This window comes from Lithobates pipiens, unplaced genomic scaffold (genome assembly GCF_037356315.1).
Source record: "Lithobates pipiens isolate NorthernLeopardFrog02 unplaced genomic scaffold, aLitPip1_a1.2 Scaffold_18, whole genome shotgun sequence".
Taxonomy (NCBI): domain Eukaryota; kingdom Metazoa; phylum Chordata; class Amphibia; order Anura; family Ranidae; genus Lithobates; species Lithobates pipiens.
The window spans coordinates 208665543-208737631 of record NW_027507758.1 but is presented as its reverse complement, the minus strand read 5'-3'; the positions used below and the strand labels follow the sequence as shown (position 1 = coordinate 208737631).

The 72089-nt window shown below is 44.5% G+C and overlaps 1 protein-coding gene and 1 pseudogene across 1 annotated transcript; one reads left to right on the top strand and one right to left on the bottom strand.

Annotated features, from left to right (window-relative positions):
* Positions 1-22753: 22753 nt before the first annotated feature.
* LOC143987654 (protein Mis18-alpha-like) lies at positions 22754-49431 on the top strand. The gene is made up of 5 exons (XM_077486547.1): positions 22754-22968; positions 27738-27804; positions 39971-40093; positions 40176-40272; positions 47782-49431. The coding sequence occupies exons 1-5, from the start codon at positions 22821-22823 to the stop codon at positions 47872-47874; spliced, it is 528 nt and encodes a 175-aa protein (XP_077342673.1). The 5' UTR covers positions 22754-22820; the 3' UTR covers positions 47875-49431.
* LOC143990650 (U2 spliceosomal RNA) lies at positions 44643-44776 on the bottom strand (annotated as a pseudogene).
* Positions 49432-72089: the final 22658 nt, after the last annotated feature.

The window sequence follows — 72089 nt, the reverse complement described above, 5'->3', positions numbered from 1 at the left end:
CTATCCTCCTTGCGTGTGGACCATAAGGATGGAAAAGCAAGCCCGCTGGCTGTGGCAAAAAGAGGAAGACGACAACGGTGAGTACTTTCCTTTTGCCGTGGGAATTTAGCTGCAAAATCCCCAATTCCAGCCAGAGGGTTTCTGGGCATTTGAGATCTCCCCTGGGGTCTGGATTCAAATAGCCCTTAAGCTTATGCTAAAAACACCAGCTGCAGCTCCCTCTTACATCAGAGAAGCTGTATGGTGGACAGGTGGTGCAGAGGAAGGAGTGTGCCTAAACCACCTCAGATGAGAAAGAGGTAGGTAGGCCATCCCCCTTCCCCGTGTATATACTGACTGGTGCAGTGCAGAACCTGGGGTCGGGATACAAATAGCGCAGACGCCACTGCTAAAACCACCAGCCACAGCTCCCTCTTACAGCAGAGGCAATGTGGTTATCGCAGCAGTAGGTTGCCAGCCTCTCCCTACATGCCCAGTTGTGGTACATTAGTAGGGATGAATATATCATACAGAGGGGACCTGGTAGATACAAAGTTACTTACAGGCCAGGTATACCACTGAACAAGTTATTAATTGGGCAGTGGTTGGTGGATTCAGAAGCTCCCCTGGTCAGCAGGTGCACTAGGTTACCGGCCCTATTAACCCAGCTGCTAGGAATCTGAAGTTGCTTCACGATGTTTAAAAGCTGACCTAACATTCAAGGATGGGCAGAGACCAAGCTACTGTGTGGCACAGTAGGGGTTCCCTTGTGACAGATCCTCTTTTTGGGGGTTGCTTGCTATAGGTAACTTTCATAAGCTCCAACCTCCCACTCCACCTTTACACTGTGGTTATATTATAGTGTAGGAGGTAAGAAGAAACTTTTTTTATTGGTTTGGGCTACAATCCACTCAGTGGCAGATCTAAAGGCGATTCACCATAGATCGCTTCCTACATCCTTTTAATTGAGGATTTTCTGTGCAAGCCTATGCAAGAGCTACATAATTGCTTGTTTGAAGCCTGCGAATAGCTATTTACCCCCCCCCCCCAGGCTAAATTGGTAACCACCTCTTCTAGAGGCTGTCTTAAATTGGTCTCTAGGGCTGGGCTCATTGAGACTTTAGTTGCTAATCAGCACCACCTGGGTTTGAGCTGGGTAGCGTTTGCTCAGTCTATGGAGGTAAGGTAGGACAACAACTACTAATAGTAGGGTGTCCAACCATTTTAGGATTTGTTCCTTCACTGGTGGTGAGGTTTAGTATCTACAGCCCAGGCTATGCCTATGAAATAAATTGCCTGTTGGTTATTTCATAAAGGGATAGACCATGACTCCTTATTGGCTGCACACCAGTAGATCAGTAGTGAAAGTTTGTCCTTGCTGGGATGTTTTTGTGGCACAGCAGAAATACACATTGAGATTTGTGACATCTCTGCTTATAAGGGCTATATTGCTGTACATCAGAAATGTACTGCACTGAAGCTTGTTTGCTGTCCTTTATATACTAAAGGTACTGCTTTGTTTGGCTACAGATCAGAAAAATACAACAGTGAAGGTGATCTGTACTTTCTGGTTTTGTGCTGCACAGCAGAAATGCACATCATTGAGTCTGGTGACATCTCTGCTCATAATGGTTATATTGCTGCACATCAGACGTACACAAGATTGAGGTCTGTCTGTGGGGCTTTGTGTCCTGTTTTACTGCCTTGTTGGTTACTTATCAGAAAGGCAGCAGTGAAGTCTGATGGTCCTGATTTGCGTGGCATTGTGCTGATTCAGACGGTGCTATTAACGGCAATGGCTGCCGAGTTTAAACATGCGATTTTACATGTTGAGTCGCATGACAAATCATTTCAATATGGATGTGCTATCTCTATTCATAGTGTTTTATTGTTGCACATCAGATATATACAGCATTAAGGTCTGTGAGGTTTTGTGTCCTGTATTACTGCCTTATCAGAAAGGCAGCAGTGAAAATTGATGGTTCGAATTTGTTGGGCTACATAGCAGAAATACAAATTGAACCCCTGCCAGGTGTAGTACATATACTGCCTTTGGTAATCCGTGTAGCACCACAAAGTGGTGTTGTGCTGATTTTAGCCATGCGATTTGACATGTTGAGTCACAAAGCCAAATCGCTTCAATATGGATGTGCTATCTATAAGGGAATACTTATTGAAATTACCAAAGATATACTAAGTCAAAGGTCTAAGATAATATGCTTAGGCGTGCATTTCAATAAGTTCAGAATTAAGATGCAAGATGTTGACATATCAGGAAACATCTGTCTGTGGTAAGAGGCACAGGGATAGATAGGACTGGTTACGCAAGAATATGGTCAGTCAGCAGATGCTGAAATGGCAAAATAACTATCAGAAGATTGTATTTAACCTTTGACTTACATAATGTCATGAGTTTAAGAAAATTGTTGATGTATGTGTAAAATCCACCCTATGGGCCCCTCACAGGGCAGGGCTTTGTAAATTACCACATAAAAGACGGTCCACTTTCCATTAAACCCTGTAATCAGTTACCACGTACCCACAAGTATGTGTATTTGGTTATCCGCTGGCGTTTGGGACCTCCATTGAGCCACTCCAGCCTAGGCTATCCAGGGGAATCTAGAAGACGAACACCTTACAGTTTTGGTACCAGGAAGTGGGGTTTGCACAGGTAAGTCATATTTACACCTTTTACCTCTTTTTATGGTAATTGGCGTTTATGCTTGACCTGTCCAAACAACCATTATAAGAAATTTAATTGTGTATATATATATATATATATATATATAAACTGTGCCTTCGCAACGGACTAGGCTGGTCCCTTGGGGGGTGAAAAGGGTTCGCAGGTATTGAGGAGTCTGACCAGGTTGGTCCGACTATAAACTAAGAGAGATATTTATGATTATATTCTAACACGGGAGGTATCATATACGCCCGTGACATAAGGATTGGCTAAATGGACGCCCACTTGAGAACTTTTAAAGTGCACTATAAATAATGAAATGCATCATGATGTGATTACTTGATAATGTACATGTAACGTTTTAAAGCTGAAATCTTAAACCATAAAAATATGTCTGTTTCTCTTTAGGTGCAAGCGTAAGTATATAGAGTATTAACGTTGTATAAGATATAATTATATAGAGTGGATATCTGTTTGAATAAACCCAAATGTTGTTAAATGAATACAGAGTATTAAGAACCAGATTGTAGTGAGGTAGCACCCGCCTGTTCACACTGCACGCTAGGTTTATTTTTTTCTTAGCATTTATGAAAGGTAGATTCTTTTGACCACTAGACCTACAGGCTTCTCTTGCAGACTTGGTGTAAGAGGGGTATATCCCGCCACCAGGAAAGATTTACCCTTCATCGTATATTAAGGGTAAATCTTCATAGTTTTATATAAGTCCATCTGCCCCAAAAAAGATCAGGGATCCTACTCCCAGACCAGAGACCGGATTGTTGGACAAACCGGGTGTTATCACCTGTGTCCTGCCACTAGACACACACTGCCCAGACTACTAGATGGGGAATTCTGCAGCAACCCAAACCATGGCCACCCCATCACCCTATGAATTTGTCAGTAATATGATCCCTGGCCCCCAGGTAGAACCATTTTGGACACAAGTCCGAGAAAGGTGTCAGCAATTGGGGATACATGACCCAGGGCCATATGGTCCTTGTACTGAGGAAGACTGGCAGGAAGTAAGTAAAATATGCCAAATCCACAAAAATTCGTACCCTCCATGGAAGTGGGAAAATATTCAATATATAAAAGATTGTTACCATGCATGGGATAAATGTCTACACAAATATAAAAAGAAGCATATTAATAAAACTACAAAGCTTACTCCAAATATAGGACCCAGTGCTATGGCTGAAGCCACTGCACCCCCTTCACCTCCCCCTCCCCCGCCTCAATGTCCACCCCCACCTTATGTTATGGTAAAAAACGAGGATGGGACGCCAGGTTCATACCTTCAACTATATCCTTCACTGGATCCTGTAGTCCTAGCCGCCATAGCACACACCACAGCAACACCACAACAAGTGGCCCAATGGGAACAAGTAAGTAGGGGCAGAGAGGAAGAGGGGAGACAGGAAGAAGTTACAGGACAAGAAGAGGTGGGTAGTTCCGAAAAGCAGGAATTAGAGGCAAAGATAAAAGAGTTTGAAGAGAAGAAAAAGGAGGAAGAAGAGAGAATAGGGAAAAGGAGAACTGAGTTAGAAACACTTATGGAAGAACTAAAACAAAAAGAAATAGCCCTCAATGAGGCAGAAAAGGTAGAAGTGGAGAGGAAAATAGAGTTGGAAATGTATCAGAAAGACTTGGAAAAAAGGGAGAAGGAATTCCAGGAGGGAAAAGAGAGAGAGGAACATAGGATGGAGGACTTACAAAAGGAACTAAAAAAGTTAAGAAGGCAATTAGGGAAGAAGGAGGAAATGTTAAAAGAAGCGCAGGATAGGATTATAGCGCTGCCCCCCACCACTACAAGAAGCCATACAAAAGAGACACCTATTCCCAAAACTGAGGAGTCAGGTCCAATTAGTAAAAAAGGGACATTATCCATAGAAGAGGAAACTGAGGAAGAAGTAGTAGGGGCTTCATTCAAAGCACCTTTGATGACCATGGGGAACACCGAGGTGCATATACCATTACCTTTGGGTACACTCTCCAAAATAAAAGAACTATGTCCCAATCCCAAGAAGTATCCACGAGATGCAGGTACCTTTCTGGCAAAGTATAGTGCAGGCACAGGGCTTGACAAAGATGACATAAAAAGTATTCTTAGCATTGTAGACCCAGACAGCCCAGAAGTAGCCCCTGTAGACGACCTATGGACAACCCATATCCAGACCGATAAGGATTGGATATCCTTTTGGAAAGGCATGGGAGGTCATTGGTCCAAATTATACAAAGGACCATCTGCACTCCAAGAACTGATCCTAGCCAAGCAGGGACCTAAAGAGAAATTCTATGATTACTGTACCAGAGTATACTCCCTATGGAAAGCTGTAGATGGGGCCACACCACAATTATTTACCACTACCATCATGTCGGGAGGCGATCCCAAAGTGACGCAATTGCTCAAATTCACAAACCCCAAATGGGCGGAGCAAGCACCAGATGAATTTATGAAGGACGCCAGGTCCAGAGAGACTTCAGGGGTCTTTGAACAAAAAGGGGGAATTTTCCCCTCCTTGACACAAACACAAACCCTAGTCACACCTGAAACCTCATCCTCACCACCGCACCTCATGACCATGCAGCCCTACCCACCTGACCAAGGATGTTTTAATTGTGGGGAACAGGGACATTGGAAATCACAGTGCCCATATAGACAGAGGGCGAGCTATCCAAGGGGCAGGGGAAGGGGGTACAACGCTGCTAATCGCCCCCCCCCTCACACTACAAGGTACCCCCAATATCCGCCACCTCCCCAAACACCATCTCAAAACCATGCGCTTGCACAGCCACCCTACACCCCAACCTCTAACAGACCTCCCCCTCGAATCCCCATGCAGTGGCCGTCTACCCGACAAACACACCCCCAATAGGGATGCCTAGAGTATGTCCCTTCCCTCAGTCTGGTGTGCCACAACCTATCATGGAAGAGTCTACCACAAGTTATATTACGCGTAGACAACCACATAGTGTGTTTCCTGCTTGATTCAGGTGCCACTTTTAGCTCATTAAATGATGAGAGGTATGACACACCACTGTGTACTGAGGGACACTCTATTGGAATAAATGGGACATCGGTTACTCATTCCGTCACCCCGCCTTTACCAGTCTCTACCCCGGATGGACTAGAGCTATGTATGCAGAGTTTCGCTGTCCTGACTTCCTGTCCAGTATCCCTAATGGGCAGAGATTTACTGTCCCAGTTGAACATTACCATTAAGTTTGACAAAGACGGCTCCCTCACTGCGAGTTCCCCTCTTTGTGACTTACACAGCCCAAAAAGACATGCACACAGGAGTTTCTTTCTAATGATACCTTCCTCCCTTGACCATCACACAATTTGGGCAGAAAACAAAGGTAGTGTGGGTTTTATTAATTGCACACCATATGCACCCCAAATGCGATCAGATGCGGGGATACAATATCAAAAACAGTATCCCCTACCCCCAGAGAAAGTCAAAGGCATCTCCCCTCAAATTAATGATTACATATCAAAAGGTATCCTGAAACCAATCATCAGTCCCTGGAACACGCCCATTTACCCCGTAAAAAAGGCCAGTGGGGAGTGGAGACTTGTACAAGACCTAAGGGCAGTTAACAAACAAGTGATTCCACTTCCACCCCTAGTCTCAGACATCACTTTTATCTTCTCATGTATACCGGCACATTCTCTATGCTACACAGTGATTGATTTAGCAAATGCCTTCTTTAGCATTCCCATTGCGGAAGAGGCCCAGCCTATGTTTGCCTTCTCCTGGACGGAGGGCCAGTTGACGGGTCAGTTAACCTGGACACGCCTGCCTCAGGGGTATGTTGATAGTCCTGCTGCCTTCTCTATGGTACTCAATGAGACTGTCAAATCCTGGACGCCTGAGCGAGGGTCGGTGCTAATACAGTATGTGGACGACTTGCTCTTGTGCAGTCGCACTGCTGAAGATTGTGCGGTCGATTCCACATCTCTGTTGAACCATCTAGCCCACATCGGACATTTAGCATCCAGAAAGAAGATACAGTGGTGTATGCCACAAGTGGAATACTTGGGGTGCATACTAAAAAGGGGGACAAGGATGGTCTCCCCCAAACGCGCCGCAGCCCTACAAGCTCTGAGCCCCCCAAAAGACAAGGCAGCCCTGCTCTCATTCTTGGGCGCTGTGGTGTATTGCCGCCAGTGGATCCCCGACTGTTCTCATTATGATGGCATACTAAGAGAGGCCACCGCCTCAACAGCCCCTAGGCAGGTTGATTGGACAGAGGAACGGCTTAAAGCCTTCCAGGCCCTATTGAACAGTTTGTCATGTGCACCCGCCCTGGGGTTGGTAGACTATGGTAAAGCTTTTCAACTATACTGTGTAGTCTCGGGGACCTCTTTTGCCGCGGTTTTGACACAACAGCATGGAACAGGCTACCGCCCTGTCTTCTACCTATCTAAAAAACTCCCCCTTCAGGTTCAAGGCATGCCATCATGCCTTCAGAATTTAGCCGCCTGTGCTATGGCCGTACAAGATGCCAACAAGATGGTCTTGGGACACCCGATGACGCTTTACACCACACATTCTGTCACCCACCTCATACAGAACATGAACACCCAACACATGACCTCACAAAGACTCAGTGGATATGAGATTTCCCTCATGAACACAGACAATCTGTCTCTCAAATATGTTCCCGCCAACAACCCTGCCGTCCGTCTCTTGCACTCCATGTTACGCCTACCACAAGACCCAGACCAGTTTCATGACTGTATAACACGAGTGGAGTCTATCACATCACCAAGACCAGACCTCACCGACGTACCGATTACCAATGCAGACGATGTTTTTGTGGACGGTAGTTGCTCCCGTCCCTCCGATTCCACCTTCCAAACAGGATATGCAATAGTCCAGTTGCCAAACAAGGTATTAGAAGCCAAACCACTGCCCCCCTCTTCGGCTCAGGTGGCTGAACTAGAAGCCCTCACCAGGGCCTGCATTTTATTTACAGATAAGAAGGTGAACATTTACACAGACAGTAGATATGCATTTGGGGTGGTGCATGACTTCGGAGTAATATGGGCTAAAAGAGGTTTTAAAACAGCAGATAATAAACCTATTTCCAATGCTACCCAGATTCAGGCACTTCTTCGGGCTATTTTGCTCCCAAAAGAGGTGGCAATAATTAAAGTAAAAGCACATTCTTCAGATAATAGCAGACTTTCCAAGGGAAATGCCTTAGCTGACCGAGAAGCGAAAAAGGCAGCCCAGTCCTCCACCCAGGAGCCCACCCCCACGTCCATGTACTTTAAGGATCATTTCACCTGTCCTAACTTTAAATCTGTAGTGGCACAAATGCAATCATTAGCCACTGAGGAAGATGTCTTGTATTGGGTGAAGGCTGGCTTGACCAAAGACCCAGAGGGTCTGTGGTCAAAAGAGGGGAAGATATTGGGAATACCTGAGGCAAGCAGTATTCTAATTCTCTCCTACCTTCATGGTCCAGGACACATAGGTGCCGTCCCTTTAGCCACTATGTACACCAAATCTTTCTGCACAAACGCCTTGAACAAACAAGTCAAACTCCTGACCACAAGTTGCCTTACCTGTGCTCAAAACAATGTGCAGGGCAAACGGCATGGCCTACATGGTCATCTACCCCCACCAATAGGTCCCCTTACAGATTTACAAGTAGACTTCACACACATGCCAAAACAAAAGGGGAACCTAAAATTCCTGTGCGTTGTCATAGATACATTTTCAGGCTGGGTTGAAGCCACTCCCTGTGCAGGTGAGACAGCCAATATAGCAGCAAAATGCTTGCTGAATAACTGGATTTGTAGGTTTGGCATACCAACATCTATTTGGTCAGATAGGGGACCTGCATTCAGCTCTTCCGTTACCCAGGCTGTGGCTAAATTGTTAGGGCTGCAATGGAAACTACACATCCCCTATCACCCTCAAAGCGCAGGGGTAGTGGAAAGAATGAATAGAAATATAAAGGATAAATTGAAAAAGGCCACAGGGGGCACAATGAAGGGATGGCTTGATCACCTCCCTTCTGTGCTATTCCAGATTAGGACGGCACCCCACGCCAGAACGAAACTTTCACCTTTTGAAATTTTGATGGGAGTCCCCGCAAACATAGAATTACCCCCATTAGACCAAGACACTGATATTTACATTTATTCCCAACAGGAAATGTACGTGAAAAACCTGGTAAGTATGCTTCATGAAATAAACGAACAAGTTTCTGTCACCTTCTCTCCTCTCTCCACAGAGCCAACACACCCCTTCATCCCAGGAGATCAAGTGCTAGTCAAGCAACTGGCCCACAAAAAGAGGATCGGACCAATCTACTCTGGACCTTGGAGGGTTGAAAAGGTGTCCAGAACTGCGGTCCTGACTGACCAAGGAAACACCTGGATCCACGCCAACAGGCTGAAAAAGTGCCCACCGCTTCCCACAACCCCCGACCCCCCACCTATTGAAGAAGAACCCGACCCACCCGAACAGCTACCGGAACTGCAAGAGATTCAGGAAGGCATTGGACAATTAACCCTTGAAACCCTACACGATAGCGAGGAAGAAGGACAAGCATAAGAACTTGTAGAAATGTTTTTACCTTCAGTGTCAGGGAAGGCTGTATGCCTTTGGGGTAGTCTGGTACTATTTGTATTCCTGCCCACATGGTTTATAGCCAACTGTATATATCATCCAGAAGACTTAGGTCTATTAAAAGGGATATGTGGACCACCTAAGATGAATAATACCCCCGGCCAAAGACATAGTAGAAGTATTGTACCCGTTAATGTGTCACCTAAGGGACTGACTGACAAGATGTTACTACTAAAATTCAAATATAGCTATGCTCAAAAATCCGGTTTTGAGAAATGCTGGATTTGCAGCAAGCTACATCCCAGTACAGCTAGAATCCCTCTCATGGCAGTCCCCTTGAATTTTACCCCCCTCCTTAATGGAACACCCCCTATTGTCCTAACGAATGTTACTAGGACCCTTCCAAATAAAACCCTCACTTTCCAAATTATAGGTAGAAGCCACTTCCCAGACTGGTGTTTCCAACTGGGAAACACCACCGATGGAGCCGAGGTTTGCAAACAAGCAAAACTTAACATTTCAATGACATCGCTTAACAGTCCTTCTTTCTTCCATACTTCAGATCCCACCCTAAATGCCACCTTTTTAGACTTTCTTAGCTCCAGTACTAAGTCTACAATACACCAATTAATGTCAATTCTGGTGCTCTCTGGCCTTTCTGATACTCTTAGGAACGTGTTCCATAAACGGCCCCTAGCTCTAGGAAATACCATATATATATGCTGCGGCAAAGTCTGTCACCCCTGGATCCCAACCAAACCCCAGGGGTGGTGTTACCTTGCAGCCCTGGTTCCTATCATGGGGGTATTAGGGGATAACAAGGGAAGTCACCTCCTTGAAGCTAGCATGCATCCTAGATATCCCCTTAGACACCGTAATAAACGAGAATTGTTTTTAGAAAAAGATATGGCCTGGGCATGGTTCCCTTCCTGGACAGGGTGGGGAATTGACCTAATGAAAAGAATAAATAACTACACTGGCATAATTGATGAGATTCTGGAGGAAAATTCTGATGACATAACCAAACTAAATCTAGAAACTAGGGCAATTAGGAAGCAACTAGAACTACATGAGTTGGCTATAGAAAGTATGAGTGCAGCCCTTACTGGCCTCTGTGAGACTACTGAGGATTATGAGTGCTGTACCTGGATTCATAATACCAGCATCGTAGTCCCAGACTACAATGACGTTATTGCCCAACACAGGGAAGAGGTAAATAAACTACAGAAAGAGGCAAGAAATATAGGAAAAAACTGGGATCCATTCTCGGGCAGTTTTAGTTTTGGGGGATTAATATCTTGGCTCCGAAATACTGCCATGACAATTGCCACTGTGATTCTCTTCATTCTATTTTTATATGCCTGTTATAAGATAATCAAATGTTTATGTAAAAAGGGAAACACGGCCGCTCCGGAGGATCTGAAACTCACTTCCATTGTTAAAGGTCCAACGGTATGGTATAAAAACCAAGAGCACGAGGGTTCGGAGTATGAAGCCTGTGCTATTAAATTAGAAAAGGAATGATCATTATGTAAATCACAGAATGATCAAAGGGAGGATTATAAGGGAATACTTATTGAAATTACCAAAGATATACTAAGTCAAAGGTCTAAGATAATATGCTTAGGCGTGCATTTCAATAGGTTCAGAATTAAGATGCAAGATGTTGACATATCAGGAAACATCTGTCTGTGGTAAGAGGCACAGGGATAGATAGGACTGGTTACGCAAGAATATGGTCAGTCAGCAGATGCTGAAATGGCAAAATAACTATCAGAAGATTGTATTTAACCTTTGACTTACATAATGTCATGAGTTTAAGAAAATTGTTGATGTATGTGTAAAATCCACCCTATGGGCCCCTCACAGGGCAGGGCTTTGTAAATTACCACATAAAAGACGGTCCACTTTCCATTAAACCCTGTAATCAGTTACCACGTACCCACGAGTATGTGTATTTGGTTATCCGCTGGCGTTTGGGACCTCCATTGAGCCACTCCAGCCTAGGCTATCCAGGGGAATCTAGAAGACGAACACCTTAAACTATCTCTATTCAGAATTGTTATATTGTTGCACATCAGACATATACAAGATTGAAGGTTGTCTGTCCTTTATGTCTTGCATATACTGCCTTATTGGCTGCATATCAGAAAGGACACAGCAGTGAAGATTGCTTGTCTTTTTCTGATTTTGTTTTTGCTGCTCAGCTGAGACACATTGAGGATGGTGGCATCTCTGCTCAGTATTGGTATATTGCTACACATCAGACATACACAAAGATTGAATGTTTGTGTCCTGTATGTCCTATATTTACTGCCTTATCGTTTGTATATCAGGCACAGCAGTGAGCAGTGTTTCTCATGGATCTACCTTTCTGCATCTTAGGGATACACAGCAGGGGTTTGTTGGCTGCAATCCTCCAGGGAGTCACAGCATTGGGCACACCTTACTTGTTCAACCTGAAAATTGCAATTTTTTTCCCTGCGACCTGTGTAATCATGAGGTCTGTGGATCCAGGAATCAGGGACTGCTGGAGTCGCACAGACACAAATGGTACCCATTGGAAGCCATAGTATATGACTTCTCATGCGTCTTGCAGTCCCAAGTCGCAGGTTGGGTCGCACGGGTGTGGGAACCCTAAACTTATCTGTCCCTTCTGATTGAGGTTTGCTACACAGCAGGAATACTCATCATGGCGTTATTGTTTTATTTTGCAGCAGACCAGAAAGATTGCAGCTGTAAAGGCTGTCTGTCTTTTTCCTCAGCGTCTGCTTTTATGTTGTTGCACAGCAGAAATACTCAAGATTGAAGCTTGTTGGTGCTTTCTGTTTCAGAAAAACGCAATGCTGCAGGTTGCTTGTGTCCTTTCTCAGTGTTGGTTCTATCTGAACTACACTACAGAAGTGCATGACAGAAAGGATTGTCTTGTGTTCCATATTTTTCCCTGTGGCATAGCAGAAATGCACAACACGGGAGTTGGTGTTCATATTAAACTTATAACTGTATTTGGTGGTTTGTCAGAAATACACAACATAGAAGTTTGGATCTTTCTGTCTTTATATTTATAGCCTTGTTTTGCTGTACATAGGTAAAACACAACAGTAAAGGGGGTTCCTGTCCTTTCTGTATTTATATATCAGTTATGACCTAGCTAGCTGCACTAAAGAAATACGCAACATTTAGGGTTTGCTTGAGTCTTAATGTTTTTACGTCTTGGCAGCACATCAGAAAACCAGACTGTGAGGACTGTTTGTCTACAATGAGGTTCAGATTTGGGTCTCTTCCCATATTTGATATATTGGTTTAGCTAGTCACACTCAGGCACACAACATTGTTGTCTATGCTTGTGTCCTTTCTGTCTAAATCTATTGTGCCGTGCCCACAATCTATGATCATTTTATTTGTGATATTAATAATACATGTATCACCTTTTTGTATTTCAGCCTTCTTTTCCATGTAGGGGCCAGGAGTTCGGGCTGCAGATGCCACATGTCAGAAAACCTTGACCACTTACATTCAGGGATGCCAGAACCATTTCCTAGGGTTGAAGCCCTGTAGGGTTATGGGACACTGGAGGAAGGGGATAATGAATCGCCCTGTTTAGTAAGGACTTGGAGAGTTCTGTTCAGGGGAGTATTAGGGCCTGAGGATGAAGTATAAAGATGTATACCCGATCGAATAGGTTTCGGCTCGGTGCATGGCCTTCATTTCGCCCTTTTAGCAAAACTAGACGAAGCAATATGGGTAGTCTACTCCTGCTAGGGACTTTAATCTCCTGAAGTAGGCTCTTAGGCGTAAGTAAGGACATAGATTGGGCATGCCTTAAACCCAGGGTTCAAGCTTCTGTTAATCTATTTCCCTTAAGTAGGCTTCCCTTTAGTCTTTTGCTGACATAAAGATAAAAAGGAACAAAAAAAAAAAAAATTGTCTGTCGGGGCCTCCCCTTTTTTGCAGTTTTATTTCCCTCAACAGGGTAGTGTTAAGACAGGCCCTCTTATTGATTAATGTAGTGTCCTTGTCTTACACAGGTCTCTTATTTATCTTTTTAGTGGTTCTAAGTAGCACCTACAGGCACAATAGGCCATGGTTGTTAGATGTGTGAGATAGGCAACATTGCTAACCTACAAGTTAAACATGTTTTCTGATTCCATTTTTAAGAGCCCATTTCACCTAGATACTGCATCCGAAAGCGGAAAAGGCAGGAACATCTGTGGAGCAGACCTGCAGATCAGCCGCATGATCCAGCTAAGATGCCTTCATCAAGCATATGAGCGTATGGAGTGGAGGAAAGCTCACTGCAGAACCAAGGTTCGCCAAGAGTGTCTTGCAGTGGCCCCACCCTAAGGTAGGCCTGAGGTACTTGTTTATCCTCTCAGGTGTGCCATCCTGGAAGATGACTTGAGAAAGGTACCAGTTACTTACCAGTAACTGTCTTTCTGGGAAATCTTCCAGGACGGCAGGCCTACTTCCCGCCCGTTGGAGGAGGGAAAATTCTAGAACACTAGAAGGTGAGTACCTATGAGGAATAATTTCCCTTGTGAACCTGGTTCAGGAGTTACTTCTCTACAAACTGAGGATCAAGGGGAAGGGTGGGGACTTAAAACAGCTGTCGATTGATTGTGTTTCCTGTAGGGAGGAGCCTCTCATCTCTCAGGTGTGCCGTTCTGGAAGATTTCCCAGAAAGACAGTTACCGGTAAGTAACTGGTACCTTTTTTAGGAGGCTTTTTATTCTTTCCTGTCCATTCTTTTAGCTTCTATTTCAGTCGCCTTTTCCGCCCTTACTTGCCTTCACAATTATGAGCCAGCCGCCGTTTGACCAAGACCCTCGCTTTCTTAGGAAAGGGCACATACATACTTTATAAAAAAAAAAAGAAGAAGAAAGGAATTAGACTAAAAGAGTGCCTTGGGCTGTTACTCTCGTATCCTCCAAAAGGCAGCAGTCAAGCAGCCCATCCAGACGAGAGATCAAAGAGTGTAGGGCATGTGGAGCGACGCCTTTACCAGATAAACATATCTGCCAAAATTGCTTGCAGGGCTATGCGATTCAGGGGACCGAAGTTGAGCAGGTTACAGACCTTATTAAAACAGTAGTCAAAGACTCCTTAACTGAACTAATGCAGGTGAACCCCTCTCCGCAGGGTTCCTCTGGCGGGAGTTATCCGTTCCTGGCCCGTCTTTTGCAGCCCCTGTAGGCGCTACATCAAGCCCACCTACCCGTGCAGGAGACAAAAGTGACTCGGAGGACTCCATAGATGAATCGGATCCGTGCGGATTCCATTTTTTCACTAGCGCAACCAGTTGTATTGGCGGTTAAACAAGCCACTGGTTGGGAAGAAGCTGTAGAGCCTCTAAAAAAAAAAAAATGGTTTCCCCTTCCTTTAGGAATCGAAAGATCTAGTGGAGGGTGAATGGGGAAAAAGGGGACAAACGTTTTTCCTTGAATAGACTTCAGAAGTTATATCCTCTGGTGGATTCGGATGTGGCTTTCCTGGACAGTGGACGGAGAATATCAAGGAGGCTATTTGAGAAGATGTCCCCAAAGATATTATTAAAGCTTTGGATGAGCTTAAAATATCGGCAGATTTTATTGGAGAGGCTGCATGAGATATTCAGCCAGGGCAATGTTCCATGCTGACATGGCCAAAAGAGCATTGTGGCTAAAGCCGTGGGCAGCGGGTGCGGCATCCAAACAAAATTGGTGCAAAATCCCGTTTGATGGGAAGGCCCTCTTTGGAAAGAGGCTGGAAAAGGCAATCTTGAGAGTGACTGGGGGAAAATCAGGGTTGCTCCCCCAGGATAGAAGGGTTAGGCGTTCTCTAGTGGTGTCGTCTAAATATCAGTGGTCTAGAAATAGGAATTCCAGCAACTTCCAGAAAAGTAGGGACTCCAAAAGGACTTGGAGAAGCACTCAGGCTACTTTCTTGAAAACAAATAAGCAAAAAAGTCTCCCCAGCACAAGAGGTCATCCCCACCAGTAGGTGCCAGTTTGAAGGAGTTCGCAGAAGCCTGGCTGCACAGATGCAGCCTGTGAGTGGTATCTACGGTCAGGTTCGGACATTTATGGACGTTCCAAGAACAGCCCCCACAAGACTCATTCATTCAAACAAAGATCCCAACCTAACCTCAAAAGGCAGAAGCTCTGCAAAGTTACCTTCAACTCCTGCTGGTGCAACAAGCAGTGATACCTGTCCCTCCCTCCGAAAGATTCACAGGGTTCTACTCTCCTCTCTTTCTTACCCCCAAAAGGGGTGGAGAGTGGAGGCCGGTAGTGGATCTGAAAAGGTTAAATCAATTTATTCAGTTGGAATCCTTCAAGATGGAATCATTACAGACGATCATACAGGCAGTTCAACCAGGAGACTGGATGATCTCGGTGGATTTGCAAGATGCGTATTTCCATGTGCCCATGCTGCCTGCCTTCCAAAGGTTTTTGAGGGTGGCAGTAAGATCAACTCACGTTCAATTTCAGTGCCTTCCTTTTGGTCTATGCACATCGCCAAGAATATTCTCAAAGGTGTTGATTGCAGTTCTAGCACTCCTCAGAGAGAAGATACTTCGAGTTTTCCATTGTCTGGACGACATCCTATCGCTAGCATACAGTTCAGACCAATTGGTAGAGCATAGGCAAATTCTTCTGTGCACTCTGAAAGAGTTCAGGTGGCTAATAAACACAGGAAAGAGGGTCCTGATCCCGATGCAGGCAATGGTTTATCTAGGTGCCCTCTTTGACACCAAGAGGGGCACAGTGCGCCTCCCCCCCAGAAAATGACAGCGATCAATCAGAAAATGGGCCACGTAAGAACGCTATCACACCTGTCGGTGTCAAATTGCCTAAGTCTGATAGGGACCATGTCAGCCTGTATACCGATGGTGCCCTGGTCCCATTGGCATCTGAGGACTTTTCAATGGGGCTTTTTGACACAATGGAAGAGGAACTCACTGTATCAAAGGATAGCGATATTGACATCCATGAAGAGGGGTCTGCTATGGTGGACAAAAGAAGACAACATCGCGAGGCCTCGCCTCCTACAGGGCCCTCTTGGACCATCCTTACCACCGATGCGAGCGCGAAGGGGTGGCGGGCACACTGTGGTCACCTGGAGGTACAAGGGAGATGGGATATCCCCACGGAGGGAATAATATCCAATATCCTGGAGCTGCGAGTGGTATATTTGGCACTGATAAATTTGGAGGAACATGTACGTCAGAAACAGGTGCTGGTCCGTCTGGACAATAAAGCAGTGGTAGCATATATACAACGTCAAGGGGGAACTCACAGCCTCATGCTGTTGAGAGAGGTAGAGCCTATTATGTTGTGGGCAGAGAGGAATCTGGTGGATTTGAAAGCAATCTATCTCCCGAGGCCGTTTGAATCAACAGGTGGATCTCCTATCTCGCTGTTTTCCAGACAGCAATGAATGGTCGCTCCATCTAGCGGTGTTCAGGTGGATTGCGAAGTTACAGAAACCTCCGGAAATAGACCTATTCGCCTCCCCGACAAACGCAAAGTTGCCAAGGTTCCTGTCCCGCCTACCTCACCCTGGAGCAGAGGCGATAGATGCCTTATCGTGCCCGTGGCACTGCAAGACGGCATATGCATTTCCTCCCAGACCATTGGTTGCGAAATTTCTGCTTAGATTATCGAGGGAGCCAGTCAGGGTTGTGACAGTTCTTCCCTATTGGCCGAAGAGGCCATGGTTCTCTTGGACAATGAGCCTCAGTGTACGTCAACCGGTCAAGATCCCAGTATTCCCGCAACTGCTTTCACAGGGAAATTTTTTTCATCCAGCCCCACACAAGCTGAACTTACATGCCTGGATCTTGAACAGAAAAGATTCCAATCCCTAGGATGTTCGGCGGGCATAATTTCAACCCTATTAAAGGCAAGGATGCCCTCTACTAATTACATTTACTCAAAGATATGGGATAAGTTCAAACAGTTTTCGGAAGACAGACAGTTGAACCCAGCTGTGCTGTCCACCTCAGTAATCTTAGAATTCTTACAATCAGGCTCGGACTTGGGACTCAGCCTAAGCTCCCTAAAAGTCCAAGTGGCAGCTATTTCAGCGAGTACCCAGAAAAGATGGGCAGAAGATGCACTCATCGTACAGTTCCTTAAGGCAGTCTAGAAGATTCGCCCACCGCTAAAACGTTCCTTTCCAGCCGGGGATCTACCTCTGGTTCTAGAAAGTCTCAACCGTTCATCCCATTGGATTCTGCTTCACTTTGGAACCTAACCCTGAAACCGGTTTTCTTGGTGGCTATTACTTCAGGAAGAAGAGCTTCAGAGTTGCAAGCGTTGAGGGCAGAAAAAGAGCACATAACCTTTTTCCAGACAGGGTAGAACTACGGACAGTGCATGGTTTTGTCCCAAAAGTTTCTTCCCGTGCCACACTCTCTGAAGCCTGGGCACTACCAACCTTTACAGACCCACACTCTGGGGCGGTACAAGAACTGGACATTTCAAAAGATTTAACACGCTACTTACAGGTCACGAGTCCCTTTAGGTCCTCGCATAGGCTATTAATAATACCATGGGGTAGGAATAAAGGGAAAGAAGCCACATCTAGGACTATCGCCTCTGGAATCTGCAAATTAATTCAAAAGGTGTATAGAGAAAGAGGGTTGGATCTGCCGGCGGTCAGAGCTCATTCCACTAGAGCTGTTTCGTCCTCGTGGGCGGCAAGGACATGCGTATCTTTAGAGACTATCTGCAAGGCAGCCACATGGACGTCTCCAAATACGTTCATGCGTCACTACAGAATTGACCCATGGGCACTAACTTTGGTGGAATTTGGTAGAAGGACTATTGAGTCAGCCCTGGCATTGCCTTAAATAAAGTTTTCCTTTGAAGCATTACCCACAGTGGTTTTAGCTATTCATTGTATCACTGGTATGCTGCCATGGAGGCACCAGGAAAACGGAAAATTGTTTCATACTTACCGTAATTTTCCTTTCCTGGTGCCTATCCATGGCAGCATACATACTCTCCCTGGTATTCGATTATAATTGGAGAATGCTAGGGGGGATATGGGTTTCCTTTTTATAAGCTAGTAACTATCCTGAGGGGAGGACTCCGGGGCGGAGTTATCACTGGTATGCTGCCATGGATAGGCACCAGGAAAGGAAAATTACGGTAAGTATGAAACAATTTTCCGTTTTTTTCAACAGAACATGCTCTCAGGGATGAGACAGACCATTTACTACTGACAGTATTATCAGCTTTTATGTAAAACCTCTATCCTAAAAAGGAAAAAAATAAAACTGCTGTAACTGCTTACAAAGTGTTAGGTGGAGCATGGCTTCAGTTTATTAGTGTATTAAAATCTGCTAGTACATCTAACACCCCCTACCTCCAGAATGACAATGCTGTTGTCCAAAGGTGCCCCTGTGCTTCAGATTGGAGGTACTCTAATATAGGAGGTATGTTACTGGCCAGATCACCAGGGGAAAAATGGGAAAGGGGTGCCTTTTGTAGGTTTTTTTCTCCCATAATGTACTAGTGTGCTGTGCATACTAGTACATTATGGCTTAAACCTGCAGGGGGGGGGGGGGGGGTACAATTTTTTTGTTTTTTATAGAGACTTTATTACTGCTTTAAGAGCCCTACTAGACTGGGGTGGGACTGTAGCGGTAAAGCGCGCTAGTTTTAGCGGCGCTTTACCGCTGTTATAGCATCGCTTTAGCGCCACTATTTGGGGCGGGAGCGGAGCACTTTAACCCCTAAAAGGGCTTAAAAGTGCCTGTGTATTGCCGCTGCTGAAGCGCTTTGCAGGTGCTTTGGCAGCGCTGCCCATGCATTCCAGTGGGCAGGGGCAGTGGAGCAGCGGAGTATGCACCGTTTGCAAACCACTCCAAAGATGCTGCTTGCAGGAATTTTTCTAATGTCCTGCAAGCGCTCTGGCTTTCACACTGGAACTGCAGATGAGGCATTTTTCAGGCGCTATCTTTAGCGGTAAAGCACCCGAAAAACACCTTCAGTGTGAAAGGGGTCTTCGGGTTTAGAACCAAATTTTTGCTGTGTATGTCCCAATCTCTAGGGCCCCTTTCACATGGACTTTCCAGTCAGGTCCGCCTCTCAGCTTTGCGGACCTGATTGGAAGCTTCATTCAAGTGTATTTGGCAGGCAGATGTAGGTAGATGTGTGTTCAATAACATCTGCCTACCTCCAAGTCCATCCCGGTCCAGAAAAAAAAAATGGAAAAGGACCTCAATTTTTTTCTGTTCTTCTGGGGTATAAAAATGACAAATTGGAGGTAGTCTGTAAACGGGCATCCAATTACCCTTGGATCCAGTATGGGTTGGATGTCAAAAAGTGAACAAAAACATAACATGCTCAGATGTCAGAAGACATCAGCTCTGAATATGCAGGGGACCTGTTCACAGATCCCCTGCTGAACGGAGCAGACAAATTCTGTATGAAAGGACCCTAATTCACAGCTCCCAACTGTCCCCGATTTTGAGGGATTGTCCCTGATTTGGAACAAAGTCCCTCCGTCCCTCGTTCCTCATTTGTCCCTCATTTTGGTCTGATCTATATGCCACACCCACCTAACTGTCCCCGAGCCACCCCCATCAAATCATTCTCTGCAGCTATTACCTTTTGTACCACCACCCCCTCCCTTTAGAATGTAAGCTCTACGAGCAGGGCCCTTCTGTACCTTTTGTATTGTATATATAGCCCATTAGTGATGCCAGTCAGTGCTGCTTTCAGTGCCCATCATTGCCTGCTCATCAGTGCCACCAATCAGTGCTCATCAGTGTCACCTATCAGTTCCCATAAGTGCCCCCTCTCAGTGCACATCAGTGATGTATATCAGTGCCACCTATCAGTGCTGCATATTAGTGCCTCCTCATCAACGCTGCCTCATCAGTGCTTATCAGTGCAGCCCCATGAGTGCACATTATTGAAGGAGAAAAATTACTTATTTACAAAATGTTATAACAGAAACTACATTTTCGGCGTTTTTCGTTAGAAAAAAATAAAAAAAACAAGTGGTGGTCAAATACCACCAAAAGAAAGCTCTGTCTCAAAAAAAGCTAACAAATTTTGTTTGGGTACAGCGTTGTATGACAATTATCACTTAAATTGTGACAGCGCTGTAAGCTGAAAATTGGCCTTGGCAGGAAGGGGGTGGAAGTGACCGATATTGAAGCAATTAAGAGGCGTGGCATGAGGTGTGTCCTATGCCTACATACTTTTGTTAATAAGTGTCCCTCATTCCCATCCCAAAACGTTGGGAGGTATGCTAATTGTCATGATCAACAAGGACACATAGAGGTTGATTTACTAAAGGCAAATATACTGTGCACTAGAAGTGCACTGCAAGTGCAATTGCTCTAGATCTGATTGGGCGTGGTTTAAATTACACTATGTATTGGGTGTGGCTTAAAGGGTGTGTGGTTAAATAGAGTAGAGAGAATAAAAATACAGAGTTGACTTACATAATAGAGAATGTGGTAATATACAGGGAAATAAAAATAAGAAAAAGGGATGGAGGGTGAGAGAGAAAGAAAGAAAGAAAGTGTAGCGGCCTTGACTTTTGGGCTTACCGGTTACCTCCGCTTGCCTTGTTCTTCCACGTCTAGGGGTTCCCAGGGTTAGTACCCAACAACTTTGGATGCTGACACCATAAAAGTCCTTTAGAAAGGTTTTTATTTGCAGGGGTAACATCCAACAAACAGTCTCGTATGGGAACAGAGGGCAAGGGGGAAGAAACTCAGGCACCTTGAACTGCTAATCACCAGAAAGTCTCTAATACAACCCAGAGAGTAGCCACTCACAGCTGGGCGCTTCAAGGCTGAACAAATCTCTAGCCAGAGATTATGGCAGTCAGCACTTTGATCCAGAACTTACAAAGTCTTTGACCTTGAATAAAACTTGCAACCAAAAATGAACAGGAACCTTTCCTCAGTACCTGGAACGTTCTCTGTCTCCTTGGCAGTACTGGAAAAGCATGGATTTCGTTAATGTCCTTGACAACCCAGCAACCAGGCACTTCTTGGGATGCCAGCTTGTTGGCCCTACTCCGAAGATTCCTCCTCCGATCGCTTACACAGGCTGCGGTGCCCCTCCAAGTTGAGAGAGCACCCGGACACCTTGAATCCTCCTTCAGTTACTGCACCTCGGACCAGCTGGTTCTGAGACTCGGGAACAGATGGATCCTTACCCCAGACCATGGGGATCTAATGGGGCTAATCAAACCGACTATGTTGCGGGGCGGCACACGCTCCCGTGACCAGGACCCCTCGCGGTGCTACCCCAGTCCAGATCCAGGAAAAGGCAGCTATGGCCTCACGAACGAACCTCGAACACGTGACATCCACATCTTAAGTACCCTTCCCCAGACTCCTCAGCGGGGCCAGACGCACCCACTGATTGGCTCCGGGGAACGCTGATACCTAAAGTGTCCAACCAGGCCTGGTTCTGAGCCTGTCATGCGCACCTAACTGTACACATTATTATTATTATTATTATTATAATTCAGGATTTATATAGCGCCAACAGTTTGCGCAGCGCTTTACAAAATGAGGGCAGGCAGTACACTTACACATGACCAGGTAGAACTCTAACACAGCCCAGCCAAACTGATGCCAAAGTTAAACCTACATAATCAGCCCTAAGAACCCCTTTACTGTTCTGAGGAAAAAACGAAATTTGTACATAGCAGACACCTTGTCCAAAGTGTCGCCGCTACAAAAGAGAGGGAAAGAGAGAGAAAGAAAGAGAGAAAGAAAGAGAACGAAAGATGGAGGGAGAGAGGAGAGGGACATAAAGAAAGGAAGAATGAAAAAGAGAGGGAAGGAAAGAAAGAGGGATGGAGGGAAATAGAAAGATAGAAAGAAAGAATTAGGGATAGAGGAAGAGAGAGGGAGAAAGAAAGAAAGAAAGAGAAGGAAAAAATAAAGAGGGGTGGAGGGAGAGAAGGGATGGAAATAAAAGAAGAAAAGAGAAAGAAGGGTGGAGGGAGAGCGAAAGAAACAGAGAAAAAGAAAGAGGGATGGAGGTAAAGAGAAAGCTAGAAAGAGAGAAAGAAAGAAAGGGATGGAGGGAAAGAGAAAGACAGAAATAGGGATGAAGGGAGAGATTGTAAGCGGGGTCTGAAATCTGTGGATGTCCCGGGACTGTTAGTGACTATGCCACTCATGTGAATGAGGTTTTATGGTAACACTGGGACTGGTGTGGTGCAGTGATCAGGGGCACTAAGACTGGTGTGGCGCGGTGTTCTGGGGCTCCGGGACTGGTGTGGTGATCAGGGGCACTGTGAACGCGCCCATTCACAAGTGTGAATGAGGTGTAAGTTATACTTTATTGCACACTACTAGTACTAGGAAGTTTCTGTATTGGTACTAGGCAATTCAGAGACTGTATAACTCTTGGAAAGCTTTATTTACTACTTATTGATTGGTTGGTCGTCACAACCCGTGCACACTGCCAATAACATTTGTGGTCACCGACTCTCCGTACAGGAAAGACAGACGATCACATGACACAAGATCATGTGATTAGCCAGAGCGATCACGTGACTGAGGCTGTTAGAGCGGCGCGAAGTAAGAGCTGTGGAGTATGGAGCTGCCGTCGTTCACATTCGGTAACCTGAGACCGGAGGCCGAAGACCTCACGGTGTTCATGTGCGGGAAGTGCCGGCTCCCCCTGGGGGACTCCTCGGACTGGGACGGCCGTGTGTGCGGGGATGGGGTCTTCCATCTGAAAGGTGGGGGACATGAGAGGCGTCATACTCCTCTATGGCACTCTGTCTGTTTAACCTCTTCCCTGCAGGGGATATTGTCTCCACTTTTTTAACACTTTTAAAATCCTGCATTTTAGGTTGTATTTTTATTTTTTTGTGTGTGGTTTATCTTAAATAAATATATATATATATATATATATATATATATATATATAATATAGAAATATAAATTTTTTTTTGTTAAAATTACTATAACACCCCCCCCCCCCCAATAGGGTATATATATATATTCCGAAAGCGGAGACCCCAGAGAATAAAATGGTGACTGCTGCAATTTTGCATGTGGTATGATATTTGCGCAGCAGTCTATCCATCAAACGAATATATTAAAATTAATTTTCATGCAGAGATATTACGCCCACTTGTATGTCGCTGCCTACTTCTGTGCCCACAAATGTGTGCCCTCACCCCTGCTTTTATTGTACACAGTGGAAGCCTGTCAGCCAATGATTCTCGGCTGGGACCTGCTGATTAGCTGTGTCCAATCACAGCCTAGGGCTCTGTACACACGGAAAGATCTGGCGCACTTTCTCACCAATACAAAGGCATGAGAAGCAGCACACTGTATACCTTGTTTGTCACACATTTAACCCCTTGATTGAGCTAGATATTAACCCCTTCCCAGCCATTATTAGTACAGTGACAGTGTATAGTATTATCACTGAGCACTGTATTATCTACTACTTCAATACTGGACACATTTATCGACTTCCTGCCCAGGCCAATTTCCATCTTTCAAGCGCTGCCACAATTTAAATTACAATTGTGCGGTCAGGCAACCCTGTACCCAAACAACATTTTTATCATTTTGTTCACACAACTAAAGCTTTCTTTTGGTGGTATTTAATCACCGCTGCGTCTTTATTTTTTGCTAAATTAAAAAAATACTGAAAATTTTCCTTGTTTCTGTTATAAAATTTTGCTAATAATCTTTCTTCACAAATTTAGGCTAAAATGTATTCTGCTATATTTCTTAGGTGAGAATAACCCAAATCAATGTATATTATTTCGTCTGTAGGAAAGTGTTTTTTTTTATATTTTTGGTATAATACAGTATCTGAAAATTGATCAATCCTGATGGCCGACCCCTTTTTTGGAAAGTAGACAGACCAAAGTATTGAGGCATGGCAAGATCTTTTGTTTTGTTTTTTGTCATAAGTTTTTGGAAATTGACGATTTTTTTTTTTTTTTTTTTTTCCCCTTTCATACTGTTACCAGTGCAGTACAGCAGCATCATTTGATGGGTGTGGCAGTGATCAGAGACTCTGATATTATTATTCTTTTATTTTTTTATATTGACACACTTTTACCAGAGCATTATGTTACCATATACATTGTACTACTCTGGGGACATGATCAGGGTGTTTTTGTTTGCATACAGTAGTGTATTGCATTGCTATATGCAAGCATTTTACTGAATGAAATGGATTTATTCAGGTTATTTTATTGTGATTAGCTGTAATTGGTCAGAGCTAATCACATGGTACAGATGGTCTGTGATTGGCCCAGTCTGTACCATGTTATCTCACTGACCAATTACAGTTAGCAACACACTTTTATACAATGGATGGCTTGAAAGTAATTAATTTCGTTTGAAAGACCGCTGCACAAATACATTGTGACATAAAATATTGCAACAACCACCATTTTATTCTCTAGGGCAGGGATCTGCAATTAGCGGACCTCCAGCTGTTGCAAAACTACAAGTCCCATCATGCCTCTGGGTGTCATGCTTGTGGCTGTCAGTCTTGCTATGCCTCATGGGATTTGTAGTTCTACATTAGCTGGAGGTCCACTAATTGCATATCCCTGCTCTAGGGTGTCTTCTAAAAAATTATGTTTGGGGATTCTAAGTAATTTTCTAGCTAAAAAAATGATTTTAACTTGAAACCAACAAATGTCAGAAAAAGGTTTAGTGTTTAAGTGGTTAAACTTTTTTCATTTACCCACAGTCTATACCATTGACAAATTGTTACAATGTTTATACTTAAAGCGGGGTTCCACCCTAAAGTGGAACCTCCGCTGATCGGAACCCTCCCCCCCTCCGGTGTCACAATTGGCACCTTTCAGGGGGGAGGGGGGTGGAGATACCTGTCAAAGACAGGTATTTACACCCACTTCCGGGCATAGACTCCCGTGGGAGTCTACGCCATTTCCTGTCCTGCCGCGCTGTCTGCTGGGACACACACGGGTCTCAGAGACAGCGCGAGAATTCCTATTGCGCTGCGCGACTCGCGCATGCGCAGTAGGGAACCGGGAAGTGAAGCCGATTCGCTTCACTTCCTGATTCCCTCACTTAGAATGGTGGCGGCAGCAGCCAAGGGCCGAGCGATCGATCGGCCTCGGCTGCCGGCATCGCTGGAACCCGGGACAGGTGAGTGTCCATTTTTATTAAAAGTCAGCAGCTGTAGTATTTATTTATATTTACTACAGCTGCTGGCTTTTAATATTTTTTTTTTTTTGGTGGAATCCCTCTTTTAAGTTCCACTGATAGTTTTTCTCCTTCCTTTCTTTTGAGGGCGGTGGCTTCAGAAGAGCAGAGAATTTTTTGCATAGAAAGAACTAAACACTTTAGTCAAGATTGCGATAACGATTTTTGATGATTAATTGTGCTGCTCTAATACTAAGATAAACTTATTTGGTTCAGTTTGTGTCAGGCATGTGTGGTGGCAACTGGGTGAGGAGTACAAAGACAAGTGTGTCTTGTCTACAGTCAAGCATGGTGGTGGGAGTGAAATGGTCTGGGGCTGCATAAGTGCTGCCGGTGTCTTGTAAAATAGTGTCCTCCATCAGATGGTGTCCCCTGCGCATGCGCAGTACACAGGAACACAGATTCCGAAAATTGCCGAGGATGAACGGCGCCTGCGCCGTGAGTCCAGGTTCTATCCCCACTATCCAAGTGGACATAGAGTTAGAATAAAAAAGAGCGGAGCGAGGCCGAGCCCGAAGCGTGGCGAGCGAAGCTCGCCCGCGAGGGGCCCTCTAAAATTCTTAACCCTATGTCCGCTTGGATAGTGGGGCTACCCCCTCCACTCACGGCGCAGGCGCCGTTCAGCTTCGGAGTTTTTCCGAAGCCTCGTCTGCTCCGTACTGCGCATGCGCAGTATGGAGCGGACAGCATTTGATAGGCGGACAATATTAGGCAGAACACCGGCACTGGAGAGCTACAGTTCATTGAGGGAACCATTAATGCCAACATGTACTGTGACATACTGAAGCAGAGCATGATCCCCCTCCCTTCAAAGACTGAGTCGCAGGGCAGTATTCCAACATAACGACCACTGCCTTGCTAAAGAATTTGAGGGTGAAGGTGATGGACTGGCCAAGCATGTCTCCAGACCTAAACCCTATTGAGCATCTGTGGGGCGCAAGGTCTCTAATATCCACCAGCTCTGTGATGTCGTCATGGAGGAGTGGAAGAGGACTCCAGTGGCAACCTGTGAAGCTCCGGTGAGCTCCATGCTCAAGAGGGTTAAAACAGTGCTAGAAAATAATGGTGGCAACAAAATATTGACCCTTTGGGCCCAATTTACACATTTTAATATAGGGGTATACTCACTTTTGTTGCCAGTGGTTTAGACAATAATAGCTGTGTGTTATTTTGAGGGGACAGCAAATTGACCCTGTTATTAGGGCCGAAACAATTAATCGATTACTATTTTCATAATCGATTAATCGGCCACTAACATAATGGGGTTAAAAAAAACTAAAATTAGCCTTTTAAAGTACAAAAAGAGCAAATCGCTACTGTAAATATTACTTTCACTGTCCCATAGTAAAAAATTAACCCCTTACAGTAGCAATTATTTGCTCTTTTTTTTTTAACCCCATTATGTTACTAAACATCTCAGGCCTGGGTCACACCTCTGTGGTTTTTGGTGCTTTTTGCAGAAACACACTACAGTTCATTTACATGGTTTCTTATGGGACATGTTCGCATCCATGATTTTTTTTTCAGCTGCTGTGTATTTGGAAAAGACGAGGACTTTTTTTTTTTTTATTTTTTTAACACAAAATGGTGCTATTTTGTTTTTTTGTTTCAATATACTTAAATGGAGAAGCTGCAGAAAAGCATGTAATAATGCATTTTTGCGGCAATTAGTGTTTTTTAATCTGCCCAACAACAAATTGGCCAAAAATAAGAAAATGCAAATTGCAGCAAAATTACCATTCTTATTTTAAAGTTATTAACCGATTAATCTAAACAATAATCGGCCAACTAATTGATTATGAAAATAATCGTTAGTTGCAGCCCTAATTGTTATACAAGCTGTACACTCACTACTTTACATTGTAGCAAAGTGTCATTTCTCCAGTGTTGTCACATGAAAACATATAATATATTTACAAAAATGTGAGGGGTGTACTCAGTTTTGTGAAATACTGTGTGTGTAAATCATCCAGAAATCAGGGAGGGTCCTGCCATGTCAGACCAGGGAATAAGGCTTTATAAATGGTAGAAAATACTGAGTGGGTTAAAGCCAAAGCTTGGAGATAAAAAAAAAAAAAAAAATAAAAAAAAAAAACCTTGATTTTATTTTTTATTTTTTTTCCTTTTGAAGCATATGATGAAAGGATTGTTTCTAGTTTTGTGGTGAACATGAATTTGTCATTTAGCCTAATCAAAGCCAATAAAAAAATAATTAGATTGTGTGACTATATTGTCTGATTCAAAATCGCAGCTTATGATGGCATCTGACGTGCTTATTGTGTCTAACATTTTATTTCTGCAGCCGTTTCAGATAATGTTTGCTTTGAAAATGAGCCAGTCATATCCAGTTACCCCAATGAAACAGGCTGGTAAGTGTGTCTGGACACATACGAGAAGTTCTAATTGAAACTGTAATTTGTCCAAACTGCAGTTTACGTAAAGTAGCGTATACTGGTCTTGTGTATGGGATAATGTTCCCAGAGTAGGACTGGCTGTCACGTCTCAGAAGCTGAGGTTGAAAAGTTAGAGTGTAAAAGAATGACTAACTAGCAAAATCATAGATCAACTTTATGCACTTATGGGCTTCTATTTAGTAACCCGTAGCTACCAGCTAGAGACTTCTATTGTACAGTCCTAACCTTTTATCAGCATGAGGTCTGATTCCTATGGCTTATACTATGTAGTAGAAGGCAAAAGGTTTATTTAAATATAGCTACACTTGCAGGAGCATTGGTTCTCCAGCTGTTTTGAAACTACAAGTCCCATGAGACATTGCAAGACCCTAAAAATCACACAGGCATGACTCCTAGAGGCAGAGGCATGATGGGATTTGTAGTTTCAAAACAGCTGGAGAGCCGAGGTTCCCTACCCCTATACCAGGGATATGTAATTAGCGGACCTCCAGCTGTTGCAGAATTACAAGTCCCATGAGGCATAGTAAGACTCTGACAGCCACAAGCATGACACCCAGAGGCAGACGCATGATGGGACTTGTAGTTTTGCAACAGCTGGAGGTCCGGAAGGTTAGGCGGTTGTAGTCCTGCTTGACCCCTTTGCTGAGCCCATAATGTTGCCCTGAAGTAAGCCCCATTGGTTGTTTGCCCTTTTCTTAGCATATAGCTGAACCTGTATTACTGTATGGGACTCTTTAGTTAACCACATTGGCGAAGTTCCTGGTACCCAACGACAATGGACTGAGAGGTTTTTGCCTATAGTTTTACTTTAAAAGACACAAGTTCATCCAGTTCAACAAATGGAGAAAACATTGTCCTAAACCTAAAGTTCATCCAGTGGAAGGCAAAAAGACCCCGATATAACATCCATAATGTCCAGTTATAGTATATGCATATAGGAAATAATAATCCAGGCCTTTTTTAGAGCCAAAACCAGCTCTTGAGGTAGTCTATTCCACATTTTCACAGCTTTCTGTGAAGAAGCCTTTCTGTATTTGGAAGTTAAATCTCTATTTCTCCAGGCGTAAAGTGTGCACCCTTGTCTTCTGTGATGACAGAGGACAAGGGCAATAACTCAAAACGTTCACTATATGGACCCCTTATGTATTTATACATGTTGATCATATTCCTTCTCAGTCTTCTCTTCTAAAGAGAATAAACTCCATTCAGCTAATCGCTCCTCCATGTCTCTTATCAGTTTTGTTGAAAAGAGAGGGAAATGGGGGCAGAAGGGGCATTGGTACTTTTCTATGAAACGCACTAGGGCAAAACGAGTCATTCAATAAGGTAAAATTGATATTTAACCACTTGCCGACCGCCGCGCAACGATGTACGTCGACAGAATGGCACGGGCAGGCATATGGGCGTACCTGTACGTCCCTGCCTTCCCGCGGGAGGGGGGCCCGATCGGGCCCCCCCCCGTGGCTGCGGCGGTCAGTATTCGTTGAGGAGCGATCCGGGATGAGGGGGCGGCCATTCATTCATGGCCACCCCCTCGCGATCGCTCCCGACGAATGGAAATGCTCCGTGACATCACTTCCTCTCCTGTAATGTAAACACAGGCAGAGGAAGTGATGTAATCTCTCCTCCGTGTCGGTATTTTTCGTTCTGGCACCGAGGAGAGAGGATCGGTGAGTTGCACCAACACGACACTACACAGTAGAACATGCCAGGCACACTCTCACCCCCCGATCACCCCCCCAATTACCCCTGCCCCCCCAGTCACAGTGACACCAATTGCATTTTCTTTTTTTTTTGCATTGGTGTCATTTGTGACTGTAATAACTGTTAGGGCAGTTAGGGTTAGCCCCCTTTAGTTCTAATGTACCCCCCTAACCCCCCCCCCCCAATAAAGGTTTAACCCCGTGATCACCCCCCGTCGCCAGTGTCACTAATGCTGGGTTCACATTGCAGCGGTTTATGAGAACGGATGTGATTCGCACTGCAGTGCAAATCACAATCCGATCTCTGTGCGATTCGAGTTCAGCCATACAGATAGTATGACTGAATTCGCGCCGCACCCGCCGCAAATTCGCACGGGACCCTTTTTTTGGTCCGCAGCAGAATCGGATCGCATGGGTGTTCACACCATGCGATCCGAGTTTGCAGATCGCACTGCGATATGCGAACTGATCTGGGGGTGTCATTAACATTTCACTGACACTCCCAGCAGTTCGCATAGGGCAGTGTGAACTGCTGCCGGGAGGCATGCGATGCGGGAACCCGCCGCGGATTCGTGGCGTTCCCGCATCGCTCCAGTGTGAACCCAGCCTAATAAGCGATCGTTTTTCTGATCGCTGTATTAGTGTCACAGGTGACGCTAGTTAGGCAGGTAGGTATTTGGGTTCGCCGCAGCTTTTTATAGCGCCAGGGACCCCCATATACTACCGCATAAAGCCCCCTGATTGCCCCCCTAGTTAACCCTTTCACCAGTGATCACCATATAACTGTTACAGGCGACGCTGGTTGGTTAGTTATTTTTTTATAGTTTCAGGGCACCCGCCATTTATTACCTAATAAAGGTTTAACCCCCTGATCACCCGACGGGTGTCATTTGTGACTGTAATAACTGTTAGGGCAGTTGGGGTTAGCCCCCTTTAGTTCTAAGGTACCCCCTAACCCCCCCAATAAAGGTTTAACCCCGTGATCACCCCCCGTCGCCAGTGTCACTAAGGCTGGGTTCACATTGCAGCGGTTTATGAGAACGGATGTGATTCGCACCGCACTGCAGTGCAAATCACATCCGATCTCTGTGCGATTCGAGTTCAGCCATACAGATAGTATGGCTGAATTTGTGTCGCACCCGCCGCAAACTCGCACGGGACCCTTTTTTGGTCCGCAGCAGAATCGGATCGCATGGGTGTTCACACCATGCGATCCGAGTTTGCAGATCGCACTGCGATATGCGAACTGATCTGGGGGTGTTATTAACATTTCACTGACACTCCCAGCAGTTCGCATAGGGCAGTGTGAACTGCCGCCGGGAGGCATGCGATGCGGGAACCCGCCGCGGATTCGTGGCGTTCCCGCATCGCTCCAGTGTGAACCCAGCCTAATAAGCGATCGTTTTTCTGATCGCTGTATTAGTGTCACAGGTGACGCTAGCTAGGCAGGTAGGTATTTAGGTTCGCCGCAGCTTTTTATAGCGCCAGGGACCCCCATATACTACCGCATAGAGCCCCCTGATTGCCCCCTAGTTAACCCTTTCACCAGTGATCACCATATAACTGTTACAGGTGACGCTGGTTGGTTAGTTATTTTTTTATAGTTTCAGGGCACCCGCCATTTATTACCTAGTTTCACTAGTGTACCCCTAAATTTAGGGGTGTCTACTTTCCAAAATGGGGTCATTTGGGGGGGGTTTGTGCCATCTTGGCATTTTATGGCCTTCAAAACTAACGCCCTTAGAAAGCCTGAAGGCGGTGCTTGGTTTTCGGGGCCCCGTACGCGGCTAGGCTCCCAAAAAGTCCCACATATGTGGTATCCCCGTACTCAGGAGAAGCAGCAGAATTTATTTTGGGGTGTCATTTCACATATGCCCATAGCATGTGTGAGCAATATATCATTTAGTGACAACTTTGTGTAAAAAAAAAAAAAAATTTTCTCCAGTCATCTTCCAGGACGGCACACCTGAGAGATGACTGGTCCACCTGACAGGAAACACAATCAACAACAAGTTTAAAAGTCCCCACCCCTCCCTCAGACCCTCAGTTCTTGATTGTGTTTCCCACAGGATGGCAGCGAAACCAAGTTTCTTTTTACTTTCGTGATTGGGGGTCGGGGACCCTGTTTTTTCTCCTTGTGAGGTGTATTTTCATGGGACTTAACAGACAGGGTCTGTGGTGCTCCCTTATAACCCCCAGGGAACACTTGGGGGTGATAGCCCTCACTTTAGGCCTCTTTCAGGAGCCTTGCTATAGTCTCAGGGACAGGGGAGTTGTCCCTGTAGTACTAATCCCCTTTTGCCTTCCTACCTTGAACAGGGTTCGTTGGTGGATTAAGGTGAGCTGCTTTTTCCGATGCTGAACGCGGATGGCGTGCGTTCCAGCTCCACGGCGCATGTCCGGAAGTTAAGTGACATCACTTCCGGGTATCGAGTTTTGGCGCATAGGTGCGTTCCAGCCTCAGGGCGCACCGGAAGAGGCCGTACGTCATTTCCGGACGTTCGGACCTCCTAAAGATGGCGCCGTTCGGCGCGTTTTTTAAACAAACCGGTGTGTGTGTGAAGCACCCTGTTTTTTTCTTCTGGAAGCGCTTTTGTGTGGCAGCATCTACAAGGGGACGCTCAAGATAGTACCTTGGTCCAGCGATCCTGCAGGGCAGTAAATCGCCATGGAAGTGGAGGGTGCGTCTGAGCAGACAGCCGTGGAGGTCGCCACAGGGGGTGAGTGATCCAGCTGTGTTCAGGGGCAGGGTACTCTAGGGTAGACTGCCTGTGCCCCTTTAGGACATGTGTAGCTAATCGTATATTTGTTTTTTGACTATTCCCAGGGACTGAAAGCTCTGCCCAGGGGTCAGCTGCTAGGTCTAAGGGAAAGGCTACTGCAAAGTCCAGACGTTGTGGGTATTGTAATTCTAAGTTATCACAAGACCACACTAAGCCTTTCTGCGATAGATGTATCATTAAGCTCGCAGGCAAGGAAACCGCCCAGGTCGTGAAGGAATGTAGGGCCTTACAAGCAGAAATGTTGGCTACCCTTCAGTCCTTTCAATCTACCTTAGTGAAGGGTTTGGAGGAGGGACCGTCAGAGAGAGAGTCCCCTCAGCTCCAAGAAAATGTTTCCATATCTTATGCGGAAAGTTCCCAAGGCCAAGTCTCCCTTTTGTCGGAGGTGGAGGAAGGTCAGGTCCCAGATTTTAGCTCTGGGGAGGAAGATTCAGACCAAGATAGCCAGGGGGAGGCTAAACTTGGGGGACTTTTGTTCTCGAGTGAGGACATGGAAGGCTTATTAAAAGCCATTTACGCCTCAGAAGACATCCAGGTTCCCTCTGCTCAAGTCTCAGCGCAGGACAGAGTATATAGAGGTCTAGGAAGGTTGCAGGCTAGAACCTTTCCCATCCACCAGTCTCTGAAAGAGATAATCCTCAGAGAATGGAAAGAACCTGAACGCAAGCTTCTCAAATTGAAAGCTTGGAAAAGAAGGTGCCCCTTTAAAGATGTGGAGGGAAATTTTTTAAAACGCCTCGCTTGGATGCATCCTTAGCGCAGGTTTCTAAGAGATCAGATTTATCCTTCGAAGATGCTGGAAATATCCAGGATCAGATGGATAGAAAGTCGGAAACTTTACTCAAAAGAGCCTGGGAGGCGAATGCGGCAGCAATGGCACCGGCTCTAGCTTCCGCCTGTGTAGCCAGGAATGCAGACACCCGGCTCGGCAAGTTAATGGATCACGTTTCCCACAGTAGGGAGACTAAAGGAATCGTAGACTCGCTGGAGGTAATCAGTCGAGCGGTTGCTTATGTGGCAGATGCAGCAGTGGAGACTGTTAGGACCACAGCTAAGGCAGCAGCACTTTTGAACTCTGCCAGGAGGGCCCTATGGGTAAAGACCTGGGATGGAGACTTTACTTCCAAATCTCACCTATGCGGCATTCCCTTTGAGGGTTCCCTGCTCTTTGGCTCAGGCTTAGATCAGGTGTTGTCCCGATCTACTGAGAGGGGTAAGAAGTTCCCGGTGAGGCCCAAGAGGGAAAGGGGTAAGACATTTTTTCGAGGCCCCTACTCAAAGACCCATCATAAGGGCAAAGCTGAACAGAGGAAGAAGTGGAACTTGGGAAAAGGAAAAGAAAAAAGTGCAATTCTTTTCTCCAGTTCCGGAGCCTCCCAGAAAGAAGGCAAATGACGCCACCGTAAAGGTAGGCGCAAGACTCAGCAACTTCCTTCCCCAATGGGAAAGGATTACGCAGAGTCCATATATTTTAAAACTCTTAGAAGGGGCGTACAGACTAGAATTTCAGAGTCTTCCCCCACAGGAGTTTCTGGTTACTTTTCCTCCCAGGGACCCAACCAAGGCCAAAGGGTTACTGAAAAATTTAAAGGAACTAGCAGAGCAAGGGGTGATTGCTCCAGTACCAACCAGTCAGCTAGCCCAGGGTTTTTACTCACATGTATTTGTGGTCCCAAAACCCTCAGGCAGGTTTCGGTTGATAATAAATTTGAGAAGACTCAACCGTTACTTACTTCACAAGAAATTCAAGATGGAGAGTATTTACTCAATAAGAAGACATCTTCAGAGAGGAGTTTTTTATGGTCACCTGGACCTAAAAGACGCCTATCTACATGTACCCATTGCTCCCGAACACCAGAAGTACCTACGCTTCGCAGTTTGCATACAGCAGGAGGTACAACACTGGCAGTTCAGGGCTCTTCCCTTTGGACTGGCGGCAAGTCCAAGGATATTCACAAAGGTGATGGCCGAAGTAGTAGCATATCTACATCTGCAAGGGATAGGGTTAATACCCTATTTGGACGACTTGCTGATCTACAGTGTGGATCAGAGGCAAGCAGTTATAGACAGAGACATCGTGTTAGAAACTCTGGAGACCTTGGGCTGGATGGTCAGTCGGGAGAAGTCCTCACTGACTCCATCTCAGCTAAAACTATACCTAGGTTACCTGTTAGACTCGCAGGCACAGAAGGTATTTTTACCAACAGAGAAGGTAACGAAGGTCCAGAATGCGGTTGTCACCCTTCTCGAAAGAGGAGAAGCCTCTCTGAGATATATAATGAGACTGCTGGGTCTCATGACAGCCTGCATCCCGGCAGTAACCTGGGCACAACTTCATTCTCGGGAGCTTCAGTCTTTCCTTCTTGCCTCATGGGGAGGAAAAAGAGAAACATTAGAGAACAGAATACCCATCACAGAGGAGGTATCTCGTTCTCTGCGGTGGTGGCTCGACCCACAGAATCTGTTGAAGGGTCGCCACTGGTCTCAGGTAGACCCTTTGGTCTTAACCACGGACGCCAGCGCTTGGGGTTGGGGGGGCTCATCTGGGAGTCCGATATACCCAGGGGTCCTGGAGCCACGGCCAAGCCAGGGAATCTTCCAATTTCAGGGAACTTCTGGCAGTAGGCAAAGCCCTAGACTATTTCCGAGAGGAACTACAGGACAGGGAGGTTCAGGTCCTCTCAGACAACCTGGTCACGGTGGCATACTTAAACCACCAAGGGGGGACAAGGTCGGTCAAGCTAAGACGGTTAGCACAACAGATCCTTGTGAAAGCAGAAAAGAGGGTTCTTTCACTGTCAGCGGTTCATATAAAGGGCTCACTCAATCTGCAGGCAGATTTCCTAAGCAGACAGCCCATCCTTCAAGGGGAATGGGGATTGAGCAAAGAAATCTTCTTCCTGGTGTGCAGACATTTTGGCAAGCCAGAAATAGATTTGTTCGCCTCCCGAGAGAATGCGAAGGTTCTCAGGTTTTTCTCCCTTTTACAAAGATCAAGAAGCAGAAGGGATAGACGCTCTTGTACAAGTGTGGGATTTCAGACTGGCTTATGCCTTTCCCCCATTGGTACTCCTTCCCAGAGTCCTACAGAAATTAACCTACTCAGGGTCAGACCTGATACTGATAGCATCCTGGTGGCCCAAGAGAGTTTGGTTTCCCACCATTCAGGGTCTCTCGATAGCTCCCCCGCTCCGTCTGCCGGTACAACGAGACCTGCTCAGTCAGGGTCCAGTCTTTCACCCCGACCCGGGTCGTCTCTCTCTGACAGCATGGCTATTGAGAGGGAAATACTCAGAGACAGGGGCTGTTCGGAAAGAGTGATAGATACTCTTCTCCTCAGTAGGAAAGGAGTCACCAGAAAAATTTATGCAAAGGTCTGGAAAGTCTTCTCCCACTGGCTACAGTCTAAGGAGGGGGCTCTCCAGATGATACCTACCATCCTAGACTTTCTTCAGGAGGGGGTGGACCAGGGTTTGGCAGTTAGCACCCTAAAGGTCCAGATGGCAGCCCTGTCCGTGTTTTTTTGATAGGAAGCTAGGACAGGAGCCGCTAATAAAAAGATTTTTGTCGGCCAGGGAAAGGGTAGTCCCAATTAAGTCGGTCAGTTGCCCTCCATGGGACCTGTCCCTGGTATTAGATGCCCTAACAAGGGGGCCTTTTGAGCCGGTGGCTCAAATTTCTGTTAAACTCTTATCATTTAAGTTGGCCTTCCTTCTGGCTATCACTACGGCCAGAAGGGTGTGTGATATACAGGCTCTGTCGATTAAAGAGCTGTTTTTGCGCATCCTAGAGGATAGGGTAATCCTCACTCAGGATCCTCTTTATTTGCCAAAGGTAGCTTCATTATTTCACAGAACACAGGAGTTTATTCTCCCGTCCTTTTGTCAGAATCCTAAGAATAAGGAGGAGGAAAGATTCCATTTCTTAGATGTCAGACGTTGTCTCCTAGTCTATTTAGAAAGGGTGAGAGACTTTAGGAGATCCAGTCATTTATTGATCACCTTCTCAGGGAAGAGAAAGGGTCTACAAGCATCTAAAACAACGATAGCCAGATGGGTTAGACAAACCATATCCATCGCTTATAGACAGGCGGGTAAACCAGTACCAACCCGCCTTAAGGCGCATTCAGCCAGATCCCTAGCGACCTCCTGGGCAGAAAGGGCAGGCGCCTCAATCGACCAGTTCTGCAAAGCAGCAACATGGACGAGCCATAGAACTTTTCTGAGGCACTACAGAGTGGAGCTGTTGTCCCCTCAGGATTTGGCATTTGGCAGGAAGGTCCTACAAGCGGTTGCCCCGCCCTAAAGGTAGGCCTGAACTTCTTGCTTATCCTCTCAGGTGTGCCGTCCTGGAAGATGACTGGAGAAAATGACCAGTTACACTTACCGGTAACGTCTTTTCTAGGAAATCTTCCAGGACGGCAGGCCTACTTCCCTACCCTTATTTTATTGGTGTGGTATATTGATTCCTCACAGAATGTTCCCTCTGACACTGGTGTGGGATTTTCTTTACCATAACTGAGGGTCTGAGGGAGGGGTGGGGACTTTTAAACTTGTTGTTGATTGTGTTTCCTGTCAGGTGGACCAGTCATCTCTCAGGTGTGCCATCCTGGAAGATTTCCTAGAAAAGACGTTATCGGTAAGTGTAACTGGTCATTTTTTTTGTCATTATTCAATCGCTTGAGGCAAAAAAATAAAATATTCAATGGGCTCAACATGCCTCTTATCAATTTCCTTAGGGGGTCTACTTTCCAAAATGGGGTCATTTGGGGGGATTTTGTACTGCCCTGCCATTTTAGCACCTCAAGAAATGAGATAGGCAGTCGTAAACTAAAAGCTGCGTAAATTCCAGAAAACGTACCTTAGTTTGTAGATGTGACAACTTTTGCGCAAACCAATAAATATACAGTTGTTGACTTTTTTTTACCAAAGACATGTGGCTGAATACATTTTGGCCTAAATGTATGACTAAAATTGAGTTTATTGGATTTTTCTAATAACAAAAAGTAGAAAATATCATTTTTTTTTCAAAATTTGCGGTCTTTTTACGTTTATATCACAAAAAATAAAAATCGCAGAGTCAGTCAAATACCTTTAAAAGAAAGCTCTATTTGTGGGAAAAAAAGGATGCAAATTTTATTTGGGTACAACATTGCATGACCGCGCAATTACCAGTTAAAGTAGCGCATTGACCAGCAAAATGGGCCGGTCTGAAAGTGGTTAATATCCATTTTGGGCATTTTGTTACAATGTGTTGTAGTATTCATGTTTTACCTACTCTGTATCATAGTGCAATAAATAATACATATATTAGATCAATATGTCCAAATTGCTTATTAAATATCATTTTTACATTATTGAATGACTCGTTTTGCCCTAGTGTTTCATATATAGTCCCAGTGCCCCTTCTGCCCCTATTTCCCCTCTCTTCATATAATCAGGGATAGAGACCTGTGTACTGGATGGTCATGGCCTCATAAAAAGACCAAACAATTTTTTATTTTTTCATTATCAGTTTTGTTTGTATCCTATTTGTGAGCTGGTGTCCAAAACTCAACTGAACTCTATTTTTGGCTAAGGCCCCAAAAGAATCTGATGGTTCAGTACAAAATTGCCAAAGAGAGTGTTTGTTTGCCTGAAGTGAAATAAATGTTGCACAAGACATGGATCATCCCCCACCAGCTGAGGTGGTTCCTCCCACTGGCTTGTATGCCCCCAACCACCGGGCCGCGGCCTGCTACCGGGCCGCGGCCTGCTACCGGGCCGCGGCCTGCTACCGGGCCGCGGCCTGCTACCGGGCCGCGGCCTGCTACCGGGCCGCGGCCTGCTACCGGGCCGCGGCCCGCTACCGGGCTGCGGCCCACTACCGTGCCGTGGCCTCTCTGCAGCCAGGCTGCAGGTTCAGCAGGCGGGTGGATAATAGAGGCAGGTGGATGAGTGAACCAGGCTGGCGAGCAGAGATGACCTCTCGCTCCGCATCACCACTCTTCTGCCCTGACAGGCCAGGCCTCTTCAATGTCCAAGCTGCATCGGGGAGCAGAGAGATGCCATCTCTCACCGCCAGGAATGAAGATATTTTCATGTTAATTTTACAGTTGACCTAGTGGGATAAAGTGACCTTTTTATCCAAAAGGTCATGTAAAACCCTGATGTGCAAATAAGCAAAAATACTTGATCTTTTCCCATACCTATTCTAAGCGCATTATGAAGGAGTGTCTCACTGGTGACCTCATTCCTGTCCTTTCTCCACATATAAGCAATCTTCCAGTGTTACACAACATGTGCAGTACAGTAGACCTGGAGCTGCCGATCCTCCCTTTCTGTCTAGCTTGTGTAGTTCTAAAAAGGCCAGCATTAATCTTGGTTATTAAAGTGACTCCTGTTTCTGCTTTTAAAGATTCTCACTAGGGGAGCAAACTGCTGCAGATGAGAAGCTCGGTGAACGAGAGGGGTGGCTACACATACCCGCTGCAAGCTTTCCGATTTCCCCCCCCCCCCCCCCCCCCATCATCCAATTTGTGGAATGCTGTTCTGACTTTACTCCTCACATGATTGAGCAAAAGGATGTGTGTGGGCATGGCTCAGCAGCAAGCTCTTGCACTTCTGGGTTTCATTTGTTAATAAGGGCTTGACTTGCCTGACTTTGGTACTGCGCCATGTCCACCTGATATCCACATGTCCAGGAAGAGTGCCTAGCTATTTTTTTGAGAGCATTGGATTTGTGAATTTTGGAAAGGTAGGACATTTGTCTGGAATGAGATAATGAGCCAGTTCACACCACATGCAGTCCAGTGTGTGTTTTTTGTTCTGCATAACATAAAAAAATAAAGCATGGAAATGGCATAGTTCACACAAGTGCCTACAGTTCCAGTGCGTTCCAGATCCAGAATAAAAAAAGTAGAATGTGCTGCATTTTTCCTGTACTGGAATGCTGTAAATGGCATCAAAAACGATTAAGAAAAAAGAAGGGGGGGGGATGCGCTGGAATGCAACAAAAATGAGCATGCAGAAAAGCTTCTGGAACGCATCCGGACTGCATTTCTATGGCGTGAACTGGCCCTAAAGTGATTCTAAAGGCTGTAATTTAAAAGAAATAATAAAAAAAAAAGTCGTATGTGCCTGGTCTATGGCTTTGCACAGAGCAGCCCTGATCATCTTCTTTTTCCCCTGCCCGTGGTCCGTGCCCCCAATAGCAAGCCTTTTGTGATGGGGCCACTTGAGGCTTGCTCGCATGCTGTGCTTTTGTTAATGGACATTGTCCATTCACACAGTGCAGTTTGACCCCATTCCCTGCTCTTTCCTCATTGGCTCACTGCCTGGGATTGACAGCAGCAAGAGCCAATGACTCCCTCTGCTGTCGGAGCCAATGAGGGGAGAGACAAAGGAGAGCTGCTGCTCTCTTATGTGCATTGCTGGATCGAGACGGGACTCAGTTAAGTTAAAGGTGGACTGGGGAGCTTCACCCAGAAAGTTTCATGCAGAGAATGTGTGAAGGTAAAAAAACACCTGCCTTTAGAACCATTTCAACTTTTATTTTTTACAGGACTTATACATTTAAAGTAAAAAAAATAGATGGTTTAATGATGCCATTCTTTCATAAACCTTTTCATGGATAGTCTAATTTCTTAGCTATTAGTGTTTTTCAGATCTTGCAATGCAAAGGATGTATGTCACCTGTTGGAAGGATTTATTTGTCTGTACCCAGAGGTCAGGACAGCAAGATTGACTCTTTCACCTTAAATCTCTCCGCTGTCACAATGTAAGAGGAAATGAAACCATACATGGTGTAACTAGTGATTCTTGTTTCTGCGTGTATGTCTAATGTCAAGTTTCACACTTAGGTATACATTTGGTTCTGCAAGAAAACAAGTACTATCGCCATGTGATGCGCCCCTCACACTGGAGAAGTGTCATATATTTGAAGATGAAATTAAAAAGGTAATGGAATAACCCAAAGTAAGATGGGATTTTTAATTTCTTGGATATGAGTAACCAAACCTGAATTTTGTTTGCTTTCAGCTATAGTGAATTGCAATCGTTGCTAAATTGAAGCAATCATTTATTGGATTGTGGCTCACCAATTCTTAGATGTGATGGTTGCATTTTTAGTTTTATTTTCTTTCCTTTTTTTTTTATTTTTTTTTATTTTTTGCCTTTGTTTTATTTCCACCTGAAAATCTGGCCAGTAAGTTTGTGCTTTAAAATGAACCGCTTTTATTTATGTAAAACCTTTACCCCCCAAAAAAAAAAATTTGATTTGCTGTAACTGCTTGTAAAGTATTAGCTGGAGTTTGGCCTATATGTTACATAGTAAGGTTGAATAAAGACACCAGTCCATCCAGTTCAACCAGAGTGTCTACAATTGTCCCAATCTCTGTACATTGTACACTCACATCGGTCCCTACCCTCAATGAGCCCACAATCCAAGGTCCCCATTCATATACTAGGGCCAATTAACCTACCTGCATGTCTTTGGAGTGTGGGAGGAAACCGGAGTACCCGGAGGAAACCCACCCAGGCACAGAGAGAGAGACAGAGGAGAACATGCAAACTCCAGGCAGGTAGTGTCGTGGTTGGGATTCGAACCAGCAACTTTTTTTACTGCTAGGTGAAAGCTAACCACTACACCGCTGTGCCAACCCGAACCACTGTGCCACCATGTACGTGTCTTTTAAATCTGCTTGCACATCTAGCACCCCCCCCCTTTCCCCCAGACTGATGATGCTGCTGTCCAGAGGTGCCCCTTCATCCAGAATGTGGGTGTACTAATACAGGAGATGTGTTTCTGGTCAGATCTCTATGTAAAAATGGGGGGGGGGGGGGGGAGGCCTAAGTAAAGAAAACAAATGCAGCCACCACATCTAAGGACTGGTAAGCCATAATAGATTACATTTTTGGTTTTGGGTTTAGTTCTGCTGTAAATATTAAATGAGAAGTACAGCCAAAGCTTGTTTGGTTGTACTTCTGTGGATCACAGGAGTGCAGTCCGTTCTCAGCAGACAGCGGACTGACGTCACAGAGCCGATACAGGCTCGGGCAAGATGGCGACAATGGAGTCGGGATCTGCCCATATGCCTGGACTGGCACCCAGCTCGGCCTCTGAGTGAGCCGATGAAAGCCTGCAACCACTCCCACCCCTCCACAATCTAGCTCTCCAGTGAGTGTGGTGGGGGAGGCAGATCAGAGAGCTGTGAGAACCGAATGATCGGCAGTGTTCTATCGCACGGCTTTCAGTGTTAGAGGCGCCAGGTGACAGATGCATCGGATCGATTTGTTTATCGGTTTGTGCTGCTTAGAAAGTCTAATCAAAGCCAGACAATCGGCTTCTTCCTGTTCTTCAGGGACAACCTTACTTCCTTATTTCTCAATTCTGCATGAGGGCCTCTCGCTTCCTGAAAATGTCCTTCTCTTCTACATACCCCCGCCCCCATCCCTCCTATCCTTTTTAGACAGACATGCCTAGACTTGTACAGCCCCACCCCTATCCCTTTTCTCCTTCTGAGATCTCCTCCTAGTTTTGGTTAGCAGCTTCTCCAAAGAGGCAGGCTTTGGAAGTATGTTCTGTTTGTTAGAAACTGTAATATGGCTTACAATGCAAGATGGTGCAGGTTTTCTACAATGTATAACCATGTGATTTTCTGCATGGCACTGTGTGCATGGTGTAGCACATGCCCAGCTGAGGGCGCTACATATGCTTTTAAGGCTCTGTTTCCAGTAGTGCAACTTGTCATGTGACTTTTGGACACAGTCACATGACAAGTCACAGCCCATTGATTTCAATGGCAACGTTACCATCTATGCGACTTTGAAAAGGTGCCTGCACTACTTTGTTGCAACTTTTGATCCAGAGTGTTAAGTTGGATCAAAGCTTCATTCAGTCGCACTCTAAATCGCACAACTTTGGAGTCACACTAGTGGAAAACGAAGCCTAAGGTTGGAGTGTGACTTTGGAGTGTGACTTTGGAGTGTGACTTTGGAGTGTGACTTTGGAGTGTGACTTTGGAGTGTGACTTTGGAGTGTGACTTTGGAGTGTGACTTTGGAGTGTGACTTTGGAGTGTGACTTTGGAGTGTGACTTTGGAGTGTGACTTTGGAGTGTGACTTTGGAGTGTGACTTTGGAGTGTGACTTTGGAGTGTGACTTTGGAGTGTGACTTTGGAGTGTGACTTTGGAGTGTCTGGATCAGTTGCATCAAAGCATTGCAGGTACCTTTTTTCAAAGTCGCTGACTTTCAAAGTCACGTACATACACTGGAACATTGTCCTTCTCGGGTTGTCATGTCACTAGCTTTCTGGAACCACACCCACTGGCTAATTTTACACTTGGAAGAAAGTAGTTTTGAAGTCATGTGATGGCACTGGATGCAGCAAAATAAAGGTAGAAAAACTGGGATTTTTAAATTTTGAGGCATAAGGCTAAAGTTGGCTCACATTAATGATTGCAGGGGAGAATTTAAGTGTTAGGGTGGACTTCCACTTTAAGTATGATTCTAAAAAGAAAACAAAAACCCATGCATCTTTCAAATGAGTGGTTAATAATTGCCTTTAAATGGTAACTCCATTTTCATGGGGGAAAAAATGGCAAAGTAAAAAATAATATAGCATATACAATTGCGACATAAGTCATATAGTGACTGACTGTTATTAAAAATTAGCTTTCCTGTTCAATCTGCAGACGCTGTAATTTTCTGAAAATATGATGCAATATGGCTACCTGAAGTTGTTATGTACTGAGCACACCCCAGAAACATAATTTCCTGTTTTGTGTGATTGGCTCACCAATTCTCCCAGAAGTCTGCCTAAGATACAAGTCAGATTTCAGGCATCTCCTGCAGCAAAAAAATTAAATTTTTGGTGAGATACTCCCAATAGGAACATGTCTAAAGGGATGCAGGCCCCACAGATTTCCTCATTAGTGTTCTGCAGCTGTACGTTCAGAGCATGCATGCTTCTTCTTCCTGAGGCCTGAGGAACTCAGTTTGTGAGTAGTTTGTTGCTTTTTATGATTGAAGAGCAAGTAAACCCTGATGGGTTTACTTCCTCTTTGTTTCCCTGCAAAGGTAAAGCATAATTGGCTACTAGGCATCGCGTAGCAGCCCATTATGTGTCATTTACCTGACACAGGAGCCTGCAATGTCACCGCTGTCCCCTCTTCCACAGAGCGTCCATCTTCTTTCCGGGTATCGTGGCTCCAGTGCTGTGATTGGCCAGAGCCGCAATGATGTCACTCCCACGCATATGCATGGGAGCCGCCACTAACGGCATATCGCCATTAGCAGGGGCATGCTCAGTGCGCCTGCACGCCGCTATCTATGGCGCATGCAACGTAAACAGCAATGCCTGTCTTTTTGCAAATATCTCCTAAACCGTGTAGGTTTAGGAGATATTTCTTGGACCTACAAGTAAGCCTTAATCTAGGCTTACCTGTAGGTCAAAGTGGTCTGTAAGGGTTTACAACCAATTTGAATAGTTCCTAATTTTTTTCTATTGAAAAACCTGTGGCGTGCAAAACACACCCAAAAACTTCCACCCGGTGCCAAAAAAAGTGCACACGCATCAAGAGTGAACACAAAAACGTGCAACGGGTGTCCTACTGTCCTCCACTAGGAAGGACCTTACACTGATCCCCTGGGGCGTTAGGCTCCAGATGGGGACTGAGGTACCATACATGGCCCATCTGGCCGAAACCAGACAACCGCCTTTCTCTGGAAGGTCTGCTGAAACAGACCCACCCAGGTACTAGGGTAGAGGCTCCCCTGAAGGTAGACCCCCCAAAAAGAGGGTGAACCAACCCAGAAGGCCTATGTCCATCCTCCCACAAGAATTTCAGGGTTGGCCCGAGGATCGACACCCTACTCGCCAAATGTGCAGTGACAAACATAAAACGTGACACACAACACTCATAGAAATAAAGTGGGGAAGGGATAGTGAAGGAGAGTGAAAAGGTGGCCATTGTGTAATAAAATGACAAGGCCCTCCGGCCAGGAATCAAAAATTCCTCTTGTCCTAGCCAAAAGGCCTGGCCCTAGAGGTGGCCATGGTGCCAAACATCAAAGTGACAAGGCACCTCTGAACTGCCACTTCAGGGGCACATCACCATAGGCTTTTCAACAAAAGCATCCCCGACCCCCCCCCCCCCCCCCCCCCCCAGCCCAGACCACAGCGGCTCCCACCCCAGAAAGGCATGGAGATCAGGGAGCTTAGTGAGAGCCCTTTGCCATCAGGTCTCACCCTTGCTCCCATCACTCCTACCTAATTACATTCGGGAAGTACTGGCCGCTACAAACCGCTCCAGGTTACCTTCACACCAGCAGGTTTTGCACAGCAAACGCCACCCCTGCTCCACCTCGCCGTAGAGCAGGGACAGAAGCAAGCGCCACCTCCCTGGTAACTGATAAGAACATATACTACACTTGATCTTAGCCAAAAGGCCGTGAAGCGATTTAATTATTAATAATAGCACTTAGAGGCTCTAAGGCTTCTTCCTTGTTGCATTGTGGAGGTTCCCTTGCCTTTTTAAAGACTTATACTATGGATATTGTTCCTCTTATTGAGAGGTCCTTAATCTCAATTGTTTCCCTAACCTAACATCAGGGTACCTTTCCATACAAGTGCTGAATTTGTTTCCCTGTGCAAGTGTAGAATCTACTGTAGTAGCTGCCACTACTAGTGTTCTTTGTGCTACTCTCGTTCCCTTGCCAAGCGGCTGCCCTGCTGCATAGTAACCACAAAGAGTCGCTTGTTGTTTTTCCCAATAAGGCAAGCTCTGAGTGGATGAGGTGGAGATGTGGGGCAGGGATGTCAGAATCTCTACTTCTACGAATAGGAGAATACTTTGTATCCATCGAGAGAATTAAAGAGTGATTTCCTTAATGGCATCCATGCCAAGCAACCTCCTGTGAAGCAGGGCAACTGCTCGGCATGGGTCCTGGAAGATGGTAAGGATCAGTGTAGTAGCAGAGATTACTACCATGATTTTCCACTTTCACAAGGAAAGGCCATGTATGAAATAGGTGTACTGACCATGATATATTAAATGGTGACATTCATCCATTCTTTAAAAAAAAAACTGGAGTTAAGAAGTATGTTAACTAGAGGTCAACCAGTAGGGATTTTCTCTGGCCGATGCTGATATTTAGAAATCGCTGCCGATATTTATTTTTTATTTTTATTTTTCCCCTTCATCTCATAATATCTAAGGCCGCGTACACACGCGGGGACTGTTCGCCCAACTTTGTTCGTCAAACAGTTTGAGCGGACAGTCCGCTCAAAATTAGCATGGACGGACTTGGCCACACACGACGAACGAACAGTCCGCTGAAACTTGCGCGATGACGTGAACGGCACGTACGACGGGACTAGAAATACGACGTCCTATACACTGCAATGCAACCTTCGCCGTGTAAATCCTTTCTGAGCATGCGCGGAACTTAGTTTGACGAACAAGCCTAGACATGGGCGGACTGTCCGCTCAAACCAAGTTTCAGCGGACAGTTTTACGGAATTTCCGAAAAACTTTGTTCGTCAGACTGTCCGCTGAAACTGTCCGCTGAAGCCCACACACGAGCGGACTGTCCGTCGAAACACTGTTCAGCGGACAAAGTTGGGCGAACAGTCCCCGCGTGTGTACGCGGCCTAAGTTAGACACCTTTCACACTGGGGTGTTTTTCAGGTGCTTTTTTTGGATAAAAATAGCGCCTGTAAATTGCCTTCAAAACGGCTCCCCTGCAGTCTGTGTGAAAGCCTGAGTGCTTTTACAATGAGGAGATATGCTGGCAGGACGTTAAAAAAAATCAAAAAAAATCCTGCAAGCAGCATCTTTGGAGCGTGTAAACTGCTCCTCCACCACTCCTGCCCATTGAAATGAATGGGCACCACTGTTGAAGCGCATGCAATGCCATTTGGCAGCAGCACTTCACAAGCACAATTAACCCCTCCCTCGGCTACTAGCTAGGTTATAGGTGCCCAGCTAGCAGCCGAATAGCGCCACTAAAATGACGGTAAAGCGCCGCTAAAACTAGCAGCGTTTTACCGTCAACGCCTGCCCGCTCTAGTGTGAAAGCAGCCTTCAGTAATAAGTGATACAGAAAATTTCTTACATTTAAACATTTTATTAAACAAAACAAACATCCAATTCACTTGTATGTATAATTTAGATAAAATAAAAAATACAACTCTATATTAAATACACAAAAACAGGTACTCAAAACTTTTGGATGAAAACAAAGGGCTAACTTTACTGTTTTCTATTTATTTTTATCGGTGTATTTCTTTCCAAAAAAAATTGCGCTTGAAAGACCTCTGTGCAAATACTGCATTACATAAAATATTGCAACAACCAAGTGTCAGGAAAGATTTAGTCTTTAAATGGTAAAACTGAGAACTCCTACATAGGGAGTTCAGTCCATTGAAGAAGAAACATTGTATCTCTTTGATCTTTTCTTGGCAGACTGCCCAGAGAGGAAACAAGTGGCTTCACTGATGTCTTCAGGCAATTTACATTGACTTCTATTACAGAAGTCTTTGTGCTGAACATATAAGCTGCCTTTTTATTAGCATAATCGGCCCACGCTGATTAATTAAAAAAATGCCAAATATCGGTCAACATCTAATGTTAACCTAAAAAAACATGCTGTGCTATGGCTATAAAACATTCGTACCCGCCTTTTTGCAATTTTCTGTGCACTGAACTGTGCACATGCAACCCCGTATAAATTCACAGCACACATTAGTGAAGGATAATTTAACTCTGGGGCACGTGTGGCACCTGGCATCCTGTGCCAACTAGTCAAGAGAATCCAGGACGCTGAGAAAAAGCAGGGGAGAATTGGCTGGCAATTTTTGTGTTGGTGACCACTGTCGCAAGAGAAAGTAGTATGAAATTAAAATGATGGTCTCTGGAACAGAAGATAAGGAGAATACAGTATCTATTATGCCCCTTTGCAAATGGAAGTTATTGTTTCTGTGCAAATATTGGGTTAGGAGGGTAGGTATGAACACCTATGTGATTTGATTCCAGTGCAGAAAAAAGGTGCCTTGTACCTTTGTTGTGTGGCGGTGGTGTTATTTGAATCATATAAAATGATGCCCTCAAATCGCACCACAGAGTTGCATGTGATTTGCACAGGAATGTAATGTGACTAATCACATTAGTGTGAACCCAGGCTAAATGGGAGTGCTTTAAATAAAAGTTGCGTAAAAAAAAAGTTTTTTTTTTTTTTTTTTTTATATGAAAAAGTCTGTTTGAGAGCAGGCACTACACAGTATCGACCGTAGAAAAAAAAAAAAAAAAAAAACAGTGATTTCAATTGACTACATTAGATAATTGCAGAGATGTGGTGTCTGTCCGTATGTAGGACTTTTGCATATTTAATAGTTTATGTGGATTGTGAAGAAAACACTCTAAACCCTATTTATTTTTTTTCCTCTCTGTTCTCCATCACCAAAGTGCAAACAAGTATTGGGAGTATTGCAGAGAAAAGTTGAAGCTCTGGAATCCGAATTACATCATTCACCTTACGAAGAGGAAGACAATTCTTGAAGTTTCTTTTCTCTGTCCTAAAGATTTGTTTGTAGAATCAAACTTGCTTCTGTAATTGTAATTTTCACAGCAATGATTGCACATGCATCTGTATGAGAAAAAATAATAATCATGGCATTTTTCATTTTCATGTCCGTCATGTAATGCAGCCGGGAGCAACCAATAACTTGTCATGCAACTTTGCAGTCCCAATTCACACAGGTGTAAAAAGGTGCCTAAAAAGAAACAGAATTTATAACCCATACAGAAATGTTTATCTTTGCTTTATCCAAAAGAAAAAAAAAATTTGCCCCCCCCCCCCCCCCCCCCCCCGATCAGCCGTGTGTTTTTTTTTTTTTTTTAAATCAGTTAAGTAGCTTTTGGCTGGTTGGGTGACATTACGTGTCCTACCCTCTGCTCCTTTGGCAGCAACAATCCTTACTGCTGCACTGAATGGCATTCATGTAACGTGTGACCACTGTCCATTGTTGTAACAAGGAGGCCAGTCTCCTGCCCCAGGCAGTAGGTCTTTGACAGCATGAGCCAAGATCAAGTGAGTTGAACAACATTTGCCACAGCAATGCTGTTTAAAGAACAAACTGAATTTCCACTTTCAGTTATGACATTATGTATTGACCAACGGTAGTTATTTAAGCCAACAACAAAATAAAAAAAAATATGGTTGGGGCATTAGTCATCACCACCTGAGTGGTCTCTTTGTTACAACACTGGACAGCGGTCACACGTTACTGCTGCACTGAATGGCATTCATGTAAGGATTGTTGCTGCCAAAGGAGCACAGAGGGTAGGACACGTAATGTCATCCAACCAGCCAAAAGCTACTTTAGTTTAGTTTTCTTTTTAGGCACCTTTTTTACACTTGTGTGAATTGGGACTGCAAAGTTGCAGGACAAGTCATACTCCATGATTTCCAATAAGTACCATTTATTTCTGTGTGACTTCAAAGTTGTCCCTGCACTACTTTGGTCCGACATTGATGCGACTTGAGGTCCATAGACTTCAAGATTATACAGGCATTGCTTCAAGTCACGTGACTTTTTTTTTTTTTTTTAGATCATACAAGTGTTACGGAGGCCTTAATGAGAGTTTTCAGTCAGGTTTTTGTCCCTGCTCAGGGGTTTTCCCCTTATTTTATGTTTTCACAATTATCACATGGATAGAAAGTAAAGGAGAATCTCTCCTAACAGATGTTCTAAAACTTCCCCACACTATTGGTTCACGTGTCCTTTCTCTAAAACAGTCAAATGCAATTGTTTGAACACAATGCCTTCCCAAATTCTTCCTCACTTTATCTAAACCTTAAAAGGGATTGAATGAAAACAAATGTTTACTTGTTTAAATCTGATGACCTGATTTCCCCATAAGTTTCTTATTAGTATTGTGGTTATGGAATGTAAGCAATTTTAGCATTTGGGAGAAGCTAGCTGTCCTTTTTGGTAGCAATAGCTGAAGAAAAAGTGTCTGTAGCTGCAGCGCTGACTGTACTGCTTGCTTTGTTTTAAGTTGACAATAACCAAGTTAAACTATGTTTGCCCAACTGGTTGGGAATTGTTTGACTGACAAGAAAATAGGCAATCAAGTTTGTTTGCATCCCTATAGTTTGATTTTCCCTTAATTTTATTGTGTTGCTGGGTGGCTAACTGGAGAAAATGTTGGTGCCCCCCCCTTTTTTTTTTTTTTTTTTTTTTTTTTTTTTTTTCTGGAAATAAAACATTGTAACCTTTTAAATGATTCGGGAAGGGTTAGAAACTTTCTTTGGGTTATGATATGGTCTTGTTTTTAAATCTGTTCTGAGATGATAAAGCTTTGCTTTGTACAACACCAATACCCTCTAACACTGCACAATCACTCTTTGTCCTTTTGAAATCAAGCAAGACATCATTTCACAAATGAAACTGTTATCTGCCCCTTTTCAATAAGGGGTTGGGAAAACATTGTTTTATAGCCTCCTTCTCATCCACTGCAGGCCACAGGAATTCAAACAGTTGGGTTTATACGGTTACCTACAACAGGTTCGGACACTAAAACCCTTTCTTTCACTTGCATCATAGGACACAGAGCCTCAAGTATTTACTTAGTGGGTTATAGCTACCTTCAGGTGTTGACACTGGCATACCCTATACAGGAAGTTGACTCGCCTATATAACCACTCCTCCTTCCAGGAGTACCTCCAGTTTTTTTTGCCAGTGTCTAAAGGTGTTGGCACGAGTGAAGATACGCTCTGCAGAGCTCCAGGAGGGATCCATGCTGGATTTAATAAGCCTCCACAACCGGATCCATCCCACCATTGTGGCTCCAGGATGGTTCCCAGGCTTCGCATAGAAGAACAAGGTTTTACCTGTAATGCTCCTCTTTCAGGGCTGGACCCTAGGAACCAGGACTCTTTTTGGTCTTGCTACATCACCTAAAGCTGTCCTGAGGGTGCTATAGAGGTCCAAAGGAGTGGAACCCCTATTAAAAGTGCCCCAGTTTTTGAAGGTTTAACTACACTGCCCACCATGATGGGTGAAGTTTTTGGATCTGTCTGTTTACCTCAGTATCCTGCAGCGAGGAAAAGGTAAGAGGAAAGCATAGGAATGGCAAAGTCCACCTATTACTTTTCTTTCACTCATATTGTAAAATTTCTTAAAAACTTCTAGAGGGAGTAATGGTGTATAGACACTATTTAAATCTGTGCTAAGACATCGTGTGTCTCAGCATCTGGAGGAGGGGGGTCTCCTCTCCCCCTAAATGGGGAAACTGAGTGGATCTGGATACATGTTATATTTAAACAAGCATAAATCTGAAAAGCTGATAAAACGGCTGTTTAAATCCCCCTTCCCCGCTCCCCCGCCTCCCCTCTGAGGTGACTCTTGCTAAAGCACAGGAAAGGGCGTGACACCTGAAAAAGCTTAAAGCTGATACTCTGGGAAACAGACAGTATCTATCAGAGCAGCTGAAGCAAGGCTGCGACAGGACACAGAAGCGCTGGTGCACATGAGGGATTTATACAGGCTTTTGTACAGTGCCTTGCGAAAGTATTCGGCCCCCTTGAACTTTTCAACCTTTTGCCACATTTCAGGCTTCAAACATAAAGATATAACATTTTTATTTTTTGTGAAGAATCACCAACAAGTGGGACACAATTGTGAAGTAGAATGAAATCTATTGGATTTTTGAAACTTTTTTAACTAATAAAAAAATGAAAGTGCAAAATTATTTGGCCCTCTACCTTACAAAGGTAGAGCCAACTTTTGCTGCGATTACAGCCTCAAGTCGCTTGGGGTATGTCTCTATCAGTTTTGCACATCGAGAGACTGAAATTCTTGCCCATTCTTCCTTGCAAATCAGCTCAAGCTCAGTGAGGTTGGATGGAGAGCGTTTGTGAACAGCAGTTTTCAGCTCTTTCCACAGATTCTCGATTTGGATTCAGGTCTGGATTTTGATTTGGCCATTCTAACACCTGGATATATTTATTTGTGAACCATTCCTTTGTAGATTTTGCTGAATGTTTGGGATCATTGCCTTGTTGGAAGATAAATCTCCGTCCCAGTTTCAGGTCTTTTGCAGACTCCAACAGGTTTTCATCCAGAATGGTCCTGTATTTGGCTGCATCCATCTTCCCCTCAATTTTAACCATCTTCCCTGTCCCTGCTGAAGAAAAGCAGGCCCAAACCATGATGCTGCCACCACCATGTTTGACAGTGGGGATGGTGTGTTGAGGGTGATGAGCTGTATTGCTTTTATGCCAAACATATCGTTTGGCATTGTGGGCAAAAAGTTTGATTTTAGTTTCATCTGACCAGAGCACCTTCTTCCACATGTTTGGTGTGTCTCCTAGGGGGCTTGTGGCAAACTTTAGATGAGACTTTTTATGGATATCTTTGAGAAATGGCTTTCTTCTTGCCACTTCCATAAAGGCCAGATTTGTGCAGTGTACGACTGATTGTTGTCCTATGAACAGACTCTCCCACCTCAGCTGTAGTTCTCTGCAGTTCATCCAGAGTGATCATAGGCCTCTTGGCTGCATCTCTGATCAGTCTTCTCCTTGTCTGAGCTGAAAGTTTAGAGGGACAGCCAGGTCTTGGTAGATTTGCAGTGGTCTGATACTCCCATTTCAAAATGATCGCTTGCACAGTGCTCCTTGGGATGTTCAAACCTTGGGAAATCTTTTTGTATCCAAATCCGGCTTTAAACTTCTCCACAACAGTATTACGGACCTGCCTGGTGTGTTCCTTGGTCTTCATGATGCTCTCTGCGCTTTCAACAGAACCCTAAGACTATCACAGAGCAGGTGCATTTATACAGAGACTTGATTACACACAGGTGGATTCTATTTATCACCATCAGTCATTTAGGACAACATTGGATCATTCAGAGATCCTCGCTGTACTTCTGGAGTGAGTTTGCTGCACTGAAAGTAAAGGGGCCGAATAATTGTGCATGCACCACTTTTCAGTTTTTTATTTGCTAAAAAAGTTTAAATTATCCAATAGATTTCATTCCACTTCACAATTGTGTCCCACTTGTTTGTAATTCTTCAAAAAATTTAAATTTTATATCTTTATGTTTGAAGCCTGAAATGTGGCAAAAGGTTGAAAAGTTCAAGGGGGCCGAATACTTTCGCAAGGCACTATAGTACAGGAGAAAAAAAAAAAATGACCAGTTACACTTACCGGTAACAGCTTTTCTAGGAAATCTTCCAGGACGGCACACCTGAGAGATGACTGGTCCACCTGACAGGAAACACAATCAACAACAAGTTTAAAAGTCCCCACCCCTCCCTCAGATCCTCAGTTATGGTAAAGAAAATCCCACACCAGTGTCAGAGGGAACATTCTGTGAGGAATCAATATACCACACCAATAAAATAAGGGTAGGGAAGTAGGCCTGCCGTCCTGGAAGATTTCCTAGAAAAGCTGTTACCGGTAAGTGTAACTGGTCATTTTCTCTAATCATCTTCCAGGACGGCACACCTGAGAGGATAAGCAAGAAGTTCAGGCCTACCTTTAGGGCGGGACAACCGCTTGTAGGACCTTCCTGCCCAATCCTGAGGGGACAACAGCTCCACTCTGTAGTGCCTCAGAAATGTCCTATGGCTCGTCCATGTTGCTGCTCTGCAGATCTGGTCGATTGAGGCGCCTGCCCTTTCTGCCCAGGAGGTCGCCTGGGATCTGGTTGAATGCGCCTTAAGGCGGGCTGGCACTGGTTTACCTGCCTGCCTATAAGCAATAGATATGGTTTGTCTGACCCATCTAGCCATCGTTGCCTTAGAGGCTTGTAGACCCTTTCTCTTCCCTGAGAAGGTGATCAATAAGTGACTGGACCTCCTAAAGTCTCTCACCCTTTCTAAATAGACTAGGAGACAGCGCCTGACATCTAAGAAATGGAACCTTTCCTCTTCCTTATTCTTGGGATTCTGGCAAAAGGACGGGAGAATAATCTCCTGTGTTCTGTGAAATAGCGAAGCCACTTTTGGCAAATAAAGAGGATCCTGAGTGAGGATTACCCTATCCTCTAGGATACGCAAAAACGGCTCTTTAATCGAAAGAGCCTGTATATCACCCACCCTTCTGACCGTAGTGATAGCCAGAAGGAAGGCCAACTTAAATGATAAAAGTCAAACAGAAATTTGAGCCACTGGCTCAAAAGGCCCCATTGTTAGGGCATCTAATACCAGGGACAGGTCCCATGGAGGGCAACTGACCGACCTGACTGGGACTACCCTTTCCCTGGCCAACAAAAAAATCTCTTTATCAGTGGTTCTTGTCCTAGCTCCCTGTCAAAAAACACAGACAGGGCTGCCACCTGGACTTTGAGGGTGCTGACTGCCAAATCCTGGTCCACCCTCTCTTGAAGAAAGTCTAGGATGGTAGGTATCATCTGGAGAACCCCCTCCTTAGACTGTATACATTTTTCTGGTGACGCCTTTCCTACTGAGGAGAAGAGTGTCTATCACTCTCTCCGAACAGCCCCTGTCACTGAGTATTTCCCTCTCAATAGCCATGCTGTCAGAGAGAGACGTCCCGGTTTGGGGTGAAAGACTGGACCCTGACTGAGCAGACCTCGTTGCACCGGCAGATGCAACGGGGAAGCTACCGCGAGACTCTGAATGGTGGGAACCAAACCCTCTTGGGGCACCAGGGTGCTATCAGCACCAGGTCTGTCCTTGAGTAGGTTAACCTCTGTAGAACTCTGGGAAGAAGTACCAGTGGGGGAAAGGCATAAGCCAGCCTGAAATCCCACCCCTGTACAAGAGCGTCTATCCCTTCTGCTTCTTGATCCTTGTAAAGGGAGAAAAACCTGCGGACCTTCGCATTCCTCTGGGAAGCGAACAATTCCATTTCTGGCTTGCCAAAATGCCTGCACACCAGGAAGAAGATTCCTTTGCTCAATCCCCATTCTCCCTGAAGAATGGGCTGTCTGCTTAGGAAATCTGTCTGCAGATTTAGTGAGCCTTTTATCTGAATCGCTGACAGTGAAAGGACCTTCCTTTCTGCTTCCCCAAGGATCTGTTGTGCTAACTCCCTCAGTTTGCCCAACCTTGTCCCTCTTTGGTGGTTTAGGTATGCAACCGTGACCAGGTTGTCTGAGAGGACCTGAACCTCTCTGTCCTGCAACTGCTGTTAGAAATAGTCTAGGGCTTTGCCTACTGCCAGAAGCTCCCTGAAATTGGAGGATTCCCTGGCTTGGCTGCGGTTCCAGGACCCCTGGGTATATCAGTCTCCCAGATGAGCCCCCCAAGCGCTGGCGTCCGTGGTCGAGACCAATGGGTCTACCTGGGACGAGGGGCGACCTTTCAACAGATTGTGTGGGTCAAGCCACCACTGCAGAGAGAGAGAGACCTCCTCTGTGAGGGACACTCACCTCTCCAATGTTTCTCTTTTTTTCCTCCCCATGAGGCAAGTAGGAAGGCCTGAAGCTGCCGAGAAGGTAGTTGTGCCCAGGTTACTGCCGGTATGCAGGCGGTCATGAGACCCAGCAGACTCATATCTCAGAGAGGCTTCTCCTCTTTTGAGAAGGGTGACAACTGCAATCTGGACCTTCACTACCTTTTCTATTGGTAGGAATACCCTCTGTGCCTGCGAATCTAACAGGTAGCCTAGGTATAGTTTGGATGGAGATGGCGTCAGTGAGGACTTCTCCCGACTGACCATCCAGCCCTTCCAGGGGCCAACGCACTTGCACTATCCCTGTTGCAGCCTCCAGGCCAGTCACAAGCTATCGTTGTGTCGATCCAAGCCTGCCGCTGCTGGGATTCGAACTCACAACTGCCCCGGCTCGCATTGGCACAGCCGGCGCATCTACCCACTCAGGAGTCCCTTTCTAACATGATGTCTCTGTCTATCACCGCTTGCCTCTCATCCACACTGTAGATCAGCAAGTCGTCCAGGTAGGGTATTAACCCTATCCCCTGCAGGTGTAGGTATGCTACGACTTCGGCCATCACCTTTGTAAATACCCTTGTGCTTGCTGCCAGCCCAAAGGGAAGTGCTCTGAACTGCCAGTGTTGTACCTTCTGCTGTATGCATACTGCGAAGCGTAGGTACTTCTGGTGTTCGGGAGCAATGTGTACGCATAGATATGCGTCCTTCAGGTCCAGAGTGACCATAAGACTCCTGCCTGAAGATGTTTTCTTACTGAATAAATACTCTCCATACTGAACCTCTTGGGAAGTAAGTAACGGTTGAGTCCTCTCAAATGTATTATTAACCGAAATCTGCCTGAGGGTTTTGGAACAACAAACACGTGTGAGTAAAAAACCCTGGAACAAGTGACTGGTTAGTACTGGAGCAATAACCCCTTGCTCTGCCAGCTCCTTTAAATTTCCCAGTAACCCCTCTGCCCTGCCTGGATCCCTGGGAAGAAAGGTAATAAGGAAGTTCCGTGGGGGGAAGACCTTCTTTCGGAGAGGCTCAGGAACTGGAAAAAAGAATTGCACTTTTTTCTCTCCCCTTTCCAAGGTTCCACTTCTTCCTCTGTTCCACTTTCCCCTTATGAGTCTTTGAGTGGGGGCCTCGAAAAAAATCTCTTACCCCTTTCCCTCTTGGGCCTCACAGGGAACTTCTTTCCCTTTTCAGTAGGTCGGGACAGGATATGATCTAGCCCTGACCCAAACAGGGAACCCTCAAAGGGAATGCCGCATAAGCGAGACTTGGAAGTGAAATCTCCATCCCAGGTCTTTACCCATAGGGCCCTCCTGGTGGAGTTTAGAAGTGCTACTGACTTAGCTGTGGTCCTAACAGTCTCCACCGCTGCATCTGCAACATACGCTACCGCTCGACTGATTACCTCCAGCGAGTCTACAATCTCTATAGTCTCCTTACCCCGGGAGACGTGATCCATCGATCTGTCAAGCCAGGCGTCTGCCTTTCTGGCTACACAGGCGGAGGCTAGGGCCGGCGCCATTTGCCTCCCACCCCTTTGAGTAATGTCTCAGACCTTTTATCCATCTGATCCTGGATGTTTCCAGAGTCTTCGAAGGATAAATCAGACCTCTTAGACACCTGTGCTAGGGCTGCATCCAAACGAGGAGTTTATTTTTTTTTATTTATTTTTTTTAAAACCTTCCTCCTCCTCATCCTTAAAGGAACACCTCTTCCAAGCTTTCAGTTTGAGGAGCTTACGTTCAGGTTCCTTCCATTCTCTGAGGACTATATCCTTCAGAGACTGGTGGATGGGCAAGGTTCTGGCCTGTAACCTTCCTAGGCCCCTATACACCCTATCCTGTGCAGAGGGGACCTGGATATCTTCTGAGGTGTAAATGGCCTTTAATAGGCCTTCCATGTCCTCCGTCGAGAACAAAAGTCCACTAGGCTTAGCCTCCCCCTGGCTATCCTGGACTGAATCTTCTTCCCCAGTACTAAAAACTGGGACCTGTCTTCCTCCACCTCAGACAACAGGGAGACCTGGCCCTGGGAACTTTCCGTATAAGATGTGGAAAAGTTTTCCTGTGAATGAGGGGTCTCCCTCCCAGAAGGACCCTCATCCTGACTCTTCAATAGAGTAGTTTGGAAAGACTGGAGGGTGGCTGACTTCTGTAAGGCCCTACATTCTTTCACAACCTGGGCGGTCTCCTTGCCTGCGAGCTTAAAGAAACATCTATTGCAGAAAGGCTTGCTGTGGTCTTGTGCTAATTTAGAATTACAATAACCACGACGCCTGGACTTCGAAGTAGCCTTTTCTTTAGACCTACAGGCTGACCCCTGGGTAGAGCCTTCAGTCCCTGGAAACAGTAGAAAATAAACAATTAGCTACTCATGTCCTAAAGGGGCCAGGGGGGTCTGCCTCAGAGTACCCTGCCCCTACAAAACACAGCTGGATCACTCACCCCCTGTGGCGACCTCAATGGCTGTTTGCTCAGACGGACCTTCCATTTCCATAGCGATTTAGCTGCCCTGCAGGATCGCTGGATCAGGTGCTGTCTTGAGCGTTCCCCTTGTTTGTCTTGGAGATGCTGCAATGCATGAAGCGCTTCACCAGAAATGCTGTCTGGGTGCTTTCCACTGCACCCTCTGCCGTTTAAATGACCGCTGATTGGCGCCATTTTTTGGGGGTCCGTCGCCCGCCGGACTTCCGGTCTTGCGCAGTGATGCTGGAACGCACGCCGGCGTCCAGACCCAGCGAGATCTCCTCTATCCGGAAACTCGATGCCCGGAAGTGACGCGTCTTTCGACGAACTTCCGGACATGCGCAGTAGTGCTGGAACGCACGCCACCGCGTTCAGCACTGCTTGGAAAGATGCAGCTCACCGCCTCCACCAACGAACCCAGTTCTAGGTGAGGCACAAACACAATATGGGGAGCAGCACGATTAGGACAACTCCCCTGTCCCCTGCGGCTGAAAACAAGGCTTTCCTGAGGAAAAACATTGAGTGAGGATTATCCTAACCCCCCCAGGTGTCCCTGGGGGTTACATGAGACCATCACAGACCCTGTCTGTCTGAGTCCCAGGAAAAATAATCCTGTTTAGAGAAAAACGGGGTCCCAGACCCCTCAGCAAAAAACAAACAAGGAGAAACTTGGTTTCGCTGCCATCCTGTGGGAAACACAATCAAGAACTGAGGGTCTGAGGGAGGGGGTGGGGACTTTTAAACTTGTTGTTGATTGTGTTTCCTGTCAGGTGGACCAGTCATCTCAGGTGTGCCGTCCTGGAAGATGATTAGAGAAAAATTGTTTAGCATTAGATCAGTCTATGCTACCACTGTTTTTCCTACTATTCAAATAAATACAACTGTTCTTAGAGTACCTTTTTCACTATGGTTTCAAGGCTTACTACTAAGGCACCAAAACCACCCCCAGGTGCTGGGAAAACTGCCTCCACTTTGTCATCCTCTCCGGAGATATCTGACATGGCAAGCCAGGGTGAGTCATTGAAAGCAATTGGTGGTGCAACTGCTTCTCACACTTCAGCCCCTGTATACATAACTGAAAATGCATCTTCCTCTGCCCTGCAGGGCTTAGAAGGAAGATTAGCTGCTTTAATCACGTCCTCCATTAAAGGGGATAAGAAGCGTGCTAGATCCCGATCCCTCTCTCCCACTCCAAACCCCTTACCAGGGGGGAACAGTGGGGACAGGATGAGGTATTGACCTCAAACGATCGGGAAAAGCAAATCAATTACTCCTCTGCAGAGGAAACAACAGCCTGCAATTGCAGTCCTTAAAAGACCAGTTCACAGAGGCACTTAACGAGCTCCTTGCACAACAGGCCAGTGAGTTGGCCAATTTACCAAAAGCATTATGTTTTGCCATAGATGCTATAAAGGATTCTATTCACCAGGCGTTTCGCCTTGCACTTGTGCTAGTACACATGCATAGGACCCTTTGGCTAAAGGGTTGGTCTGCCAAAGCACCCTGCAAAAACCTACTGTCTAGTTTCCCATTTCATGGGGAGCGACTATTTTGGCGATGATTTGGATAAATACGCCCAGACAATTTCCAGTGGGAAAAGTACTCTCTTGCCAGTTAAAAGAAAGTATAAACGTCCTTCATTTAATCTGACTTTCTCCTGTGCCAAGCGCATCCACCTCTAGGCAGTGGCGACGGCTTCCACCATCAGGTTCCAGAGGAAAATCACAGGGTCAGGCTCAAAGGAAGACCTGGAGCCGCAAGACTACAAAGCAGAATACTAAGCCCTTCGTGAAGAGGGGTCTCCTCTGATTAAGGTGGGGGGGAGACTTCTGCATTTCGTAGAAGTCTGGCAGAGGGAAACTCAAGACAGATGGGCTCTCTTCACAGTCACTAGGATACAAACTAGAGTTTCGGGAGTTTCCGCCATCTCACTTTCTGAGATCAAACGTTCCCAAGGATCCAGGGAAAAGGCAATCCCTGTGTCAAGCATTAGACTGATTATTGACTCAAGGGGTAATCATACAGATCCCCACAGAAGAACAATGTTTAGGTTTCTATTCAAACCTGTTTATGGTACCAAAACTGAATGGAGATGTCAGGCCCATTCTGGATCTAAAGAATCGGTTCCTAAAAATTTACTAATTTCGAATGGAGTCTATCAGGTCTCCATCCTACAAGGCTGAGAACCTCTGGCATCCATCGACATCAGGGACACATATCTGCATGTCCCTATATTTCCTGCTCACCAAAGGTTTCTGCGATTCGAAGTGGAACAATGGCACTTTCAGTTCACAGCCTTACCCTTTGGGCTAGCCACAGCACCACGAGTATTCACAAAAATACTGGCCCCACCTCTAGCCAGGTTGAGGGCACAGGGAATAACAGTGTTGGCGTACCTAGACTATGTATTGTTAATAGAGCAGTCAGTGACTCACTTAAGGCAAAGCGTATGCATTACAACCAGTTACCTGGAAAGTCTTGGTTGGATCCTCAACCTAGAGAAGTCTTCCTTAAAACCAGTAAGAAGGCTGTATTACTTAGGCCTGATCATAGATCCAGCCCAGAAAAGGGTGTTCTTGCCTCCAGCAAAGATCAGCTCCATACAAGAGCTAGTACGGATGGTCAGGTCAAAAGCAAATCCTTCAATTCGCCTTTGTATGAGGTTGTTGGGAAAGATGGTAGCTTCATTCGAAGCAGTCCCCCTATGCCCAGTTCCATTCAAGGCTGTTGCAAAACAGAATCCTCTCTGCTTGGAACAAGACGATCTAAGCTTTGGACTTTCCAATGCGGCTGTCCCCAAGAGTGTCTCAAAACCTCAGTTGGTGGTTGCAAAGCCAGAATTTGCTGAAGGGGAAAGCCTTCAGATCAATAATCTGGAAAGTAGTAACGACAGATGCCAGCCTCTCAGGCTGGAGAGCGGTACTAGAGGAGACGACTGTCCAGGGACAGTAGTCAAAACTCGAAAGAGCCCTGCCCATCAATATTCTAGAGATTCGGGCAGTGTATCTTGCTCTGAATACCTGGACCTCCAGGTTAAAGAATTGTCCAGTCCGGATTCAATCCGACAATGCCACAGCTGTGGCCTATATCAATCACCAAGGGGGCACCAAGCGTCTCTAAGCTCAGAGAGAGGTGAACCATATCCTAACTTGGGCAGAAAGTAATGTACAATCCCTATCGGCAGTTTTCATTCCGGGAGTAGAAAATCCACTTGCATACGGAACAGATGCGCTGGTAACTCCGTGGGATCAGTTTTCTCTGATCTACACTTTTCCCCCGATTCAGTTGCTGCCTTGACTTCTTTGCAGGCTCAAGCTGGAAAATAAGCCGGTAATTCTGGTAGCACCAGCATGACCCAGAAGGTCATGGTACGCAGAGATCGTAAAGATGGCAGTGGAGGGTCCTTGGCCTCTCCCACTAAGGTCAGACCTGCTATCGCAGGGGCCAATATTCCATCCTACTTTACGAACGTTAAATTTAATGGCTTGGCTATTGAAACCCACATTCTGAAGAAATGTGGGCTTTCCAGGTCTGTTATCTCAACTTTAATCAATGCAAGGAAACCTGTTTCCAGAGCTTTATTTTATAGAGTTTGGAAAGCTTAAGTTTCCTGGTGATAATCCAAGGGTTTGCACGGAAAATGTCCGATCAAACCGTGTTGTCGAATAATCCGACCGTGTGTGGGCTCCATCTGACTTTTTCCGTCGGAATGTCCGTCCAACAAAGTTTGAGAGCTGGATATAAAATTTTCCGACAACATGATCCAATTGGACTGTGTCCGATCGTTTGGAGAGAATTCCGATCAGACAAAGTGCCACGCATGCTCAGATCAAATTACGAGACCAAAGCTATTGGCTACTAGCCTGAACGTAGTCCTGTCGTAACGAACGAACGTCATAACGTTATGAACGATCGGATTTTCCGACAACTTTGTCCAGCCGTGTGTATGCAACGAGCGGGGCTTCGTTCCCCCCACATCGCTGGACCCTGGGACAGGTAAGTGTCCGATTATTAAAAGTCAGCAGCTGCAGTATTTGTAGCTGCTGACTTTTTTTTTTTTTTTAAGGGAAACTCCTCTTGAAGGAAAAAGTGAAGATTGAGCATCCAGTAATGTTAATTAAACTGAAGCTATGTACTGACAGATTTATCCTTTGGATTTAAAGAAGGAAAAAAATGTATAGTAGGTCCCATACTTTGCCTTGGGCCTAACAGCTGTATATCTGCAATGCATCTAAGGCAGCTAATAGATGATTCCTTTTTTTTTTTTTTTTGACCAGCAAGTTGAATAGAAAAAAAAAAAAGACTTGATTCCTCCATCCACACACGATGTGGATGGGGCAATATTCTCTGTTAAGCTATTGTATTCAGACAGGGAGAGACTTCTCCAATGTCAGAATACACTGATCAATGTTGAATGCTTTAACCTACAATGGTGATTGAGTAGGGAAAATCTGACAAAGTACATGTACATAAGTTGATCTGTAGGATGGGGTAGCAGCTCTAACATGAGTATGCAAGACCTTTACCTCTATCAAGATGGCTGCCTCCACACGAAGACAGTGATAAATAGAGCATGGTAAGTCTACTAATGAAAAGATCAACTGCAGTTTACAGGCAGCACTGGTGACACTTTACAGAGATGAACTCCAGCACTTCAAAATTATTCCTTTTTTTTTTTCCTCCTTATCTAATCTATCATAGCTCATGTCCGAACACATGCTGAGAACATAGGAATTCACTGTAGTAGTCTGCACTACATCCAGCCAGCACCGGTCTACTCTGGGTGTTGCTTGAGTACTGGCCATTATTTTATTGGATGAGGCAAATTATGGCACAATTTCTACCTCGTCCAATGAGAGGATGCCTCATCTAACCGACTCCTAAACCTACTAGAAATTAGCTCTTAAATAAACCTGATGCAGCTAGAAATTCAAATTAAACATGAAAAAATTACTAAAAAAACAGCAGGAGTGGGGGTGTAGTGGAGAATGGGCACAGAGGGTAAAGCACAGGGCATAGAAGGAAGAGAATGATTACAAAGGGGCCAAAACAGGACACCCCCTTGAAATGCGTTGCTGCTTCCATTTCCTGTTACAGCATGCTCCAATGCAGGCTTTGCCTTCAATATTGAAGTGAAGCCACTCTTAATCTTCATGCTGACCTTCCCTGCCTACTGAGACCAGATGTTATGTGCAATCTGACAGCTACCAATCTAGCCCCGATCTCACATTATGCTCCAATGCTAGCTCTGCTGAGGTTTGTCTTCCAAGATGCTTACCAGCATTGATAGCCTGTCAGAACAGCTCAGATATTCTGCTTTTGATAGCTGTACGATTTGCAGTGTGACACTGATCTCTCCCTGCTTTCTGTTACTTCTGCCTACCATACTGCAATTTGAAAATGATAGTGTTTGTTAACCCCCCCCCCCCCCAAAAAAAAAGATCCTGTTCTTTTAAAGCATGTTATATAGCAAAGTGCTTGTGCTGTGTAATTCCCCCCCCCCCCGTATCACTTAAAAAAACATGGCTGATCCTACCTGGCTACGCCCTCTTCTCTGTAAACTGCCGGTAGTATATCATGGCTGCTGAACCCTGACACTGTGGTCAGTTTATGTGCTTCCGTCATCTGCATATCTCTGGTCTCTCCTCTGTCCTTTGGCCCCTCCCCTCCTGGTCCCTCTGCTCCTGCGTCAGCGCCCGCCCCCTCTCCTGCTGCTAAAATGTATTTTATTGTCATATAAAATCCTCTCCGTTTCCTAATGACAGGTGCTCCTGTCTGTTTTATAATAAAAAAAATGCCTTCTTTTCCTAATTTCAGAGTGTTATCTGGTGCTCTCGTGCCGGTCTGGCTCTCTCTCTCCTCCTCTTGACCTGCCTAAAGTCAGCGGGGAAATCTTGGCCCCGCCCGCTTCAGCTGTCAGACAGGAGAGAAGAGAGCCGGCCTGTCACATGATCACCGGGAGATGCTCTGAAATGAGGTATAGAAGACCTTGTTTTGTGTTTTATTAAAAAAAAAAATAACACCTGTCGTTAGGAAACAGAGAGGATTGTGTGAAGTTGTCAAAGTGGGTTAGCAACCACTTCAAGATGTAAGTGTGCTATGGTTTTTATTGAATAAATGTGTGTTGCTGTTTTAATCCCCCTGTATCCTACTTGATGTTTTACACTTAGAGGGGAGAATACAGGGCATTTAAAGAGAAGTTCCAGTCTTTTTTTTTAACTTTACAATATTTCCAATGCCACCCTGGTATACAGTGCTCAATGGAAAAAATGTGTTTTAGATATCTTTGGGTGGCACTTTTCTGACTGCCTAGGCAATTCCCATTGACAATCCCAAGAGTCTTTGGAAAGCCTAATGAAGGCTCACCGTATTTGAATACAACATTAAAATGGCAATCAATTGCGCCAGGTGGTTATTAATGTGCAGGGGCAAGATTGGGAGGTGCCTGCTGCGTAGCCAGCTGCACCAAATACAAGAAAAATACACAAGTGGGTTTCAAATGACCACCTGCATGCTGCAGAGATCAGGTACATTTTTAAGGTTTAAAACTGACCAGCATGAATACTGTTCTAATAGTATTCTAAGTACATTGTGCCAGTAACAACAATCATGGGGGGGAGCCTTTTGTTAAAAATGTATTATGGGGACTGGAGCTCCACTTTAAGGAGAAAAACCACAGAGGGGGGAATGCAGGGACAAGAAGGTAGGAAGAGGAGAAAGATCACAGAGGGGGGAATGCAGGGAATAGAAGGAAGGGAGAGGAGAAAGACCAAAGAGGGAGGGATGCGGGGAATAGAAGGAAGGGAGAGGAGAAAGACCAAAGAGGGAGGGATGTGGGGAATAGAAGGAAGGGAGAGGAGAAAGACCAAAGAGGGAGGGATGCAGGGAATAGAAGGAAGGGGGAGGAGAAAGACCAAAAAGTGGGGAATGCAGGGAATAGAAGGAAGGAAGAGGAGAAAGACCAAAGAGGAGGGAATGCAGGGAATAGAAGGAAGGGAGAGGAGAAATATCACAGAGGGCAGAGTGCAGGGACAGGAAGGTAGGAAGACGAGAAAGATCACAGAGGAGGTGCTCTGAGAGGCTGCTGGCGAAACGCGTAGAGGCTGCTGGGATCTCCGTTTACCATTTCCGGTGTACGAGGAAGAGGTCTGGAATGCACATCGCTATCCAGAGGGAACTGGGAGTATAGGGGGACAGATTTAACCTATATCCCCACGTACACGGCTGGACATGCTTGGTGCCGGCTCAGGCACAAGGACATGTGAGTGTAAATTTTGTCATTTTAACACTTTTAAATACATTTGTTTGATATACTGCACTATGATGGTCCCGTATATATTTTTGTGAGAAAAACTAGCACAAGAGGTTTCTATTTCCTGTTTGGAGAGGCAGTTGGTGGAACCCCTAAAAGGAGAGGTTATCCTAAATGAACTAAAGGCGCATATACAGATTTGATCTGGTGAGTGGCCATTTCAACTGGTGCTGGTGGGGTCACTTGGTGGTGAATATAAGAAGCACTTTATACATAAAAAGAAGTACCTTAAATTAGGAGGAATTGATCAGCACTGGAGTGATCGCGTACTTAGAACATGCATTGTGCACTTGAATTAACTGTTTAATACTTGAGTGATCAGTCACTTGGGATATTCATAGTACCCTGTAACTGATTGTTTTGATATATATTTTTTTTTCTGTTTTGAGGCACTGTATTGCACTTTAATTACTTGGCACCACAGCAGGGGTGGCAAGCCCCCAACATGGGTTAAGTGGGGCTCTGCAGTGTGTGCACACATAGTAAAGGAGATGGTCAGAGACTGCAGACATAGTAAAGGAGATGGTCAGGGACTGCAGACATAGCACAGGAGATGGTCAGAGACTGCAGACATAGTACAGAAGATGATCAGAGACTGCAGACATACTACAGGAGATGATCAGAGACTGCAGACATGGTACAGATGATCAGAGACTGCAGACATAGTGCAGGAGATTGTCAGAGACTGCAGACATAGTAAAGGAGGTGGTCAGACACTGCAGATATAGTACAGGAGATGATCAGAGACTGCAGACATATTACAGGAGACAGTCAGAGACTGCAGACATAGTAAAGGACAAGGTCAGAGACTGCAGACATACTACAGGAGATGGTCAGAGACTGCAGACATAGTAAAGTAGATGGTCAGAGACTGCAGACATAGTAAAGTAGATGGTCAGAGACTGCAGAAATAGTAAAGTAGATGGTCAGAGACTGCAGAAATAGTAAAGGAGATGGTCAGAGACTGCAGACATGGTACAGGAGATGGTCAGAGACTGAAGACATAGTAAAGGAGATGATCAGAGACTGCAGATATAGTACAAGAGATGGTCAGAGACTGCAGATATACTACAGCTGATGGTCAGAGCCTGCAGACATACTACAGCGGACGGTCAGAGACTGCAGACATACTACAGGAGATGGTCAGAGACTGCAGACTTATAACAGGAGACGGTCAGAGTCTGCAGACATACTATCAATCCCCTCTTACATAATTGTATTCACTCCCCCTTACATCATTACGTCACTGACTGCCTCTGGTGCAGCGTGCAGGGCTCAGTTAGACGGCTCCAGGTTGGTGGCTCTGGGTTTTATTCTATAGTCTCTTCTCCACGGTCCATACACGTCTGACTCCTCCCATAATCCCAATCCCAGTGAAGCTCTCACTCTTGATTCCCATCCAGACTCCCTCTAAGAGACTGCAGACATGATAAGAGATAGTCAGAGATTTCAGACAGGATACAAGAGATGGTTAGAGGCTGCGGATATAGTACAGGAGATGGTCAGAGACTGCAGACATAGTACAGGAGATGGTCAGAGACTGCAGACATAGTACAGGAGATGGTCAGAGACTGCAGACATGGTACAGGAGATGGTCAGAGACTGCAGACATGGTACAGGAGATGGTCAGAGACTGCAGACATAGTACAGGAGATGGTCAGAGACTGCAGACATAGTACAGGAGACGGTCAGAGACTGCAGACATAGTACAGGAGACGGTCAGAGACTGCAGACATGGTACAGGATATGGTCAGAGACTGCAGACATGGTATAGGAGATGGTCAGAGACTGCAGATATACTACAGGAGACAGGCAGAGACTGCAGACATACTAAAGGAGATGGTCAGAGACTGCAGACATAGTACAGTCTCTGAGACTGCAGACATCATCTCCTGTTCCATGTCTGCAGTCTCTGACCATCTCCTGTAGTATGTCTGCAGTCTCTGATCATCTCCTGTAGTATGTCTGCAGTCTCTGACCATCTCCTGTAGTATGTCTGCAGTCTCTGACCATCTCCTGTAGTATGTCTGCAGTCTCTGACCATCTCCTGTAGTATGTCTGCAGTCTCTGGCCATCTCCTTTACTATGTCTGCAGTCTCCTACCATCTCCTGTACCATGTCTGCTGTCTCTGATCATCTCCTGTACCATGTCTGCAGGCTCTGTTCATCTCCTGTAGTATGTGTGCAGTCTCTGACCGTCTCCTTTAGTATTTCTGCAGTCTCGGACTGTCTCCTGTAATATGTCAGCAGTCCCTGCCCATCTCTTGTACTATGTCTGCAGTCTCTGCCCATCTCCTGTACTATATCTGCAGTTCCTGACCATCTCCTGTACTATATCTGCAGTCTCTGATCATCTCCTGCACTATGTCTGCAGTCTCTGATCACCTCCTGTAGTATGTCTGCAGTCTCTGACCATCTCCTGTACCATGTTTGCAGTTTCTGACCATCTCCTGTACCATGTCTGCAGTCTCTGACCATCTTCTGTAGTATCTCTGACCATCTCCAGTCTCTGACCATCTCCTGTACCATGTCTGCAGTCTCTGACCATCTCCTGTACCTGCAGACATACTACAGGAGATGATCAGAGACTTAAGACATGGTACAGGAGATGATCAGAGACTGCAGACATACTACAGTAGGTGATCAGAGACTGCAGACATATTACAGGAGATGGTCAGAGACTGCAGACATAGTACAGGACAAGGTCAGAGACTGCAGACATAGTACAGGACAATGTCAGAGACTGCAGACATAGTACAGGAGATGATCAGAGACTGCAGACATACTACAGGAGATGGTCAGAGACTGCAGACATGGTACAGGAGACTGTCAGCTACTGCAGACATGGTACAGGAGACGGTCAGAGACTGCAGATATGGTATAGGAGAAGGTCAGAGACTGCAGACATGGTAGAGGAGATGGTCAAAGACTGCAGACATAGTACAGGAGATGGTCAGAGACTGCAGACATAGTACAGGAGATGATCAGAGACTGCAGAAATACTACAGGAGATGATCAGATACTGCAGACATACTACAGAAGATGGTCAGAGACTGCAGACATGGTACAGGAGGTGATCAGAGACTGCAGACATAGTGCAGGAGATGGTCAGAGACTGCAGACATAGTACAGGAGATGGTCAGAGACTGAAAACATACTACAGGAAATGGTCAGAGACTGCAGACATGGTACAGGAGATGATCAGAGACTGCAACCATACTACTGTTATATTCTTAATATCTAAATATTAATTGGCTTTATTATACTTTATTTAGAATATGAATCCTCTATAACTGTGTGTATGATAGCTTTGGGATTAATATCTCCAGATGGTGACATGCGGTAATTGAAAAAGTAAACATTTAAAACCTGTCAGGATTTTGATGAATATTGTAAATCTTATATATGCTTTTAAGAGACATATTCCTGTATGTAACTGATATTTTGTTTAGAGGTTTAGGCTTTCCTTCCCCCCACTTCTTGTGTTGAGTATTACCAGATGTTATGGTAACCACTCTTTAGCCCACACCCTTGTGAAGGAGGGTTTATTCTTTTGGCGTGAAATCAGAAACTTGAGTTCTTATAAGGGAAAGGCTGAAGAGCAGACACTCTCTTGAATTCCTACAGCTTTGAAAGAAACATCTCAGCACACAGATTTTTCAGCATACAAAGGGTTATTCAGCCATTTTAGATAGAACAATAGAGCACACAGTAGCTTGAAGAAATATTTTTATATCTTTGATAAGCTAAAACGATACTAATAATTTTATCATCATTGTACTATTTTTGTAAGTATTATTTTCTATTTTAGTGTGTACAATAAAACACACTTTTTGATTTACGCTGACTAATTAAGGAAATTCGTCTCACAATCTCAAGTTTGTCTCACCAAATATAAGACAAAGACACATATATATATATATATATATATATATATATATATATATATATATATATATATATATATATATATATATATATATATATATATATATAAATATACATATATATATATATATATATATATATATATATATATATATATACATATACATATATATATATATATATATATATATATATATATATATATATATACATATACATATACATATTTCAAATATTTTTACATTGGCTCAGCCATCCAATCAATCATAAGTCGGAAGTTTTTTTTCAACTTCCATCCTTTGATCAGAGGGGAAAGAAGTGATGAACAGAAATTAACTTCGCAAAGATTGAAAAGAACCTAGAAGAAAATTATGATATTGATGATTGTTAAAAACCGGAGAATTTCAGATATACAGAAGTCTTGACAGACTTGAATTTGAGTTCGGCGGGAAAACTGAAAAGTTTTATATTTGGTGAGTAGAAAATTAATATGGAATTTGTAGATGTTTTAGCTGATGAAAGTACATTGGAATTTAAAGGTTTATCGAAACAGGTCTCTGATGCTGTTTTATGGAAATCAATGTATAATCAATGCTTTCAGGCAAATACTGACATTGAGAAGGATAGATTCTCATTAGTTAAAACAAAGAAAAAATTACGTAATGTAATGAAGCTAGTTAAAATTTATAATACAATGGTGTTTGATATGCCAGGAAAACAAAGTCAAAATGTAACTGAAAATATGCAAACACATGAAAATGTATTTTTTGAACCTAGTTGTTCAGGTTGTGAAACTTTTTGTACGTATATTGAGCATTTAGAGAATGCAATAGAAATTGCAGCAATGCAGGAGAAGAAATATACTGAACAATTATTGACTGAAAAAGTTGAATTGGAACATAAAATGAATGCATTATTGCAATCGTTTAAAGAAAAAGAAAGTCAAATTGCTTTTTAGACTCAGGAAAAGACTGCACATGCTCAGTGCTTAAAAATGGAGGATCTTGAACATGCAGACAATGAAAGTGGGAAGTCAGTTGACTTCAATAATACTGATATTAAGCAGAAATGTAAATTCTCATCGCCATATGCTCAGAGGAAAGTTTATACAAAAAGAGCAACTCTTAAACGAGAGGGTCACATATCTAGGGTTTGTTTGTTGGCTAATAATAATAATAATAATGATATACAAAAGAGGTTGTATTATCCGTAAACCATGCCAAGGCGTCATGAGGCGTCACGCTGTTGTAGTAATTTGAAGTATAGAGGTCATAATAATCAAACTTATTTCCCTTCTAAGACCCAAAGGCAAAGATTGCAAACTGAAAAGAGTCCATTAAGACAGGAAAGGTTTCATTATGTAGCATATAACACTGTGAAAACAGTCAGTCCTTAAATTAACTGCAGGTATGGTAAGAATTTTCTGGTTGATGTTTACTTGCTATGAATAAGGTTATGATTTGAGCTTCAGAGATTTGGTTTTGACGTTTGGAATATTATTGAGGACTTTGATATATTTTTAATATTCTCATGGATAATCCTTTGGATTATTATTTTTTATTAATTTTTCCTTGTTATGATTATTATGTTTTTTTTTTTTTGTTTTGTTCAGGCTGAACATTGAAAAGTTTAGTTCACCTGAAAAGAAGGGTAAAGGATAGCTTTGTACTCAGTAACTTAATACATTTTCAGTTTGGTACTCAATTAGCAATTGAATACCTTATGTTTAAGACAACAGAGAGTTAGCTGTAGGCAGTAGAACTACAGACACATTCAATTAGCTAAGAAAACAGATTTGTATGGAGAATTAGTAATTCAACCTGAAATGGTCTCAATTAATGTTGTGAAGAAAACAGACCATAAGTTTGTGTCATGACTAAAAGGGTTTTTGTGTTTCATATATCACAAAACCTACAGGTGGGATTCACTAATGATGATGCTTTAACTATTGTTGGGATGTTGATTAATCATGTTTTTCCAGTTTGGGGTATACCAGCACACCTCAGTAGTGACAGAGGATGTGTAAAATCTTGGGAGTAGAACAGAGATTTCATGTATCATATCATCCACAGTCTGCAGGTATTGTTGAGAGGATGAATCGGACAATTAAATCTAGGATTACAAAAATGTTGTTGGACAAAGGAAATACTTGGGTTGATGTTGTTCCATTTAATTTAATGGGTGTAAGAAAGTATTCTCCTTTTGAGAAAGGAAAATGGCGTTTGTGTTACCTCGTGAATTTTTTGTTTGCACTTCAAAGAGAGGCGAAAGAAAAGTCAAATTGGTTGCAGATGTTATGGAAAAAAAAAATGGTCTCTCTACACATTTCTAGTTGAGAAAGGAAGTTAATTCATGATAAAAAAGTGTCATTGTGTTAACTAAAAATATAAGTCTTTTATATTACAATGTTTCTTGATTAGGAGATTAAGAAATAATTTGTATATATACTGATATGTAGTATTTGTTTTTAAGGTAAAAAGGATTGTGTATGTTTAAAATGTTTTTATACATATCAGATTCGTAGGCCTACCCTTAGGAATTTAGAATGAGTAACGCCCATTGTTTTAGAAAGGTGGGAGGGAAATTGCTCATTCTGTGGCACTGTATTGCCCAGATTAACTTTTAAGGAAAAAGGTGGGGGCTGGTGTTTTAGGAGTAGATCTTGCAACAGGACACAGACAATTAATGAAGGACACAGTCCAGAGAAATGTTCACTCTAGTACACACAAGGCACATATATAGCATGAAGAATTGTTATTAAATCCACACACATATCGGATTTAATCTTCATTGTAAGAATAATCTATTTTTGATATTCTACAATTGTTATTGTTTTTGTAACATTTTGTTATTAAACCAAAATTATCTTTTGTACAAGATAAGCGGTCTATTAAGTTGACCAAGAACAGAAAGGTTTATTTAAAATAAAATTTGATATTGTTGGCACAAGTCTAAGACAGAAAGGATAAAGATGATTAAAGAATTGTCACATGTAAGGCCACACCCAGAGATGGTGAGATGCATGTCACAGGCAGAGCTAGAGTTTCAGGAGTTGCAACATGGAAAAGTAATTGGGAAGGTCCATTGACTTTTTGGATGTTCAAGGGGTACAAATACCTTCTCAGTTCAGTGAAAAATGTATGTAGAAAGAAAAATGTGGGTGTAACAAATTGTATATGCCGAGATAATGATGCTGCATTCCTTTTTTCAGGAATGAATTATAAAAAATCTAATCTGGAGGAATCATGGATCCCAAAAAGATGAAAAGATGTCAGCTCAACAAAAGAAAAGTTTTAAAGAGAGAAAATGTATCATCATCACAGGATTCATCTTTTCCCCAGTGACAATTTTATTTATGATAATATATATCACAAACTGTTCAAGTTATGCAGAGATCAACAGAACTGAAGAATTACACAACAAAGATCACATATTATTCAGAAATAAGAGAGATGTAGACATTGATATCAATGCAGATGAACTTAAAAATTAGAACATTGATATCATTACAAAGGACAAAAATGATAGAGCTATTGATATTAATGCATATGATAAAAATCATAATTTTAGAGATGTTGATATTAATACAGCAGAAGATTTGTATGGATTTGTATGTGTAGGACAGGGATATGATTTCTGTTTACAATTGTATTTCATTCATAGCAATAATATTGAAATCAAAGT

Excerpts from the sequence above, each read along its gene's own strand:
- LOC143987654 (XM_077486547.1), top strand. The coding sequence starts at position 22,821 with ATGGAGCTGCCGTCGTTCACATTCGGTAACCTGAGACCGGAGGCCGAA. Across the intron at positions 22,969-27,737 it reads TGGGGTCTTCCATCTGAAAG|CCGTTTCAGATAATGTTTGC; the intron begins GTGGGGGACATG and ends TTATTTCTGCAG. Across the intron at positions 27,805-39,970 it reads TACCCCAATGAAACAGGCTG|TGTTTTTCAGATCTTGCAAT; the intron begins GTAAGTGTGTCT and ends CTTAGCTATTAG.